This window comes from Macaca mulatta, chromosome 6, assembly GCF_049350105.2.
Source record: "Macaca mulatta isolate MMU2019108-1 chromosome 6, T2T-MMU8v2.0, whole genome shotgun sequence".
Lineage (NCBI taxonomy): Eukaryota > Metazoa > Chordata > Mammalia > Primates > Cercopithecidae > Macaca > Macaca mulatta.
The window spans coordinates 64,873,940-64,946,028 of NC_133411.1; the positions used below are offsets into that span (position 1 = coordinate 64,873,940).

Here is a 72,089-nt window from a genome sequence, read left to right on the forward strand (position 1 = left end):
ATACCTCCTCCCACGGGCACACCTGGGGACCTTTGCACAGCTATGTGCTCCACCTCTGATACATTGAATTCCAGTAAATTGCTCTCTGACCACAAGCTTCTAGCTCTCCTACATCTGACTCCTCTACTTGGCCTTTGATCTATCCAAGGCCCCACCCATCTACTCCCACCTAGGAACTGCCCTGTGTTTCTCTCTAACTTTTATACCCTTTTTGTCTTCCCTACTTTCTTCATTCATACTAGACCCCTGGATCCACCAGTTTAATCATGGTCTCATCAGGGACCTCCCATCTTTGCCCCTTTGCCTCCCATCATACCCCAGCCTTTACCCATCCAACCTCAGGCCCCACTCTCAAGCTGCTTTAGGGTAATAAGGTTCTCCAGCCTCAACTTATTCTTCCTCATAACCCAAAGTCCTTCAATGAATGCTATGTTGGGTTTTTCTCCAATTCCTCATGGCGGTTGTTCCAAACTTTCACCCTCAACTCCCCTACTCTACAGACCCCTCCTTAGACCCAGAAGAGGACACTGACTCTACTTCGCAGGTGTATTCAGAAGGAAGTGATCCACACATTTAGAGTGTCTGGAACCACAAAGCTCTCAGTCCACAGGCCTTTTTAGCTAGAACTTCAGTATCTACTTCTTGAAATCTCCACATTTCCTCTGAATTGTCTAAAAGACTTACAGGTTTTCACAGCCAAAAGGGGGTCAGTCTGCCTTCCACCCCCAAGTAGAGATGGCTCTGGAGTCTGACTAGGACCCACTGCCATGACTTCTGGTTGGCACACATATTGCTGACATTTACATCATCCAACAACATGCTGGAATATCATCAACTGTGGCCAGCTCCTTTGATGATCCTGCAGGGACTATCTCAAGCCTTCAGGGGAGAACAATCCCCCTTACACAGCATTAGTCTTCCCCAAGCCTACCCCACTCATGGACTCTCAAAATTGCAGACCTAGAGCAGTGGACATTTTTAAAACATTTAAGCCCAAATCTCTTTAAGTCAGCCTTGATTTAAACTGTTCTTGTACCAGAGGTGCTGTATGTTTCAATAACAAGAACCTTGGGCAGGTAAGATGTTGACACAGGCATTTTAAGGTTACAGAATACTAAACTGGCCATAGCAGCTCGTTATAGAGATAAGGATAAAAAATGGACACTATTAACCAATCAGATAGCTTGAACACATTAAAAATGTAAATGTTAGCTAGGTTGGGGTGAAGGTCCTTTCTACAGATTTACGTATCTTGTCAGCATGAAATTGACTCTGACTAGTGTGGTTTTTTTTCTTTTTTTTTTTTGAGATAGAGTCTCATTCTGTTGCCCAAGCTGGAGTGCAACAGCATGCTCTTGGCTCACTGCAACCTCTGCCTCCCAGGTTCAAGCAATTCTTCTGCCTCAGCCTCCCAAGTAGCTGGGACTACAGGCGTGCACCACCACACTCATCTAATTTTTGTATTTTTAGTAGAGACGGGGTTTCACCATATTGACCAGGCTGGTCTGGAACTCCTGACCTTGTGATCCTCCCAACTCATCCTCCCAAAGTGCTGGGATTATAGGCATGAGCCACCGCGCCCGGCCATAGTGTGCATTTAAGAAGTTTCCAGCTACATCTTGATTTTTAACTCCTATGGTTTATTGTTATACAACCCTTAATTTTAAGACAATGGTGCCTGTTTTACTTGTTTGTTTTGAGAAATTTTATTCCTTCATTGTTACAGAAAGTTCAATCTGAATTTCCTCATCAACATTATAACCAATGTTTATTGTAATCCAAATTCAACAGGTATAAAGCAATTGTCAGGTTCTCTTGGAATTGGGAAAAATACATGTGTTTTCTTCCTTTCATGGACTGTGGTTGTAAAATACGTGGTGATCCGATTCCTTTTTCAGTATTTATTGTGAAAAAACATTAACCTACACAAAAATAGACAAACAGTAAAATGAACCCCCAGGTACTCGTTATCCAGATTCAACAATTACCAAGAAGTTGCCATATTTGTTGCAGAAATATTTATAAAATACAATGTATAAATTTAGCTGTGTGTTTTGCAGTGCAAATCTGGTCCCAGAGCAGATACCTCTGAGGTTCAAGGGCATTGATGGGTCAGGGATCTACCACTGCACAGAGATAGAGCCATCCTTTCCCCAGGACACACACCACAGGGGAGTATATTATTCATTTTAATTTTTCTTTATTTTTCTGTTTCATTGGTTATGTTACTAATTGTTATTATAAAAATACTATGTACATACGGTAATCCATGAGATACTATGGGAGAGTTACTGTTTTATAAGTTCCCAGTCTCTTCTTACTTCTGAGATAATGAGTGTTAATATTAACAGATTGATTTATATCATACAAGGATTTTCTTCATATTCACACAATTGTGTAAAAACATTGTGTCAGGTATTAGCTCTTGTCCCTCCACTCTACCCTCAGCCCTGTTTCATGCTACTGGGATCGGACTGGGCAAACCACATTTCCCCTTTGCACTCTGGCTTCCTGTTAGGATCTTCGCTGGCTTCCGGCTTGCTAAAGATCACAGGAGTATGACCTGAACAATGCTTCCTCACTCCTGCAGCCTCAGCTACTGGCCGAATCTGGCTGGCAGCTTTTCCAAGGATTGCAGAACCCTGTTCACCTTCCCGCTCAAAGATACCAGTACCAGCAGCCTGCGCTGCTCCTCAAAGGGCTCAGTCCCAGTCCCTTGGGCTCCCTCCTCTAAGCTGAGTCACCAGCACCTGCAGAGTGGAACCCTCATTTCAGAAGTCTCCATATTTTCTCCATTCAAATAATTGATATGATTTATCTCTTCTGACTAGACATTGACCAGAAATATACGCATACTGGAATTTTATTCTCCTTATTATGTATGTATTTATTTATATAAATAGGATAATGCCATGCCCATTACTCTGCAAATTACTTTGTTCATTTAATGTTTCATGGACATCTTTCCAGATCAATATAAATAACTCTAATTCTTCTCAATAGCTGGATAATATTCCATATGTACATACTGTAATTCAACCATTCTTCTCTTGATGAATAGATAAGGCAAGTCCTAGTTTTTGCTATTACAATGTACAATAAACATTCTCATTCATATATCCTTCCATATGAAGATATTTGTTTCTATTAAAAAATTACTGAGGTCTGGCATGGTGGCTCACACCTGTAATCTCAGCACTTTGGGAGGCCAAGGCAAGAGGATCCCTTGAGCCCAGGAGTTCAAAACTAGCCTGGGCAACATAGCAAGACCTTGTCTCTACAAAATAACTTTTTTTTAATTACTGAAAGTGAGATTGCTGTGTCAAAGAATGAGATATGTTCATTTTTATATATCATGTGTACTGAATTGAGCTGGCTATTCTCCTCAGTTTATGACACACTCTCATTATTTATTCAGGTCCCCTCTTTTGCTTTACATTTTTTCCTTTCCTTTTATTGCCAGTCCCAATCCCCTTTTCTATAAGCACCTATCCTAGTATACATATGGCCTGTCAATCCTTTTTCCATATTAACAGTCTTTTACCTGTTTCCTTAAAGATCCATGTGACAATTTTGCAGTTATGTTTTCAGAAGTGGAATTGCTATCTATACATTGTCAACATATATTATTTAACTAAGAAGGGCTGCACCAGTTTACACAGCAAGACTCGAGCATTCTCATTCGCTCAAACCCTCTCCTGCTCATGCTATTGTGTTATATTCTTGCTTGCCAATGTGGTGAGATTCCTAGTGAAATTAAGCATCTCTTCATTTTCTTGTTAACAATTCAGGTTTTGCCCACTGGATTTCCTGATTGTTGATTTGTTTTTCCTCACTATTCTGCAAAGTTTCCTATATATTCTAAATAGTAATTTTCTGCATACAATTCTTCTGCATTTTTATAGTTTAACTCCTAGATACTCTATATGGTATTGCTATTACAAATAGTATCTTATTTTCTACTATGTTTTCTGTTGATCTTGTCACATTTGGTGGTCCTGTTGCTTCTCTTCATTTTTCTCTGTAAATGATAATATCATCCACAAAGTAAAAATTTTGTCACTCTCAATTTTTATACATATATTATTTCATTGTTTAACTCATATGTTGTTGGTAAGGTACTGTGGTCAATAGTAATGGTGGTGCAGAAGGCATTCTTACTTGGTTTTGAACTTTAAAGGGAACATGTCCTGAACTATTTCATTAATTATTGTGTTTGCTGTAGATATTTAACAAATATCTTTTATCAAGTTGAGAAAATTCTATTCACATTTGTAAACAGTGTGTTTGTTTTTTAATCATACACACGTTTAATTTTATATAAAGCTTTTTCTGATCTATTGGGAAATTTATAGGATTTTCTTCCTTTAGTCCAGGGGTCCCCTACCCCTGGGCCATAGTCCGCTACTGGTCCATAACCTGTTAGGAACTGGGCTGCACAGCAGGAGGTGAGCAGCAGGTGAGCAAGTGAGGCTTCACCTATGTTTACAGCAACATCCCTTGTCCGCATTTCAGCATGAGCGCCACCTCCTGTCAGATCAGCGGCAGCATTCGATTTTTTAGGAGCTTAACCATCTTGTAAACTGCCCATGCGAGGATCTAGGTTGTGAACTCCTCATGAGAATCTAATGCCTGATGATCTGTCACGGTCTCCCATCACCCCAAGACGGGGCCATCTAGTTGCAGGAAAACAAACTCGGGGCTCCCACTGATTCTACAGCACGGTGAGTTGTATAATTATTTCATTATACAGTACAATGTAATAATAATATAAATAAAGTGCACAATAAATGTAAGGCATTTGAACCATCTCGAAACCATCCCTCACTACCCGGTCTGTGGAAAATTGTCTTCCATGAAATCAGTCCCTGGTGCCAAAAAGTTGGGGACTGCTGCTTTAGTCTACAAATGGGTAAATTATATGAAAAAAACTGTCTGATGTGCAACAATCTTGCATTCTTGGGCTTAAATGTTAAGCTTTTCACATGTGTGCTTATAATTATATTAACCTTCTTAGGCTGACCAACTGTCCTTGTAGCCCAGAACCATCCATCCTAGTTTTAAAACAGAGGTCCGGGCCGGACCTGATGCCTCACACCTGTAATCCCCAGTACTTTGGGAGGTTGAGGCAGGTGGATCACTTGAGGTCAAGAGTTTGACACCAGCCTGACCAACATGGTGAAACGCTGTCTCTACTAAAAATACAAAAGATTAGCCAGGCATGGTGGCACAGGCCCGTAATCCCAGCTACTTGGGAGACTGAGGCAGAGAATCGCTTGAACCCAGGAGGCGGAGGTTGCATGAGCCGAGATCACGCCATTGCACTCCAGCCTGGGAAACAAGCATGAAACTTCGTCTTAAACAAACAAGTAAGAAGAAGGTCCCACATCCCAGAAAACCCTCAGTCAAGCCGGGATCGTTACTCACCTACCTATAGTTATTTTTTCTTATACCGTTTGTGGTAGGCAGAATAATCATCCCCTAAAGATGTCCACGACATAATCCCTGGAACCTGTGAATATATTATGTCACATGGCAAGGGGGAATTACATTTGCAGACAAAATTACGTTTACTAATTAGCTGACTTTAAAATAGGAAAATATTTTTGGATTATCTAGGTGGGCCCAGTGTAAGCACAAGCACTTCAATGTGGAAGGGGGAGATGGAAGTGTCAGGGTCAGAATAGTCCATGCCAGAAAAATTCTGCCGGCCATTGCTGGCTTTGAAGAGGGAAGGAGGCTAGGAGCCAAGGAATGCAGGAAGTTTCTAGAAGTTCGAAAAGGCAAGAAAATGGAGTGTCCCCTAGAGCCTTCAGAAAGAACACAGCCCTGCCAATGCCTTGATTTGAACCCAGTGAAACTCATTTCAGGTTTCTGACCTCCAGAACTACAAGATAAGAGATTTGTGTATTTTTAAGCCACTAAGTATATGGTAATCTGCTACAGCAACAAAAGACAACTAACTAATACACTGGTCTTACTCAGTTTAGGCATTAATGTTATATTTATCTCACAAAATAAGTCAAGCAGCTTCCCACCCACCTACTATCATACCTTAAAAAATTACCTTTCTGAGTCAGCTTGATAAGATAATAATTTATTTCTTAATAAAGTTGACAGTATTATAGAAATCACAAGGATTACCTGGGCCTATTGCTTTTATGGAAGGTGGTGAAATGAAAGATATTTTTGAGTATATTTCAATTTTACTCTTAGCTGCGGGTTTACTAAAGTTTATGTTTCTTTCCTTCTGGTTTATCTAACTTTCTTCTAAATTGTTAGCAGATTATGCCAATACCATCTATTATATAAAAGGCCCTTTTCCCACTTTACTGAAATGTAATCTAATATTAGGTTGGTACAGAAATAATTGGAAAAACCCACAATTCTTTTTGCATCAACCTAATAATACCCTACGTACACTTAGATAATTTCTAGACTCTATACATATTTCTCTGTTTCTTTACTCTTTTGATTACAGATACGTTACAATAAGTTTTACTCTCTGACAGGACAAATTCTCACTCATAGTATTTTATTCAAATATTTCCTAATTATTCTGGCATATATCACTCTATACAAAATTTTAAACAACTTTTTGAGGCAGGGTCTCTCTCTGTCACCCAGGCTGGAGCACAGCAGCATAAACATGACTCACTGCAGCCTTGACCTCCTGGGCTCAAACAATCCTCCTGTCTCAGTGTCCCCAAGTAGCTGAGACTACAAGTGTGTGCCACCATGACTGGCTAATTTTTTTTTTAATAGAGACAGCATTTCACCATATTGCTCAGGCTGGTCTTGAATTGCTGGGCTCAAGCAATCCTTCCGCCTTGGCCTCCTAAAGCGCTGAGGTTCCATGAGCCACTACCCCCGTCCAAATATTTTTAATTAATATAATTTTGCTTAGCTTCATTTAAAAAAAAAGATTTCAATTAGAAGTCCATTAAATTTATGTGTTAATTAAAGAAGGATTGGCATTTTTATAACATCGACCCTCCTGGCCATATTAAGCTGAATCTGATACTCCATTTTTATGCCTTTAAATAAAGTTTTAGTCTTTTAATATTGTCCCTATTTAGTTTGCTCCCTTGTATTTTATAATTTTTGCCTCTATGGTAAATATTTTTCTTCATTTTTAATTTTCAAATGATTATTCCTAGTGTAAAGACAATAATAGATTTTTATATACCTCATTTATATTTAACTACATTACTCGGCAGCCTCTTGTTAGTTTTAATAGTTTTTAGATTGAGTTATATTTTCTGGATGCATAATCATATTATCTTCAAATTCTGTGTCTTCTTTTTGAACATTTTTATTTTAATATTATTTATTTTATTTTTTTGCCTTACTCCCTCAGCTAAAACCTCCAAAACAATGCTGAATAATAATTGTGCTGGCAAGTATCTCCAGCCTGTTTCTGACATTTTTTTCTGATATTTCTGGCAATAGCTTTCATTTTTCTTTTCTTTCCTTTTTTTTTTTTTTTTTTTTTTTTTGAGACAGGGTCTCCCTCCCATCACCCAGGCTGGCGTGCAGAGGAGCAGTCTTGGCTCACTGCAACCTCCAGCTCCTGGGCTCAAGTGATGCTCCCATCTCAGCCTCCTGAGTAGCTAGGATCACAGGCACACACCACAACACCCAGCTAATTTTTAAATATTTTGTAGAGATGAGGTTTCCCTATGTTGTTCAGGCTGGTCTCAAACTCCCAGGCTCAAGCAATCCTCCTGACTCAGCTTCCCAAAGTGCTGGGATTACAGGAGTGAGCCAGCGCACATGGCCTAAACAGTTTTTTTATGTAGTCAAATATGTTTACCTTTTCTGTTGTTGCTTCTGGGTCAAGATCCCTCACACCCTTAGATGGTTCAGGTAGACTCTTATATTTTCTCATAAGACTTTTCTGATTTTATTGTTTATAATTATGCCTTTGATCCATCCAGAGTTTATTTTTTAATATTATGAAATACAGGATTAATTTTATTTTCCTCCAATTGTACCAACACTACTTATTATATAGACTATCACCTTTGCCATATATTAAATTTTCATTTTATACTGTATCTATTTCTAAATTTTTCTACTTTCTTTCTTCACCAGTGCCTTATGAACTTAGTTTTATATTAGCTTTATAGTCTATTCCCAATACCTGGGTAGGCAAGCTCGCGCACCATGTTGCTATCTTTCTGTTTTGTTATATTTTTAGAGACAGGGTCACTCTGTGTTGCCCAGGCTGGAGTGCAGCAGCTACTCACAGGTGCGATCATTGTGCATTACAGCCTGGAACTCCTAGGCTAAAGCAATTCTTCTATCTCAGCCTCCCAAGTAGCTGGGACTAAGAGTTACACCTTAGTCACACACCACTGTGCCCAGTATAGTTCCTCTTAAGGAAAAAAATTTTTTCCCATGCTAATTGTTGAAAAATCAGATTGCTTGTCCTACAGAATATTCCAGATTCTGAATTTGATGGATCATTTCTTTGTAGAGTTGTTTAACTCATTCCTCTTTTCTTCTCATTTTTTGTAGACTGAAAGATAGAGGCCTGATAATATTTGTTTAATTTTTTTGTTGTTATTTTTCATAGGTGGTGTGATATATTTCATATTGTATCACATCATGATATTCTTAATGTCTGGTTGTTCCACTTATAGTGATATTGAGATTGATGAACGAGTTCAGGCATTGTTATACCTGATTAACTCATTATAAAGTTCCTCTCCTGTCTGGACACGGTGGCTTACACCTGTAATCCCAGCACTTTAGAAGGATGAGGTGGGTGGATCATCAGAGGTCAGGAGTTCGAGACCAGCTTGGCCAACATAGTGAAACTCCGTCTCTATTAAAAATACAAAAAATCATGGTGGTGCATGTCTGTAGTCCCAGCTACTCGGGAGGCTGAGGCAGGAGAATCGTTTGAACCCAGGAGGCAGAGGTTGCCGTGAGATGAGATTGTGCCACTGCACTCCAGCCTGGGTGACAGAGTGAGACTCCATCTCTAAATAAACAAACAAACAAACAAACAAATTTCCCCTCCAGCCTTTCACCTACTGGCTTTAGCAGCCATTCAAGAACATGCCTTACAGCCCATGTTTCACCAGAGTTTGCGAAATGGTGACTTTATGTTTTATTTTTATTTTTTAGAAACAGGATCTTGCTCTGTCACCTAGGCTGGAGTGTAGTGGTGCCATTATAGCTCACTGCAACCACAAACTCCTGGGCTCAAGCAATTTTCCTGCCACAGCCTCATAAGTAGCTGGGACCACAGGTGCATGCCACCACACCTGGCTAATTTTTTTAAAGCCTCCTGTAAAGATGGAGGCTCACTATGTTGCCCAGTCTGGTCTCAAACTCCCGACCTCAAGCGATCCTCCTGCTTCTGCCTCCCAAAGTGCTGGGGTTACAAGTGTGAGCCACCATGCCCTGCCTCAAAATGACCTTTTTAAACTACCCATTTCAGCCGGGCATGGTGGCTCATGCCTGTAATCCCAGTACTTTGGGAGGCTGAGGTATGTGAATCACTTGAGGTCAGAAGTTTGAGACCAGCCTGGCAAACATGGAGAAACCCTATCTCTACTAAAAATACAAAAATTAGCTGTTCTTGGTGGCACATGCCTGTAATCTCAACTACTTGGGAGGTTGAGGCATGATCATGGCTTGAATCTGGGAAGTGGAGGTTGTAGTGAGCAGAGATCATGCCACTGCACTCCAGCCTGGGCAACAGAGCAAGACTCTGTCTCAAAAAAGACACAAAAAGTACTTATTTGATGTCACTTTTTTGCTTAAAAGAATAGGACATATCATAGGATACATGAGTATCTACAAATCTGTTCAAACTCTGTAATATGATTGTACTAGTTTCTAAGGGCTGTCATAACAAATTACCACAGAGACAACATAGTAGAAATTTATTCTTTCACAGTTCTGGAGGCTAGAAGTCTGAAATCAAGGTGCTTGGCAGAGCCATCCTCCCTCCGAAGGCTCTGGGGAAGACTCCTTCCTTACTGCTTCCTAGTTTCTGGTGGCTCCCTGAAATCCTTGGCATTCTTTAGCTTGTAGCTGCATTGCTCTAGTCTCTGATTCAGCCTTAACATGGCTTTCTGTGTGTCTCTTTGAGGCTTTGTTTCTGAGACATAGGTTCACTCTGTGTCCCAGGCTGGAGTGCAGTGGTGCGATCTCAGTTCACTGCAACTTGCGACTCCCAGGTTCCAGTGATTCTTCTGCTTCAGCCTCCAAAGTAGCTGGGATTACAGGTGCTTGCCACCATGCCCGGCTAATTTTTGTATTTTTAGTAGAGACAGGGTTTCGCCATGTTGGCCAGGCTGGTCTCAAACTCCTGACCTCAAGTGATCCACCCACCTCAGCCTCCTAAAGTGCTGGGATTACAGGCATGAACATCGCACCTGGCCCGAGTCTTCTTCTTATAAAACCAGGAATCATTGGATTTAGGACCCACCTTAAGATGATTTTATCTTGAGACTCTCAACTAATTACATCTGCAAAGACTATTTCCAAATAAGGTTGCGTTCTGAGATTCCAAGGGGACATGAATTTTGGAGGGACAATATTCAACCCACTACAATTGCATACAGGTCTTTTATGATGTGGTACCAACTCACTTCTCCAGCCTCATCTCTTACCACTCTCCACCTCTCATCCCAAGCTAGTTGTATTAAGCCACTTGCAGTTCAGGGACCGTAAGGTGCTCTTTCTCAATTTCTAGATCTTTGCATTTTCTGCCCACCTCTGTTTGAAATGTCTTCGCCATCTCCTTTTGCCTGGCTCTTACTATTTTTCGGATTCAGCTGCTCTAGGAAATTTTCCCAAATCCCACCTATCATTGCTGTATTCCTTCCCCCTCCCATCTCTCTCTTGCATCCTAGGTTTAGCTCTATCACAGCATGCATCTCACTATTTAATAATTTTGGTTGATGTCCTGCTTCTTTCCTAAGTCTCTTTCTCCAACTCTTTGCCATCCAAATAATCAATGAGGGACAAATCATTTTTTGTCTTGTTTTGATTTACTTTTGTATTCTTAGTGCTTAACATGGTTCCTAACGGGCAGCCTACAAATGATTACAGAATACACGAATAAATGAATGTCTTTGAAATGTAGTTCACATGTGGTAAGAATTTCCAGGTGTTAAAATTGATAGGCGGCAGCATCTGTGGTGGGTTTTTTATTCATATTTGTCCTTTATAGAAAAGAATAACTTTGAAGAAATTGAGGGAAGTATTCCATGAATATTGAATATTATATTAGACAGTATTAAATTACCTCATTTAGTTTTGGTGTTGCATGTGTTGAAAACTCACTTTGATCTGACCATAGCTCTATTCATTTTTATTATCCTTAGATCAAATAATGTAAGATTCTCAATACAGTCATAAATTTGAATGATGGAATTACCATATGAATGGATTTGAATTTCGTATTAATATTAACTTTAAAGAAAATGATGTGGGATTTTTTTTTGAAGAGAGAAAAGCTTCTGTTGAAATCAGAAAATGTATATAGCTACAAGTGAAAGAACTAGAAATAAGAAAAGAGAAAAGTTAAGGTAGATAGTGTTGATTATCTTCAGATAACTTGCCATTCTCACCATCAATAGAATTTAAATTATGCACCTTGAATAAAATGAGGACAGAAAGCTGTTGTTAGAAAGATCACATTTCTTTTAGTGAATCATTTTTGGAATAAAAGGCTTCCAAGATTCCTGAATGTTTTCCTTTTTGGTTGACACAACATCAAGGACTATAGAAGTATGTAGCAAGCTGGCTGGGTTGACTGGAAGAAAAGGACCTGCAAGCTAATGGGTTGAAGCACATCAACAAGAAGGACATCAACTGTGGGCACAGTCATAGAGGTTCTTGGCCTCTGGAGAATCTCTGTGGCCCAGTCAGTAGAATGGATAAATAAATGGTGGTATGTAGCAATCAAGATGGATAAGCTTTCAGCTACATGGAGCAACAGGGATGAATCTTAGGCTGTTGCATGACAGAAACAGGACACAAAAGAACGTGGATAGTATAGTTGCAGCTACATAAAATTCAAAAGCAAGCAAAACTAAGCTATATTATTTAAGGGATGTATACATAGAGAGTATGTATCCATAGCCTGGGTGCGGTGGCTCACGCTTGTAATCCCAGCAAATGGGGAGGCTGAGGCGGGTGGATCGCCTGAGGTTAGGAGCTCAAGACTAGCCTGGTCAACACGGTGAAACCCTATCTCTACTAAAAATACAAAAATTAGCCAGGTGTGGTGGTGCACACCTTTGATCCTAACTACTCAGGAGGCTGAAGCATGAGAATCCCTTAAACCTGGGAAGCGGAGATTGCAGTGAACGGTGATTGCACTGCTGCGCTCCAGCCTGGAAGACAGTGAGACTCAAACAAACAAACAAAGTATGTATCTATACTTTTTTAGATAGCAAAAGCGAAAAAGAAGTGATTATTTTAAAATCAGGAGAGAAGTTAGCTCTGGGGGAGATGAGAGGGGAATGTCATAGGGAAGGATTACAAAGGTAGTGGATTCTTCAGGGGTGTTACCATTGTCTTATTTCTTGCTTTGGAGGATGATTACGCTACTGTTCATGTTTTTTCTTTTCCTAGTTGAATGGTTATACTTGTATTTGCTTTATAATTATGGGGTGTAAGTTTGTATTTCACATCACACAATATACATTTGCGTTTCTGTTATACTTCGCAGTTGTTTAAATAGCTAAGCAAACTAAATACCATTGCTGTATGCAGGGTGGCCAAGAGGGGAAGGGATCAATTTTGACAATCTTGGAGTCTCTAGCTCCTGGCACAGTATCGAGTCCTAGGCAGGGGATCTATAAATGTTGGCTGAACTAAATTGGCCCAGGCAATGTGACATGATTCAAAGGAAGAAACATCGTGCAGAGCCCACAGTCTGCATCTAAAATTCTCATATTCACTCCACGTCAGACAAGAGGCTGTTGGGGTTCTGTGGTTCTGATGATCTTACTATGTATCATTAATTTCTACTGAGAAAAAATAATTATTATTCCCTTTGGGGACATGAAGTGTTTTTAATTGGTTTGTTTATTTAACTTAGTATTGACTTTTAATTTCTTTTTTATTTTTTCATAAAAATTATATATATTTAAGGTATACAACATGAGGTTTTGATATACATGTATATAGTGAGTGGTTATTACAGTCAGGCAAATTACATATCTGATATGGTTTGGATCTGTGTCCCCACCAAATCTCATGCTGAATTGTAATCCTCAGTGTTGGAGGTGGGGCCTGGTGGGAGGTGGTTGGATCATGAGGGTGGATTCTCATGAATGGATTAGCACCACCCCCTTGGTGCCATTCTCATGATAGTGAACGAGTTCTCAAGAGAGCTGGTCGTTTAAGTGTGCAGCCCTCTCTCTGTCTTGCTCCTGCTCCCACCATGTGTGATGTCTTGCTTCCCACTTGTCTTCTGCCATGATTGGAAGCTTCCTGAGGCCTATCCATAAACAGAAACCGCTGTGCTTCCCATACAGCCTGCAGAGCTGTGAGCCAATTAAACCTCTTTTCTTTATAAATTACCCAGTTTCAGCTATTTCTTTATAGCAGAGCAAGAACAAACTAATACAGTAACCATCTCCTCACGTAGTTACCTTCTGTGTGTGTGTGGTAAGAGCACCTGAAACCTACTTTTAGCAAATTCCCAATATAGTATTACTAACTATACAGAATGATTACAATACAACATTATTAACTGTACTCATCATGCTGTTTATTAGATCTCTAAACTGATTCATCCTAACTGAAACCTTGTACCCTTTGACCAACATCTCCGCATTCCACATTCCACATTCCATTCTACTTTGTTTCCATGTATTCAACCTTTTTAGAGTTCACATATAAGTGAGATCATACAGTATTTTTCTTTCTGTGTTTGGCTTATTTCACTTTGCATAGTGTCCTCTAGGTTCATCCATGTTGTCAAAAATGGCAGGATCTGGCCAGGCGCAATGGCTCACGACCGTAATCCCAGCACTTTGAGAGGCCGAGGTTGGTGGATCACCTGAGGTACGGAGTTCAAGACCAGCTTGGCCAACATGGTGAAACCCCCTCTCTACTAAAAATACAAAAATTACCCAGGCGTGGTGGCACATGCCTGTAGTCCCATCTACTTGGGATGCTAAGACAGGAGAATCGCTTGAACCCAGGAGGTGGAGGCTGTAGTGAGCCGAGATCATGCCACTGCACTCCAGCCTGGGTGACAGAGCAAGACTCCATCTCAAAAAAACAAACAAAAAAAGACAGGATCTCCTCCTCTTTTAAGGCTGAATAATATGCCATTGTGTACATACACCACAATTTCTTTTTCCATTCATCTGTCAATGGACACTTAGGTTGATTCCACATCTTGGCTATCATGATCAATGTTGCAATGAATATGAGAGCACAGATACCTCCTTTAGGTACTAATTTTGTTTCCTTCGAGTACAGACTCGGAAGAAGAATTGTTAAATCACACGGTAGTTCTATTTTTAATTTTTTTGAGGAACTTCTGCACTGTTTTCTATAATGGCCATACCAGTTTAAATGTCCACCAACTGTACAAGGGTTTCCCTTCCTTCCTCCCTCCTCCTCTTCCTTCTTTTCTCTTTCTTTCTTTACTTCTTTCTTTTCTTTTCTTTTTCCTTCCTTCCTTCCTTCCTTCCTTCCTTCCTTCCTTCCTTCCTTCCTTCCTTCCTTCCTTCCTTCCTTTCTTTCTTTCTTTCTTTCTTTCTTTCTTTCTTTCTTTCTTTCTTTCTTTCTTTCTTTCTTTCTTTCTTTCTTTCTTTCTCTTTCTTTCTTTCTTTCTCTTTCTTTCTTTCTTTCTTTTTCTTTCTTTTCCTTCTTTCTTTCATCTCTCTTTCTTGACAAGGTCTAGCTCTCTCATCCAGGTTAGAGTACAGTGGTGCAATCACAGCTCACTGCGGCCTCAATCTCCCAGCCCCAACAATCCTCCCACCTCAGCCTCCTGCAGAGCTGGAACTACAGGCACACACCACCACACCCAGCTATTTTTTAATTATTATTTGTTGTAGAGACAAGGTCTCACTATGTTGTCCAGACTGGTCTCAAGCTCAAGTGATCCTCCTGCCTTGACCTCCCAAAGTGCTGAGATTACAGGGTGAACCACCATGCCCAGCCAAGGGTTCCCTGTTCTTCACACCTTCACCAACACTTTTTTTTTTTTTTGTCTCTTTGATAATAGCTATTCTTTTTTTTTTTTTTTTTTTTTTTGAGACTGAGTTTCACTGTTGTTGCCCAGGTTGGACACAATGACCTGATCTCAGCTCACTGCAACCTCTGCCTCCCAGGTTCAAGCAATTCTCCTGCCTCAGCCTCCCTAGTAGCTGGGATTACAGTCACCTGCCACCTTGCCTGGCTAATTTTTGTATTTTTAGTAGAGATGGGGTTTCTCCATGTTGGTCAGGCTGATCTTGAACTCCCAACCTCAGGTTATGTGCCCGCCTCAGCCTCCCAAAGTGCTGGGATTGCAGGTGTGAGCCACTGCACCTGGCCTGATAATAGCTATTCCAACAGGTATGAGGTGATAGCTCATTGTGGTTTCGATTTGCATTTTCCTGATGATTGTTGACAGTGAGTACCTCTTCATATACTTGTTGTTCATTTGTATGTCTTCTTTGGAAAAATGTCTATTCATTCCTTTTGCCAAAAAACAAAAAAACAAATCAGGTTATTTTTTTTTTTTGTGGTTAAGTTGTAGGAGTTTTGTATGTGTTTTGGTCATTAACACCTTATCCAAAATATTTTTAGTTTGCAAATATTTTTTCCCAATCCATAGGTTACCTTTTCATTTTGTTGATTGTTTTCTTTGCTGTGCAGAGACTTTTTAGTTTGATGTAATCCCACTTCTTTATTTTTACTTTTGTTACCAGAGCCCTTGGTGTTAAAGTAGTCCCTCTTTATCTGTGGTTTCTCTTTTCATTCAGTTACCCATGGTTAACCGGGGTCCAAACATATTAAACAGAAAATTCCAGAGATGCACAATTCATAAGTTTTAAATTGTATACCATTCTGAGTAGCATAATGAAATCTTGTGTTGTCCCACCCAGGCCATAAATCATCCCTTTGTCCAGCCGATTCACACTGACTGTGTGACCCACCCAAAAGTCATTTAGTGGCCTTCTCAGTTATCAGATCTACTGTGGTATCATAGGGCTTGTGTTCAAGTCACCCTTATTTTACTTAAAAATGGACCAAAGCACAACAGGAGTGATGCTGCCAATTCAGATACGCCAAAGAGCAAAAACAAAGTATTTTCTTAAGTGAAAAGGTGAAAGTTCTCAACCTAATAAGGAAAGCAAAAAAAATTGTATGCTGAGGTTGCTAAAATCTATAGTTGGAACAAAGAGCAGCTTGGCAGGAATCACATCTCAAACTCTAAAAGTTACATCCAATGTGTGACAAGTACTTAACTAAGATAGAAAAGGCATTAAATTTATCCATGAAATACATAAACAGAAATGTGTTCCTGTTTATGGCAATTGGGTTTGGTACTATCCATGGTTTCAGGAATCCACTGGTGAAAGGAGTTAGCCAGCTTACTTTAGGAAGATAGTGAGGGAAGCGCTCCCAGAGAATCTCCAATCTGCCCCACAAGTGTTTATACCAGATGTTTTAGGCAGATAAGGGAAGCTGTACAAGGGGCTTGCCCAAACATGTCCGCAGTGGAAAATTCAATTCCTTAGCACACATACAGTAAGGAGAAATGCATCAATATGGAGTGGCTCAGATTAAAACCCCCCATGCACACTGGAAGGACAGGAATTCACACCTCATACAAATAGGGAACCCAGCCCCATGAGCTTGGATACAAAAAGCTCTTGTATTCAACTGTGAAGGGGGACAACTAGAAACCTGCTTTCAGGACCCTGTTCTTTACTGAGAACTTTCCTTTTGGTTAATAAATTCTACTCTACTCACTCTCCAATGTCCACATGCCCAATTTTTCCTGGTCATGAGACAAGAACCTGGATCTAGCTGAGCTAAGTAGAAAAATCCTGCATTACTAGGAGTCTTGGAGCATCTTCCACAGATGAGTGGGGACTACTTTATATCCAAGAAATCATTGCCAATGACAATGTCAAGGAGCTTTCCCTCTGTGTTTTCTTCTAGGAGTTTAACAGTTTCAGTATTGACCTTTAATTTCAATCCTCATAGAAAATTTTCTAGATCAAGATAGAATAATGGACATGAATCTCTAGCAGAGTTAAACACTGAAAGTTGGGGAATAGAGACACATGGTATATGTATGTTATTGATTTTTCCTCTTTCTCCCAAAAGAGATCAACCAAAGAAAATTCTATCTGTAGATTTATTTTCCTCTAACCGAGAATTTACTATTAATGTATTCTGTGGCATGCAACTATATTAAAATGTTTATTTTTCACTTTAAATAATAACTATATCTTTCTCATAGTCAACAACCAATAAGATTTTTACCTGCTTTAATTCTATCTATGTTAATAACCAATCCTCTGAAAATTATAGCCTCAGATGCAATTACAAAAATGTTGAGACATTATACTAGTTTTCAATGCTTTTAAACATGGAACTAATTGAAGAAAACCTTTTAATTTACATATACATTATAATGTAGTTTTTTTAATAGCTCAATTTTATTCATTTATTGTACATGATAGCTATAACAGCCTTAACATAAATTGAAATAAAAGATAATTTTACCCATAATTTTAATATCACCATAAATCAAACTGTTCTCCATTTTAATTATACTGTAGACGAAATTCAATTTTCTACTTTTTAAATTAATGTTATTTTAGCCTGTGCTCTTTTATAAACTACAAAAAAAAGTTTCATGTTTTTCGTTTTCCTGTTTAGTTCAAGTTACGTGTGTTATAAATAAATTTTTGGTGCCACCAAAGAAATAGCACTCAAACATAAATTTAATTTTCTCAGCAAGGTAATTTTTACTTCTGTAGAAGGATGCAACTTGCAGATGGAGCAATGGCGACAGTCCACGTGAACAAGGGAGGGGAAGGGGTTCTTATTCCTGACGCAGGTAGCCCCTGCTGCTGTGTCATTTCCCTATTGGCTAGGGTTGGACTGCACAGATTAGGCTAATTCCGACTGGCTGTTTTAAAGAGAGCAGAGGTATGAGCCAGAGTGGTGGGGTGAGCAGTTTGGCAGGAAAGACGGTTACGGAACAGGTAACTAAAGGTGGCTTAAGTCAGAGCAGGTGACCAGGGGTGACTCATGTCAAAGCAGTTGACCAGGATGAATCAGGACAGAGCACGTGACCAGGGGAACAGATGTGAACTGCTGATTAAAACTGGTGGAATAGAAATACCTTTTGACCCAGCCATCCCACTACTGGGTATATACCCAAAGGATTATAAGTCATGCTGCTGTAAAGACACATGCACATGTATGTTTATTGTGGCACTGTTCACCATAGCAAAGACTTGGAATCAACCCAAATGTCCATCAGTGACAGACTGGATTAAGAAAATGTGGCACATATACACCATGGAATACTATGCAGCCGTAAAAAAGGATGAGTTTGTGTCCTTTGTAGGGACATGGATGCAGCTGGAAACCATCATTCTCAGCAAACTATCGCAAGAACAGAAAACCAAACATGGCATGTTCTCACTCATAGGTGGGAATTGAACAATGAGATCACTTGGACACAGGAATGGCAACATCACACACTGGGTCCTATTGTGGGGAGGGGGGAGGGGGGAGGGGGGAGGGATAGCATTAGGAGATATACCTAATGTAAATGACAAGTTGATGGGTGAAGCACACCAACATGGCACATGTATACATATGTAACAAACCTGCATGTTGTGCACGTGTACCCTAGAACTTAAAGTACAATTGAAAAAAAAAATGGTGGAAAAGGTTGTTTACTGAAACTATGAGGAAGTTAAACTTTAAAATGGAGGACAAAGAACTGAACATAGTGACATACTGATTCTTTGAAGAGAAATTTAGAACTCACAGTACCCAACACCTGAAGGATTCACAACAAACGCTAAAAACTATGTATTCTCTTTTACCTCAGCGTATAAATTGTTCTAAGTGCATTCACCTATATGGAAAAGATATGAAATAAACATATCAAATATGAACTAAAATGAATAAGTGACTACATTTATCTCATGTAAACTCTAGAAACAATATGTATATTTTAAGTTGTAGTGTGCTCTCATAATGTATCCTTCTATCTTCTATTCAATTATTGAATATAAATAACATTAATTTAACATTATAGAAGACTCTCGGATTTGAACCCTGGCAATCTAACTCCAGAGCTTATTTTCTTAATATCTTGGGTAACTGAGTGTCAGTCACCTATTTCTAAGAACTGGATTCTTAGAAGGGGCCTGGAGGATCATAATCTCCTTTAATCAGATAGCTCTGTAGACAAGAAGGAAGGATCAGAACTTTGGGGAGTGTGAGTATGGGTCAAGTCTAAAAAACCAAGGTGACCAAGATGACTAAAAAGCTTACTTACTGAATCTTGGACAATGCAATCCTTTTCTTTATAAGGTGTCCTAAACTGGTTTTCCTACAGAGTGAGAAGGACAAATGTGAGTGAGAAGCCACCCAATCAGAAGGACAAATGTGAATGAGAAGCCACCCAATCAGAAAGTCTTTGGGGAGGGCAATGGATTAATGCATCAGAGTAAGGAGTGAAGGGACCATTCTCAAATGCAAGCTCTGATTGATCAGTGAAGACAAAATCAGCCCCTCCACAATAAAAGAGAACAAATGGCGGTATTGAAAAAATGAGAGTTAAAGTCTCAATCAAATGGTGAATCATTTTTTTTCCATTCACTATGTTATATTTTTTCTAAAGACAAGGCCTCACTATGTTGCCCAGGCTAGTCTCAAACTCCTGACCTCAAGTGATCTTCCCACCTCAGCCTCCCAAGGCGCTGAGATTAGAGGTATGAGCCACTGTACCTGACCTAGACAAAGGAGTTTCTAAATCATTTTAACAAAGGATGATAAATTGTAGAGAAGTGACTAGATAAAGGAAAGGAAGTTTTGGCTTCTAGGGGTGGAAAATTGTGGGGAAGTGACTAGAAAATATATGGGGGAAACTAATGAAAGATAAGAGTTATTTGAGTAAGGTTTGTTTCTGCAAACTTAGTGCTAGTTCTCCGTTTGATGATAAGGATTTTGCTCTTCATCTTGGTACAGGAGTGGTGGGGGAGATTTATGCTACCTTCGCAAAAGAAATTGTATGCCCTACTTTTAGGCAGATGGAGGAAGGGCAGAGTCTCTTCCTGCATCTGTTAGTTCTCAATTGCTTTCAGCTCAAAATAATACCTATGCCAAAGTAGTATATTTGGGGGTGGTATATTCTGGACCCCTTCATCTACAAAATAGATGTTATCCCAGACTACGTTGTAGGGTTATTTTCAAGGTTACATGAGTTAGTGCATGTAAAATACTTGGAATAGTGCCTACTAAGTGTTAGCTATTATTATTTCTTCTCAAATATTGTCACTAATTGTTTGGTCATTCTTAACTATTGTCATAATCCCTCCCCAGGGGTTTACCTTGTGATAATGAAGTATCTGCAGCCTCTTGCACATTATCAGAGGTTGCTCTTAACCCCCAGCTTTGGGTCGTGCTGACCAGTGGATCAAGGTCTCAGTCTTCAGCTGGTCAGTCAAATCCAGTTTCATTTTGTCTCCTCCTTTCTCTCTAGCTTTGTTGTTTTCCAAAGTTTTCCCCTTGTTGAGTAGTTTGTTATCTTCATAGATAACCCAACTTCCATCCCCAGACATTTATCTTTATGCTTGATTTCTTTGATACTTAAAACCATACTTTCACCAGTCTTTTTTTTTTTTTTTTTTTTTTTTTTTTTATGGAATCTCAATCTGTCACCCAGGCTGGAGGGCAGTGGTGCAATCTCGGCTCAATGCAACCTCCACCTCCCTGTTTCAAGCAATTCTCCTGCTTCAGCCTCCTGAGTAGCTGGGATTACAGGCGTGTGCCACCACGACTGGCTAATTTTGGCATTTTTAATAGAGATGGGGCTTCACCATGTTGGTCAGGCTGGTCTTGAACTCCTGACCTCATGATCTACCCATGTTGGCCTCCCAAAGTTCTGGGATTTCAGGTGTGAGCCACCACACCTGACCACCACCAGTATTTTTATATTTGTTATCTGTCTTGTTTTTCCTAACTTCTTTTTGATGCCATCTTAGGCATTATAATAGTGTTTTCTAAAGGCTCCTCAAGTGTAGCCAGGATTGACAGCCTGTGAAAGAAACTGACTCTTACACATGCATAAATTGGAATGCAGATTTAAGTGATTCATGAAAATAATTATCTCTGATGAAAATAGAAGAATCATTAAGAACCATTAAGCTCTGACATTGGTTGTTGATGAAAGTAATCAACTTTCTTTCCTAGAAAATACTTAAAGAAGAATTAGATTTACAACTATTTAGGAATCTAAGTAATAAAGATACAGTTAGTTCTAAAGCTAGGAGGAAGGTCTAAATGGTCAGTGGTCTTTAATGAATCTAACATATTTTTAAACTTTTTGTTGAGGTGTAACACTGATGTAGCTTCATGCATTTGTTTGTTTGCTTTTGAGATGGGTGTTTCACTATGTCGTTCAGGCTGAGGCAAACTCCTGGGCTCAAGCAGTTCTTTCACCTCAGCCTCCCAAGTAACTGGGACTACAGTCATGCACCACCACGTCCAGTCTGATTTTAAAAACTGATGTCAGTCTGGATGAGAAATATCTGCATCCAATGTAATGTTTCTGTATGCATTCCCACCTGCTTATTCCTATCAGGAAATAAAGGAACATTTTCTCTGGACTTTATTTCTCTCGGGCTTGACCTTGCCTGGGATGGAAAGAATGGGAGGAATTTAGGGAATCTTTGTCAAAGTACAGGGAAGATGGAGAGGCAGGAAAGGAGGGGTCACTGAGGCTAGGAATGCCTAGGTCTTCCTCAATAGCAGAAGTGGAGCCATAAGGACACACAAGTTGAGGGAGGTGCTCGCTGGGTGGGATCATGTAGAATTTTCCTTGAGAGGCTTCCATCAGCACATTCATATCTCAGAAGGAAGGGCTGCCTGCTTTATCTTGCAAAAAACTTAGGTCATGTACGTAAGTAGCTAGAAAATACAAATTCAAGTTATGTATGTTAAAACAATGAATACGTCTCTGAGAAGGAAATATTGGTGTAGGCCAGATGCAGTGGCTCACACCTGTAATCCCAGCACTTTGGGAGGCTGAGGTGGGAAGATCACGAGGTCAGGGGATTGAAACCATCCTGGCTAACACGGTGAAACCCCATCTCTACTAAAAATACAAAAAAAATTAGCCAGGTGTGGTGGCAGGCGCCTGTAGTCCCAGCTACTTGGGAGGCTGAGGCAGGAGAATGGCGTGAACCCGGGAGGTGGAGCTTTCGGTGAGCCGAGATGGCACCACTGCACTCCAGCCTGGGCGACAGAGCGAGACTCCGTCTCAAAAAATAATAAATAAATAAATAGTGTGTGAGAGATGTGGGGAAGAGAGGAGGGAGAGAGAAGGAAGGAGAGAGAGAGAGAGAAAAGAAGGAGGAGGAGGAGGAGGAGGAATCCTTTAGAAACTCTACCAGAAAAAAATACTAATGAAATGAAAGACCAGATTCAGTGTCATCTATACTACAACATATTGGAGCATAAAATACATCATTATCAGTCCCTGGATATTTTTACACAATGATTAACTCACCTAAGGCCATGCATATTAAATAGAAAAGGCTTAAGTTGAAGCACTTAAGTAATTTAGAATGAGCATAAACAGCTTCTGGTACTAGGTGCACTGAGTGTGACGTGCTTGGGGAACACAGCACTGTTTGTTTTTGACAAGTACTACATCAGAGATGACATCTGAATAATTAATATGCTTAGCCGGATGATATATTTTCAAAAGTAATGTGCTACTCTGGATACAGATTTTCAAACTGCAATCAGCACTTATTGCCACCTCCCGTTATGTGTCTTTCATCACCTGTTTAGCCAGCTGTGCTGCTATGTGGGCAAAATCAAACATGTAACAGATGTTCCTTGAACTTAGAGGTGTTTTCAAACATGGCTAGCTACATTCATTAGGGATGAAATACATCAACTGGAAAGCAGATTAATTTGCCTATTAAGAATAACAGACTGTGGGCCGGGTGCAGTGGCTCACACCTATAATCCCAGCACTTTGGGAGGCTGAGGCAGGCGGATCACCTGAGGTCAGGAGTTCAAGACCAGCCTGGCCAACATGGTGAAATCTCGTCTTTACTAAAAATACGAAAATTAGCCGTGCATGGTGGCGGGCGCCTGTAATCCCAGCTACTTGGGAGACTGAGGCAGGAGAATCACTTGAACCAGGGAGACTGAGGTTGCAGTGAGTTGAGATCCCAGCATTGCACTCCAGCCTGGGCAAAATGAGTGAAATTCTGTCTCCAATAAATAAATAAATAAATAAATAAATAAATAAAGGCCAGGCACAGTGGTTCACATCTGTAATCCTAGCACTTTGGGAGGCAGAGGCGGGCAGATCACTTGAGTCCAGGAGTTCGAGATGATACTGGCTAACATAGTGAAACTCTGTCTCTACTAAAAATACAAAATGTACAGGTGGTGTGCACCTGTACCCCAGCTGCTTGGGAGGCTGAGGCATGAGACTCACCTGAACTCAGGAGGCGGAGGTTGTAGTGAGCCAAGATGGTACCATTGAACTCCAGCCTGCGTGACAGAGCAAGATTTTGTCTCAAAAGAAAAAAAAAAAATGAGCTGGGTATGGTAACATACCTGCAGTCTCAGCTACTGGGGAGACCAAGGCAGGAGGCTCACTCAAGCGCAGGAGGTCAAGGCAGCAGACAGTTAAGATAGTGCCACTGCACATCAACCTAGATGATAGAGTGAGACCCTGCCTAAAAGCAAACAAATGAACAAAAAGTATTACTATTTTTAAAATAAATTAAAATAATTGACAGCAAGTAGAGCATCTGATTACAAATGTGTACACTACATGATAAAACTCTTTAAAAGCTAGGGATAATAGAAAACTTACATAATATGATAAATAGCACCTACAAAAGATCTACAGTAACCATATACTTAACAGTGAAATGTTGAGATTTTCCCTGAATAATAAAAGGATATCTGCTTTTCATTCAATATGGTACTAGCCAGTGCAATAAAGCAAAAAATCAAAACTTGATTAAAGATTGGAAACAAAACAATGAAAGTGTCATTAACTTCAGGTAATATGATTTTAAACCTAAAAATCCAAAATAAGCTATGGATAAATCATTAGATTTAATGAGTTATTTAAATTTGATGGATTGCAAAGTCAATTTTAGTTCTTTATACCAGCAACAAATAGAAAATAAGCATTTAAAAAGACACCATTTTTGATAATTTCAAAAACATCAAATACATGTTATAAATCCAATAAATATATATTATTGAAATAAATTAAAGACAACCTAAATAAATAGAGGGATATAACATGTTCTTTGTTTGGAAGACTCAATTGGCTGGGCATTGTTGCCCACGCCTGTAATCCCAGCACTTTAGGAGGTCAAGTAGGGTGGATCACTTGAGGCCAAGAGTTGGAGACCAGCCTGGCCAACATGGCAAAATCTGTCTCTACTGAAAATACAAAAAGCTTGTGTGGCGACCCACACCCATAATCCCAGCTACTCGGGAGGCTGAGGCACGAGAATCACTTGAGCCCAGGACGCAGACGTTATAGTGAGCCAAGATCATGCCATTGCATTCCAGCTTGGACCCTGCCTCAAAAAAAAAAAAAAAAGAAAAAAGAAAAGAAAAGAAAAGAAAAAAAGCTGTACAACTTTTCAATTTTATTGATTTCGTCTTTAATTCTTATTTTTTTTTTACTGTTATTTACTTTTGGATTTAATTTACTCTATTTTTCTGGTTTCCTAAGGTGAAAACTTAGGTTATTGATTTTAGAGCTCTCTTCTTATCTAATAAGACATTCAATGCTATACATTTCCCTCTAAGCACTGCTTTCTCTGCCTCTTACCAATTTTGATAAGTGGTATTTTCATTTTCATTCAGTTCAAAACATTTTTTCATTTAGTCTTTGACCCATTTATTATTTGGAAGTCTGTCAATTAATCTCCACAGATTTTGGGATTTCTCCAGTTATCTTTCTGTTATTGATTTCTCATTTAATTCTACTGTGATCTAAAATCAGAAACTGTATGATTTGTATTCTTTTAAATATGTTAAGGTGTATTTTATGGCCCAGAATGTGGTCTTAGTGAATGTTCTATGAGAGTGTGATGGTAGTGTTTTTTGGGGGTTGTTTGTTTGATTTCTTTTTGTTGTTGTTGTTGTTGTTGTGTGTGTGTGTGTGTGTGTGTGTGTTTTGTTTTGTTTTGGAGACAGCATCTCTCTCTGTCTCCCAGGCTGGAGCGCAGTGGCGCGATCTCGGCTCACTGCAACCTTCACCTCCCGGGTTCTCATGTCTCAGCCTCCCAAGTAGCTAAGATTATAGGTGCACGACACCAGCTAATTTTTGTAATTTTAGAAGGGACAGGGTTTCACCATGTTGGCCAAGCTGGTCACAAGCTCCTGACCTCGAGTGATCCACCCACCTCGGCCTCCCAAAATGCTGGGATTACAGGCATGAGCCACTGTGCCCAGCCTTGGTAGTGTTTTTGAGTTCAACTATGTCCATAATGATTTTCTGCCTACTGGATCTGCCCATTTCTGATAGAGGAGTGTTGAAATCTCCACTGATGGTGGGATTCATTGATTTCTCCTTGCAATTCTGTTTATCTCACATATATTGACACTCTGTTGTTAGATGCTACATGTTAAGAATTATCTTCTTTGAGAATTGACTGCTTTATGTGATGCCCCTCTTTATTTTTGATAACTCTTTTTGTTTGAAGTCTGTTCTGTCTGAAATGAATATATAGTGAACAACATAGGGGTTGAACAAATAGAGGTTAAGAACTTTGACCCCCTGCATTGTTGAAAATCCATATAAAACTTATATTTTATTTATTTTACATTTTGTTTTTATTTTATTTTTTAGAGACAGAGTCTCGTTATATTACCCAGGCTGGTCTCCTGGCCTCAAGCGCTTCTCCCACCGCAGGCCCCGAGTTGCTGGGATTATAGGTACACTCCACTGTGCCTGGCAAACTGTGCGTAACGTTTGACTCCCCAAAAACTTAACTACTAATAGTCTGCTATTGGCCAGAAGCCTTACTGATAACATAGTTGATTAACACGTCTTTGGTGTTATATGTATTACATACTGTTTTATTATAATAAAGTAAGCTAGAGAAAAAAATGTTATTAAGAAAATCATAACTCACCACTAAAGAACTTATTCATGTAACCAAATACCACCTGTTAACCAAAAACCTATTGATATAATAAATAAATAAATAAAAGGGAAAAAAGGAAAATCATAAGTAAGAGAAAATATATTTACTATTCATTAAGTGGAGTGGATCATCACAAAGTTCTTTATCCTCATCATCTTCATGGTGGGTAGGCTGAGGAGAAGGAGGAAGAGGAGGGGTTGGTCTTGCTGTCTTGTGGGTGGCGAAGGCAGAAGAAAATCTATGTCTAAGTGGACCCCACCATTCAAGCCCATGTTTTTTAGGGGTTAGCTGTAGTTATTCCTGCTTTCTTTTAATTACTGGTTAGTATAGTATATTTTTCTAAATAAATTTACTTTTTCTGCTGTTTTTTTTTTTAGACAGTCTTGCTCTGTCCCCCAGGCTGAAGTGCAGCTTACTGTGACCTCCGCCTCCCAGGTTCAAGTGAGTCTCCTGCCTCAGCCTCCCGAGTAGCTGGAGTTACAAGCGCCCGCCACCACATCTGGCTAATTTTTGTATTTTTATTAGAGACAGAGTTTCACCATGTTGGCCAGGCTGGTCTTTAACTCCTGACCTCAGGTGATCCACCTGCCTCGGCCTCCCAAAATGCTGGGATTACAGGCGTGAGCCATCGTGCCCGGCCTACTTTTTGTTTTTAAGAGACAAGGTCTTGCTGTGTAGCCCAGGCTAGACTCAAACTCCTGGGCTCAAGTGACCCTCCTGCCAGCCTCCCAAGTAGCTGGGACTATAGGTGTGAGTCACCAAGTCCAGCTCATCCATTTATTTGTAATCTATATGCGTCTTCCAGCTCATCTATTTATTTGTAATCTATATGCGTCTTTATATTTAAAGTGGATTTATTTTGTTGTTGTTCTGATTTAATTGGAATCAAAGTGGGTTTCTTATAGGCTATAATTAGTTGTGTCTTGTTTTTTGATCCACTCTGACAATCTCTGTCTTTTAATGGGGGCATTCTGACCATTGATATTCAAAGTGATTGTTGATATAGTTGGATTAATATCTACCATATATATTACTATTGTTTTATTTGTAGACCTTGTTCTTTGTTCCTATTTTTGTCTTATATCTTTTTCTGTGTTTTGTGGGTTTAATTGAGCATTTCATATGATTCCATGTTCTCTCTTAGAATATCAATTATACTTCTTTTTTTTTTTTTTTTTACGTTTTTTAGTCATTGCCCTAGACTTTGCAAAATACATTTACAACTAATCCAGTCCACTTTCAGATAACACTATACCACTTCACTGATAGTATGAATACTTTATAATAACAAAATAATACTAGGCTGGGCACAGTGGTTCATGTCTGTAATCCCAGCACTTTGGGAGGCCAAGGTGGGCAGATCACAAGGTCAGGAGTTCAAGGCCAGCCTGGCCAACATGATGAAACCCCGTCTCTACTAAAACATACAAAAATTAGCTGGGCATGGTGGCATGCACCTGTAATCCCAGCTACTTGGGAGGCTGAGGCAGGAGAATTGCTTGAACCCGGGAGGTGGAGGTTGCAGTGAGCCGAGATTGTGCCACCACACTCCAGCCTGGGGGACAGAGCAAGGCTCTGTCTCAAATAATAATAATAATAATAAATTTCTCCCTCCTGTTCCTTGTACCATTGCTGTCATTTGTTTCATTTACATATAAGCATACAGAAATTTAGATGCATATATAACTGAATACGTTATTGTTACTAACAAACTGATATCTGTTACATCAAGTAAGAAAAAGGTTTTATCTTCACTTACTCCTTCTTAAATGCTCTTCCTTTCTTTATACAGAGCCAAGTATCTGACCTACATTATTTTCCTTCTCTCTAAAGAACTTACTTTAATATTTTTTGCGGCCGGGCGCGGTGGCTCAAGCCTGTAATCCCAGCACTTTGGGAGGCCGAGACGAGTGGATCACGAGGTCAGGAGATCGAGACCATCCTGGCTAACACGGTGAAACCCCGTCTCTACTAAAAAATACAAAAAACTAGCCAGGCGAGGTGGCGGGTGCCTGTAGTCCCAGCTACTCGGGAGGCTGAGGCAGGAGAATGGCGGGAACCCGGGAGGCGGAGCTTGCAGTGAGCCGAGATCTGGTCACTGCACTCCAGCCTGGGCGACAGAGCAAGACTCCATCTCAAAAAAAAAAAAAAAAAAAGAAAAAAAAAATTTTTTTTGCAAGGCCAAGTTTACTGATAACAAATTCCCTCAATTTCTGTTCATCTGAGAAAACCTTTATTTATCCTTCACTTTGGAAAAATTATTTTTCAGGGTACATAATTCTAAGATGGTAGCGTTTTTTTTCACTCAACACTTTACATATTTCACTCCATTCTCTTCTTGCTTGCATGATTTCTGAGGAAAAATGGGATATAATTCTTATCTTTGCTCCTCTGCAGCTAAGGAGCTTTTTCCTGTGGCTTCTTCCAAGACTTTTTCTTTATCTTTGGTTTTCTTTCTTTTTTTTCTTCTTTTTTTCCTTTTTTTTTTTTTTTCTTTTCAAGCAAATGAATACTTTTATTAACATGGTAAGTTTTTGTTTGTTTGTTTTTAACATGGTAGGGTTTTGACCTCAAATATTTGTTAGGTCTGCTACTCAAATGAACTTATAGCTGGACAATGTATGAACCTTGAAGATGCCTCTTCCAGTCCAGTTTAGGGTCCAATGCAGACAATTCCATACTCTCATCCCCGAGCCCCTCAAGGGCCTCTGCAAAACTTTCATTTTATGCCAAGTCCCCTAAAACGCATCAGGGTATTACATCAACTTGGACAGAATATCAAGATCTTATCTTCTATTTTAGGTTCCATGTCAAGTAAAGCTGAGTTAGGTTGTCCAAACAAACTCACTGGACAGGTTGCATAAGATAGTGTACCACATAAAATTTAAACTTTGAACAAAATATATCTCTCCTCCTTTGGTCTCACACAGAAATTAAGTCTCCAAACACAGACAATACTATCCATTCTCCAGCTCTTCTCCAGATTCACCAGTCCCAGCCAGGTCGACCCATCCGCACTCCCCGTTGAAGTCAGTAGTTGCTGCATGGAGTCGTCTCCCAGAATTAATGCAGCTCCTTCAGCACCTCCAGAGCTGGAGAACTCCGACTGTGAGTCTCATGTGTCACACACAGACCCAAAGTTCCAGGGAGCTATCAGGTCACACAAGAAAGAGCAAAGCACCTCAAAAATATAGAAATAACCACCAAAGCCCGGGAACAAATGTGACTGCTGCAAGAGCTTACAATCTAGGCCCTAATTCCTGTATGTGAGAGCATTTTCAAACAAAATCACTTTCCAAACAAAAACACGTAACAATCGAAACTCATATTGAGGTCATCAACCACAGACCATAGCAGAAAACTTAAGTGAGACAGAGCAATAGACAAGAGGAAAAAAGAGAAAACAAAAGGCTCTCTGGTTTCGGTTTCTCCAGGGTGTCAGCCAATCTCCACCAGTTGACCAGAATCCATTGGCTGTAAACCGCCGACCGCGCTCACGACGACTCGCTCTTCTCTATCCGCCGGACCAGCTCCACCAGCATCTCTGCCATCTTCGCGATCTCCTTGGCCTTCTCCTCGGCCTTCTCGCACCTCTTGGCCGCCCGGCCCTCCGCCGCGTCGCCCGGGTTCTGGAGGTGGTTGAGCGCGCTCTCCTCCGAGGCCTCCACCTGCGTTTTGATCTGGATGAGCACATTGTCCATCTCCCACAGCTTGCTCCGGTTCCGCAGGTACGCCCGCCCGTGCTCGCGCGTCAGCGACGCGATGTCCTCGCGCATCTCGTTGATGACCGGGAGCAGAAACTGCTCGAAATCCTCCTCCGGCTCCAGCACCTCCACTTCCTCCGGTTCCGCCAGCTCGACGATGTCCAGGGGCCGCAATTCTTCCCACTGCCTCGGAACCGCAGTAGCGATGTGCATGGAGTAACGGCGAACAAAAAATCATTTTTTTCCTTTTTTTTAAGGACGAGTTCTCACTATGCTGCGCTGGCTGGTCTTGAACTCTTTAGCTAAGGCAATCCTCCTGCCTTGGCTTCCCAAAGTGCTAGGATTACAGGTGTGAGCCACCATGCCTGGCTTGATTTTCTGTAATTTAAAAATTTTATGCTTAGGTGTAGTTTTGTGGAATTTGGTTTTGCTTTTGGCATTTATCCTCCTGCATATTCTCAGAGCTTCCCGGATCTGTGGTTTGGTGTCTGACATCACTTTGGGGAAATCTCAGCCATTATTGTTTCAAATATATCTTCTTATCCCTGCTTTTTTTCTTCTTCTTTTTGTATTCCCATTATGCATATTTACATTTTTTGTAGTTGTCGCCAAGTTCTTGGATATTCCGTTCTTTTTTTCCTTTCTTCAGTCTGTATGCTCTTTACTTTTCAGTTTTGGAGGTTTCTATTGGAATATCCCCAAACTCAGAAATTCTCTACTCTTTCTTAGGATATCCATCTCTGCTTGCGTTGCCCACCCGGCTTTGGGGAATTTTTGTTGTTGTTGTTGTTGTTTGTTTGTTTTTTTGAGATGGAGTCTCACTCTGTCTCCCAGGCTGGAGCGCAGTGGCGCAATCTCAGCTCACCGCAACCTCCGCCTCCTGGGTTCAAGCGATTTTCCTTCCTCAGCCTCCAAGTAGCTGGGATTACAGGTGCGTGCCACCACGCCCAGCTAATTTTTTGTATTTTTAGTAGAAACGGGGTTTCACCATGTTGGCCAGGCTGGTCTCAAACACCTGACCTCAGGTGATCCACCTGCCTCAGCCTCCCAAAGTGCTGGGATTACAGGTGTGAGCCACCGCACCCAGCCAACCACCCAGTCTTGCATGTTGTGTACTTTATCCATTAGAGTCCTTCGCATATTCGTCATAGTTTTTTTTTTTTTAACTGTCCAAAGTATTTGTTAATTGTTTATTTATCAAAGGAAACTATTTCTTAGCCCACATATTCATGTTTCATAGTTCAGGAACACAGATCAATGACAAACTTCTAGGTAATTCAACACAAAGAAATTCTTTGTATTCTGAAATCACTTTGCACTTTCCTCTTCTCCACAAAATCTTTCATGGGATTACAATTTTTTAAGAAATCTATAGATGCTGTCTTTCTTGGTTCAGCCACAGCAAACTCGTAAAGAGCTACAACCCCCAGGGATACAACAAATGTTCCAACAATACAAAATCACAGACACTTGGCCAGAAGGCCAAGCAACTGAGGTTCTGTCAAAGCCCTGGAAGCCCGGGTAGTTACTGTCCTTAATAGGTATGTCAGTCTCAACACCAATGCCCTTCCTGGCTGGTGGAGAAATGGATGGCCCATAGTTGTTTTAAATTCCTGGTCTGATAATTCCAATATCCCTGTTATGTCTGGCTCTGATCCTTTCTCTGTCTCTTCAATTTGTGTTTTTGCCTTTTAGTATGCCTTATAATTTTGCGTTGATAGCCAGAAATTGTGTACTGAGTAAAAGGAACTCCTGTAAATAGGCCTTTAGTGATGTGGTAGGAAGGTGTGGAGAGGAGGGGAAGCATTCTGTAGTCCTATGACCAGGTCTCAGTCTTTTTGTGACTCACAAAAGACTCACTTCACAAGTGTTTCTAAGTTGTTTTATGTGTGTGTGTGTGTGTGTGTGTGTATGTGTGTTTCCTCCTCCCTTAGGCAGAAGAGGATGGCTACAGTGGGCTGGAATTAGGTATTTCCCTTTTCCTCAGCCAGTTAGGCTCTGATAGTGCTCCAGCAGGTTAGGATCTGGTTAACTAGTTTCTACTTATTAAGAAGAACAGGCTGCTCTGGCATATTTCAAAATGCCTCCTTTCCCCCTCCTTCTACCAGAAGCATGAGAAGATTTTTCTCTGATACTTACTGTGAGAAGCTGGTCAAGCTCCTGGAAGTAAAACTCACAAAAGTTGGGGGAATGGGTTATGAGTCGGTACCCTGGGTTTTTTAAACTCTCAGACTTGTCTGCGCTGAGCCTTTAGCAATCTGTCAATTTCAGTTCAAGTTTTCTTTCCCTGGCTGGTGGTGATTTCCATTCATGAGTCTCTGCTCTGGTAAATCATGATTCCCTGGGATACCCTGTCTGTCTCTACAATCTGGGGGGAAGCAGTTTTCCCTGTGTCCCCAACTCTCTTGTAGATCCAAGAAGTGTTGCTGATTTTTCAGTCTATTCAGCTTTCTACTTGTTAGGATGGAGTGGCAACTTCTAGGCTCATTACATATGAAACTGAAACCTGGAAGTCCTCATTAAAAAAAAATCTCAGCTGGGCGCGGTGGTTCACGCCTGTAATCCCAACACTTTGGGAGGCCAAGGCGAGCAGACCACAAGGTCAGGAGATTGAGATCATCCTGGCTAACATGGTGAAACCCTGTCTGTACTAAAAATACAAAAAATTAGCCAGGTACGGTGGCACGCGCCTGTAGTCCCAGCTACTCGGGAGGCTGAGGCAGGAAAATCACTTGAACCCAGGAGGCGGGAGGCAGAAGTCGTGGTGAGTGGAGATCGTGCCACTGCACTCCAGCCTGGGTGACAGAGCAAGACTCAGTCTCAAAAAAAAAAAAAAAAAAAAGCAAAAACAACAACAACAACAACAAAAACTCTATATATTTGAATGAAAAAATATGGATTATTTCTTCCATTATTCAATAGACACATCTTTTTAAAAAAAGAAAAAATGGGCAGGAGGCTTAAAGGGTCCCTTTATTTCGCAAAAAAAGAATATTCAAATGGCTAATAACACAAAAATACACTCAAACTCATTAATAAACAGAGAAATCCAAATTAAAGCCTTAATGAGACAGTACTACACATTTCAGTATAGCTTAAATGGAAATAATTAACAATACCAAGTGTTGATGAGGATGTGGAGCAAGGAAAGCTTACACCCACTGCTGCAGGGAGTGTAAATTGGTATGTTTGGAAGCTGGCTGGGCATGGTGGCTCACCCCAGTAATTTCAGCACTTTGGGAGGCTGAGGCAGGAGGATTGCTTGAGCTCAGGTATTCCAGAGCAGCCTGGGCAATATAGTGAGACTCTATCTCTACAAAAAAAAAAAAAAAAAAAAGTGTTTTAGTTAACCAGGCACAGTGGTGGGTGCCTGTGGTCTCAGCTACTTGGGAGGCTGGGGTAGAAGGATCACTTGAGCCCAGGAGTTTGAGGCTGCAGTGAACCATGATTGAGCCACTGCACTACTGCCTGAGAGACAGAGTGAAACTATGTCTCTAAAAAAAAAAAAAAAAAGGGAAACTATTTGATATTCCCTACTAAAGCTAAATATGTGAATATGCACATATCCTATGATACAGTAATTCCACTCCTAGATATATATCTAACAGACCAACAGACATGTGCCAAAGTGTTTATTGCAATATATTTGTTATATCCAAAACCGGAGAATAACAAAAATGCCCATTAACAATGGAATACATAAGTAAGTTACAGTATATACATATAGTGGAATACTATACAGAAAGAAATAGCTACATGGAGCAACATGTATGAATCTGACAAGCACAACGATGAACAAGAGAAGCCACATGCTAACTATATACTACATGATTCCACTTACATAAAGTTTGAACAGGCATAGCTAAATTCTGGTGTTAAAAGTCAAGAGGTTGCCTTTGGGGATAAAGGAGGATGTAATGATTGGGAGTGGGCATGAGAGGGGTTTCTGGGGTGTTAGCAATATTTACTTTGTTCTTTGTTGCCTTGAAAGGTGATCAAGGAATGTATTTTGTGATAATCCAGTAAACCTTACTTGTATGGTTTGTATATTTTTCTGTTCCTTGTTTATATTTTAATTTTTAAGGTTGAAAATAAAAAATGAAATAGCTTGGTTGTGAAAAGCATTAGAGAGCTAGGAGTGCTGGACAGACTTAATATGTTTTATGTGGCCAGAGGCACCTGCCTTGAGCAGTGGAAAGCACCTCAGTCTCAGGCTGATGATACAGGAGAGAAAGAACAACGGGTGGACAAAACTCATCACTTATTTTCAGGAACACATTGTTCTCATATTCTCCCTTCCAGGTCCTGTATGAAAAACTGCCTCCAGTAAATGAAATGATCAATTCATTTACATTAACATGTGATGTGGTTTGGCTCTGTGTGCCCACCCAAATCTCATGTCGGATTGTAATCCTCACATGTCAGGGGAGGAGGGAGGTGGGAGGTGGGAGGTGATTGCCTCATGGGGGCGGATTTCCCCCATGCCATTCGCGTGATAGTGAGTGAGTTCTCATGAGAGCTGATGGTTTAGAAGTGTGGCACTCCCCCTCGCTCGCTCTCTCTTGTGCCACCATGTGAAGAAGGTTTTTGATTCTCCTTCACCTTCCTCCATGATTGTAAGTTTCCTGAGGACTCCCAGCCATGCTTCTTGTTAAGCCTGTGGAACTAAGTCAATTAAGCCTCTTTTCTTCATAAATTACCCAGTCTCAGGTAGTTCTTTATAGCAGTATGAGAACGAGCTAATACATGTAAATCCCATAATTCTAGGGTTGTATGTGCTATTAAAGATCATATATTCCAATTACTCATCCAGATGCATAAAAAGACAGACAATAGCTTAACTAGTAACATCCCCAGGCCCTTTGATTGGACTATAGACTAAATCTTCTACTACAGAAGTTAGGTGTCAGATTGCTAGGCTGGGGAGGAAATTTCAGTCCCCTGAAATCCTATGTCTAGGTTTGGGCTGTGCTTGAATTGTTTCACTTTGAAGGAGATATTTTGCTTGGATCTTTGGATCATGTAAAGGTGGAGGAACTTAAATCCTCAGAAGCTGTTCCAATTTTCTTTTGCTGAACCATCCTAAGTTCAGTGGCATCAAACAGCAACCAGTATATTATGCTCACAGATCCTGTTGGTCAGCAATCTTGAAAGGGCACAGCTTGAGCAATTGTCTCTGTTCCATGAGGTCTGGGGCCTCAGTTAGGAAGACTCCAAAGCTAGTGTGGCAGGCGCAGAGGACATAATGTGACTCAGCACCTAGGGTAGGATAATTGACTGTCTTGGTTTGCCCAGGACAGGAGGGAGTCAGGATAGTCCATCTAGACTGGGGACTGCAGTCATCTGAAGACTCACTTCTCAGATGTCTGGTAATTCATGTTGACTGTTGGCTGAGCACCTCATTGGAGTTATTGATGGGAATACCTTTCCATGAACTCTCCATGTGGCTGCTTGGGCATCCTCAGAGCATGTTGGCCAGGTTCCAAAAGTAAGTGCCTCAAGGGAACCAGGCAGAGTTCGGCATTTTCTACGGTCTGTTCTCAGAAGTCACATAGTGTCACCCAGTCACATTCAAGGGAAGGGATCATAGATACCACCTCTCTATAAGAGAAGAGTCAAAGGCACAGCAAGTTGTAAGAAGAGCATGGGGCTTGGAGATATTGTTGTGGCCATCTTTTGAAAATACAGTCTGCCACAGTGGTATACAGAACCCACTGAGACACTTCGGGGACTTGAGCATACACAGGTGGTGGGCATGGGGGAGAGGGAGCAAAAGAAATTCATTCTCTCAAACTCTTATCCCTATATTCCACATTTGATAAGTCAGTTTCTATCCTGTGGGTTTAATTTTTTTTTTTTTTTTTTTTTTTTTTTTTGAGACGGAGTCTTGCTCTGTCACCCAGGCTGGAGTGCAGTGGCACAATCTTGGCTCACTACAGCCTCTGCCTTCTGGGTTCAAGTGATTCTCCTGCCTCAACCTCCTGAGTAGCTGGAGTTATAGGCACCTGCAACCACACCCAGCTACCTTTTTGGCATTTTTAGTAGAGATGGGGTTTCACCATGTTCACCAGGCTGATCTCGAACTCCTGACCTCAAGTGATCCACCTGCCTCAACCTCTCAAAGTGGTGGGATTACAGACATGAACCACCATGCTTGGCCCTGTGGGTTTAAATTTTTAACTATGGGCTAGAATTCAACAAAACAATGGGCAAAAAGTGGGAGCAACGTGGCTAGCAAGGTCACATATTCAAATTTCAGGTGTGCTTTATACCTTTGGGTGACATTATATGAGCATCAAGTGGCATCTGCTGTTGTAAGACTATCAGCTTAGGAGTCCGAGATTCTGTCTCTGCGTCCTCAGCTAGCACCTCCATTGGTTCATCTTGTGACATTGGTCAAGTCACTTTGCATCTCAGGTGCCTCGTTTTTTGACATGAGAATGATAGCAGAACTTGAACTATCCTCTTCACAGTCATAGGAACAAAATTAGTTTGAAAAACTGCTGCAGAAACCTAAGGCATCACAGTATTACAGGCGTACCTCGTTTTATTGCACCTTGTGGATTTTTTTGGCAATGCTTTGTTTCCATTATAGATACTGTATTTTTCACAAATTGAAGGTATGTGCAACCCTGGATTGACCAAGTCCACTGGCACCATTTTTAACAGCATGTGCTCACTTGGTGTCACTGCATCCACATTTTGGTAACTTTCACAAGATTTCAAACCTTTTTATTATTATTGTACCTGTTATGGTCATCTGTGATCAGTGATCTTTGATGTTACCATTGTAACTGTTTTGGGCTGCTATGAACCATGCTCATATAAGACAGTGAACTTGATAAATGTGTATCCTCTGACTGCTCCTCTGACTCGGCTGTTCCCCTTGTCTCTTTCCCTCTCCTCAGCCTCCCTATTCTCTGAGACACAATATTAAAATTAGGCCACTTAGTAACCCCACCATGGTCTCCATGGGTTCAAGTGAAAGGAGGAATAACACATCTCTCACATTAAAACAAAAACTAGAAATGATTAAGCTTCGTGAAGAAGGCACATCTAAACCCAAAGCAGGGCTGGTTGTGGTGGCTCACACCTGTAACACCAGCACCTTGGGAGGCCGAGGCAGGTGGATCACTTGAGGTCAGGAGTTTGAGACCAGCCTGGCTAACATGGCAAAACCCAGTCTCTACTAATAATACAAAAATTAGCCGGGTGTGGTGGCACATGCTACTCAGGAGACTGAGGCACAAGAATCCTTGAACCCAGGAAGTGGAGGTTTCAGTGAGCCAAGATCACACCACTGCGCTCCAACCTGGGTGACAGAGTGAAACTGTGTTTTTTTGTTTTTGTTTTTGTTTTAAAAAGAAAAGAAAAAACAAAAAACCTAAGGTAAGCCAAAAGCTAGGCCTCTCCAACAAACATATGAAAAAAAGCTCATCATCACTGGTCATTAGAGAAATGCAAATCAAATAAACAATGAGATAACATCTCACGCCAGTTAGAATGGCAATCATTAAAAAGTCAGTAAACAACAGATGCTGGAGAGGATGTGGAGAAATAGGAATGCTTTTACACTGTTTGTGGGAGTGTAAACTAGTTCAACCATTGTGGAAGACAGTGTGGTGATTCCTCAAGGATCTAGAACCAGAAATACTATTTGACCCAGCAATCTCATTACTGGGCATATACCCAAAGGATTATAAATCTTTCTACTATAAAGACACATGCACATGTATGTTTATTGAAGCACTATTCACAATAGTAAAGACTTGCAGCCAACCCAAATGCCCATCAATGATAGACTGGGTAAAGAAAATGTGGCACATATACACCATGGAATACTATGCAGCCATAAAAAAGGATGAGTTCATGTCCTTTGCAGGGACATGGATGAAGCTGGAAACCATCATTCTCAGCAAACTTACACAGGAATAGAAAACCAAACACCACATCTTCTCACTCATAAGTGGGAATTGAACAATGAGAACACATGGACACAGGGAGGGGAACATCACACACTGGGGCCTGTCAGGGGGTGAGCAGGCTAGGGGAGGAATAACATTAGGAGAAACACCTAATGTAGATGACGGGTTGATGTGTGCAGCAAATGACCATGGCACGTGTATTCCTATGTAACAAACCTGCACACTCTGCACATGTATCCCAGAACTTAAAGGATAATTTTTTTAAAAAATTTGTTAAATAATAAAATATACAAACTTGGGAAAAAAAAAAAAAAGCTAGGCCTGTTGTGCCAAACAGCCAAGTTGTGAATGCAAAAGGAAAAGTCCTTTTTATTTTTATTTTTGAAAAGTTTTTGAAAAAAATTAAAAGCGCTACTCCGGTGAACAAATGAGTGATAAGAAAGCAAAACAAATATATTGGTGATTTGGAGAAAGTTTTAGCAGATTAAACATCAAACCAGCCAGAACATTCCTGTAAACCAAACCTAATCCAGAGCAAGGCCCTAACTCTTCAATTCTGTGAAGGCTGAGAGAAGTGAGGAAGCTGCAGAAGAAAATTTGATGCTAGCAAAAGTTTAAGGAAAGAAGCCATCTTTATAACATCAAAGGCAAAGTGAAGCAACGAGTGCTGATGTAGAAGGTGCAAGTTATTCTGAATATCTAGCTAAGACCATTGATGAAGTTGGCTATTATAAACAACACATTTTCAATGTAGATGAAACAGCCTTCTATCGGAAGAAGATGCCATCTAGGACTTTCACAGCTAGAGAGGCGAAGTCAACGCCTGACTTCAAAGTTTCAAAGGACACGCTGACTTTCTTGTTACAGACTTATGCAGCTGATGAGCTGAAGTTGAAGCTGGTGCACATTTACGATTCCAAAAATCCTGGGGTCCTTAAGAATTATGATAAATCTACTCTGCCTGTGCTCTATAAATGGAACAAAAGAACCTGGATAATAGCACACCTGTTTACAGCATGGTTCATTGAATATTTTAAGCCCACTGTTGAAACCTATTGCTTAGAAAAAATGATTCATTTCAAAATAATACTGCTCATTGACAATGTACCTGGTCACCCAAGAGCTCTGATGGAGATTGCGAGAAACAAACTTACCTATCCAAACCCAAAGAATGGACTCAGAGACACAGGGAATAGTGGAAGCAAGACTTTTAACGACAGTCTTGCAAGATCTGGTGTCTGATGGGCAGACACACCCAGCATGGTTGCAACAAGCCATTTATCCCCTAGTACGCAGACCCCTCACCCGGTTCCTCATAGGCTGAGTACTATGGGGTCACAATCTTCCCAGACGTCGCCTATTGGTTGTTCGGTAGGGGCTTTCAGGTGTCTTATTTAGGGTTGTCTCGTTGCATTTTGTTGCAGCCTACAATGCATTGCAATCATAGTCAGCTCAGCGGCTTTTCAAGTATTTGATTTATGACCTAGGTAGTCAGGCGAGCTGATAGGAATAGATAAAGTGTGCTATTTTGCAATCTAGTAAACTTTCGTTCTAGATTAAACTTCTTTGGTTCTGATGAGGGCAACTAAGTGGGGCCCCGACAAGTAGGTACTGGCTATCAAAGCAGGGCCCTAGTATATTCTGTCTTTCTGTAGTTTGTGGACCCAAGCCTATTCAAAGCACTTTGTCTTGGAAATGGACCCTCATATACATTATTTTCTTCATGACGTACAGGAGATTAATGTTTTAATGCCTGCCAACACAACATTCATTCTGTAACCCCTGGATCAGGAGTAATTTTGACTTTCAAGTCTTATTTCTTAAGAAGTACATTTCCAGGCCGGGCATGGTGGCTCATACCTGTAATTCTAGCACTCTAGGAGGCTGAGGCGGGTGGATCACAAGGTCAGGAGTTCGAGACAAGCCTGGCCAATATGGCGAAACCCCGTCTCTACTAAAAATACAAAAAGTAGCCATACATTGTGGCACGTGCCTGTAGTCCCAGCTACTCGGGAGGCTGAGGCAGAAGAATCGCTTGAACCTGGGAAGCGAAGGTTGCAGTGAGCCAAGATTGTACCACTGCAATCCAGTCTGGGTGACAGAGCGAGACTCCTTCTCAAAACAAAACAAAACAAAAAGTACATTTCCCAGCCTAAGCAACAAGGTAAAACCCCATCTCAACCAAAAATACAAAAAATTATCTCAGTGTGGTGGCATGTGCCTGTGGTCCCAGACACTCGGGAGGCTGAGGTAGGAGGACCGCTTGAGCATGGGAGGTGAAGACTGCAGTGAGCTGAGATTGCACCACTGCACTCCAACCTGGGTGACAGAGTGAGACTCCATCTCAAAAACAACAAATAAATGAAGTACATTTCATAACGCTATAGTTGCCACAGAGTGATGCTTCTGATGGATCTGGTCAAAGTAAATTGGAAATCTTCTGGAAAGGATTCACCACTCTAGATGCCATTAGGAACATTTCAGTCCTTCAATGTAAATAAGGTTAAAAAAATTTAAAAGTAAAAATAAAAAAAGATTCTTCATTATTCATGGGAAAAGGTCAAAATATCAACATTAACGGGCATTCGGAAGGAGTTGATTCCAGTCCTCATAGATGATTTTGAAAGGTTCAAAACTGCAGCAGAGGAAGTAACTGCAGATGTGCTGGAGATAGCAAGAAAATTAGAATTAGAAATGGATCCTGAAGATGTGACCGAATTACTGTAATCTCATGATAGAACTTGAACAGATGAGGAGTTGCTTCTTATGAATGAGCAAAAAAAAAAAAAAAAAAAAAAAAAAAAAAGTGGTTTCTTGAGATGAAATCCACTCCTGGTGATGATGCCATGAACGTTATTGAAACGACAACAAAAGATTTAGAATATTATATAAATGTAGTTGATAAAGCAGCAGCAGAGTTTGAAAGGACAAACTCCAATTTTGAAAGATTTACTGTGGGTAAAATGCTATCAAACAGCATTGTATGCTACAGAGAAATCTTTCACGAGAGTCAATCAATGTGGCAAACTTCATTGTCTTATTTTAAGAAATTGCAGCGGGGTACAGTGGCTCACACTTGTAATCCCAGAACTTTTGAAGGCCAGGAGTTTGAGATTGTAATAAACTATGACTGCACCACTGTATTCCAGCTTGGGCAACAGAGTGAGACTCTGTCTCAAAACAAAAAAAAAATTACCACAGCTATTCTGACGTTTAGCAACCACCAACCTTATCAGTCAACAACCATCAACACTGAGATAAGACCCTCCACAAGCAAAAAGATTATGACTTGTTGGAGGCTCAGACGATCATTAGTATTCTTTAGCAATAAAGTATTTTTAAATTAAAGCGTATTTTTTAACATAATGATTTGCACATTTAATAGACTACAGTATAGTGCAAACGTAACTTTTATGTGCACTGGAAAACCAGAAAATTTGTGTTACTCGCTTTATTGCAATATTGGCTTTATTGCAATGGTCTGAAATCAAAGTCGCAATATCTCTGAGGTATGCCTGTATATGGATGTGTCAAGTTTAGCATCTGCTGTCATCAGGAAAGCTAAGTATAGAAGCAAAAGCAGGAATAGCCCTGGATGGGAGTGCAGTAAAAATGACCTTTGGGTCCCTGTAAGACCTGTAATTAAGACCTTGAGCCAAACTAATTACTTATGCTTGACTTACTAAGTTAAAACATTTTTGACAAAACAAGGACCAATAATTAGATGAAAAAACTGTGTGTAACATATTAATACAATGAAGCTATACATCAACTGAAGTCTAAGTATATTCCTTATTTTGAGAAAACAATATAGAAAAAGCACAGTTCCTGCAATTTTTACAAGATCCATAGCCGAACAAACTTTTAAATTTATTCCTATTTTATTTATCCAAAGATCCATTCTGCTGAAACTCATGATGCAGAAAATGGAGCACATTGCAGGAAAGGTTATACTGGGAAATAATTCAGAATTGAAAGGTAATAATCACAAGAAGCTGTGGAAAGTGTTTGTAAAGAATTAAATGAAAAAAAAAAAATGAGACCAGGCACAGTGCCTCATGCCCGTAATCCCAGCATTTTGGGAGGCTGAGGTGGGTGTATCACCTGAGGTCAGGAGTTTGAGACCACCCTGGCCAACATGGTGAAACACCGTCTCTATTAAAAATACAAAAATTAGCCAGGCATGGTGATAGGCACCTGTAATCCCAGCTACTGGGGAGGCTGAGGCAGGAGAATCACTTGAACCTGGGAGACGGAGATTGCAATGAGCTGAGATCACGCCACTGCACTCCAGCCTGGGTGACAGAGCGGGACTCTGTCTCAGAAAAAAGAAAAAAAAATGAGTAACACTAAAAAAGAAATTAAATCTCTCAAATTAATAATGAGTCTAGTAAAGAAATCACAGATTAAAGGAATGATAACAATCACCTAGATGGATAAGGAATTTTATTTCATTTCTGTTCCTAAGACAGTAAGTTTATGAACAGCTCACAGTGGTATAAAGAATAATTTAAGGCAGGGGATGGTGGCTCACTCCTGTAATCCCAGCACTTTGGGAGGTCGAGGTGGGTGGATCACTTAAGTTCAGGAGTTCGAAACCGGCCTGGCCAACATGGTGAAACCCCATCTCTACTAAAAATACAAAAATTACCCGGATGTGGTGGCATGCGCCTGTAATCCCAGCTACTTGAGAGGCTGAGGCAGGAGAATCCCTGGAACCCGGGAGGCAGAGGTTGTAGTGAGCCGAGATTGCACCATTGCACACCAGCCTGGGCAACAAAAGCAAAACTCCATCTCAATAATAATAATAATAATAATAATAATAATTGTTCTCGGCCAGGCACAGTGGCTCACGCCTGTAATCCCAGCAATTTGGGAGGCCGAGGTGGGTGGATCACCTGAGGTCAGGAGTTCGGGACCAGCCTGGCCAATATGGTGAAACCTCATCTCTACTAAAAACATAAAAATTAGCTGAGCATTTTGGCACATGCCTGTAATCCCAGCTACTCGGGAGGCTGAGGTAGGAGAATCGCTTGAACCTGGGAGGTGGATGGAGGTTGCAGTGAGCCGAGATCATGTCATTGCATTCCAGCATGGGTGACAAGAGCAAGACTCCATCTCAAAAAAAAAGAAAAAAAAAGACAGAAAAGAAAAAAACATGGTTCTTATTTTTTCACACATGAACTATTGCAAAGGCCTCCTGTTATAAAATGAAATGATATTTAAAATATTCACACCCTAGCATATGTCTCATTACTTGTATTTATGCTGTCTGTCTTTCTTTCTTTCTTTCTTTCTTTCTTTCTTTCTTTCTTTCTTTCTTTCTTTCTTTCTTTCTTTCTTTCTTAATTGAGACAGAGTCTCACTCTATTGCCCAGGCTGGAGTGCAGTGGCACCATCTCGGCTCACTGTAACCTCTGCCTCCTGGGCTCAAGTGATTCTCCCTCCTCAGCCTCCTGAGTAGCTGGGACTACAGGCACGTGCCACCATGGCCAGCTAAATTTTTGTATTTTTTAGTAGAAATGGGGTTTTGCCACGTTGGCCAGGCTGGTCTCAAACTCCTGACCTCAAGTGATCTGCCCACCTTGGCCTCCCAATGTGCTGGGATTAGGGATGAGCCACCACACCTGGCCTTGTGTTACTGATTAATAAAAATTAATATGTCTTATTTTCAGTGAAAGACTGAGTAAGTGTTCTAGAGTAAAGGAGACTAAAGGGAGAAAATAGAATCTTGGTTCTGGTGGGATAATGTTGCTACAAAGGATAACATTGAGTTAATCAGTGAAAACTGAGTATGGACTGTGTATCGGCTGATAGTATTTTTTTCTCTTTTTTTAAAGTAGAGGCAGCATATGAAAGCTGAGATCGTGAATTTTTGCCCCAGAACAATTGCAGGAATAAATCAGGTTGTCTCAGGAGAGGACCCACAGACCTCCTGAAGGAAGCAGATTGCTCCTGTAGGACCTGAGAGACACCCCAAATCCTCTGAGTGCCAAAACTGTAGAAGTGGGAAAGGGAGATCGTCTGCCCCAAATACACACACCCACTGGGGAAACTGAAGGCCTAGATTATGGGAGAAGATTTCGAACCTATCTGGAGCTGAGTCAATTTAGAGAGCTGAGTGAAACACAGGGGGAAAGGAAGCAGCAGGAAAACCCCTGGGAGCTCACTGGGTCCCCTAGCAACCTGTTTCTGCCTGCTCTCACGGGGGTCCTCCAGAAGAGCAGCCAGAGGTGCTGGGCCAAGGCCACAGGGAGAAGGAAATCTCCAGTTGAACTCTGTAACAATTTGAACTGATAGAGAAGCCTCCTGACCAGAACTCAGGGGAGGGTGTGAATCCAGGGTGCAGACTCCACAGGAGGGGGTAGAAGGAAAGGCATATTTGCTTTCACAGCTGGGAGGCAGGTAGCCTGGGGCAAGTTCTCAGCTCTGCTCTCCCACTGCCTGAAAAAAGACTAGGTGCTGTTGTGGGGGTGCACAGTGGGAGTGAGATCAGCCCTTTGGATAGCATGGGAGCTGGGTGAGGCCTGTGACTGCCAGCTTTCCCCAACTTCTCTGACAACCTGCATGACACAAAAGAGGCAGCCATAATCCTCCTAGGTACACAACTCCTTTGACCTGGGAACCTCAGCCCCATCCCCTACAGCAGCCACAGCAAGACCCACCCAAGGAGAGTCTGCGCTCAGACACGCCTAGCCCTGCCCCATCTGATGGTCCTTCCCTACCCACCCTGGTAACTGAAGACAAAGGGCATATATTCTTGGGAGTTCTAGGGCCCCACCCACTACCACAGCTCTCTGGAAAGCGCCACCTCCTGGCAGGAGGCCAATCAGCATAAAAGTAGGGCATTAAACCATCAAAGCTAAGAACCCTCATAGAGTCCATTTCACTCCTCTGCTACCTCCACTAGAACAGGTGCTGGTATCCACAGCTGAGAGACCCACAGACAGTTCACATCACAGGATTCTGTGTAGACAGCCTCCAATACTGGCCCAGAGCCTGGTAGACTTGCTTGGTGGCTAGATCCAGAAGAGAGATAATAATCACTACAGCTCAGCTCTCATGAAGCCACATACATAGGAAAAGGGGGAGAGTACTACATCAAGGGAACACCCCATGGGACAAAAGAAGCTGAACAACATCCTTTATCCCTAGACCTTCCCTCTGACAGAGCCTACCCAAATGAGAGGGAACCAGAAAACCAACTCTGGTAATACGACAAAACAAGGTTGTTTAACAACCCCCAACAAATCATATTAGCTCACCAGCAATGGACCCAAACCAAGAAGAAATCCAGATTTACCTGAAAAAGAATTCAAGAGATTAGTTATTAAGCTAATCAGGGAGGCAGCAGAGAAAGGTGAAGCCCAATGTAAGCAAATCCAAAATATGATATAAGAAGTGAAGGGAGAAATATTCAAGGAAATAGATAACATAAATAAAAAACAATCAAAACTTTTGGAAACAATGGACACACTTATAGAAATGCGAAATGCCCTGGAAAGTCTCAGCAATAGAATTGAACAAGTAGAAGAAAGAAATTCAGAGCTTGAAGACAAGGTATTTGAATTAACCCAATCCAAGAAAGACAAAGGAAAAAGAATAAGAAAATATAAACAAAGTCTCCAAGAAGTCTGGGATTATGTTAAATGACCAAATACAAGAATAATTTGCTGTTCTTGAGGAAGGAGAGAAATCTAAAAGTTTGGAAAACATATTTGGGGGAATAATTGAGAAAAACTTCCTCAACCTTGCTAGAGACCTAGACATCCAAATACGCGAAGCACAAAAACACCTGGAAAATTCATCACAAAAAGATCATCGTCTAGACACATGAAACCAAGATGAAAATTTAAAAATTCTTCGAACTGAACAACAATAGTGATACAACCTATCAAAACCTCTGGGACACAGCAAAGGCAGTGCTAAGAGGAAAGTTCATAGCCCTAAATGCCTCCATCAAAAAGTCTGAAAGAGCACAAACAGACAATCTAAGGTCACACCTCAAAGACCTAGAGAAACAAGAACAAACCAAACCCAAATCCAGCAGAAGAAAGGAAATAACCAAGATCAGAGCAGAACTAAATGAAATTGAAACAACAACAACAACAAATACAAAAGATAAATAAAGGAAAAAGCTGGTTCTTTGAAAAGATAAATAAAATTGATAGACCATTAGCAAGATCAACCAAGAAAAAAAGAAAATCCATATAAGCTCAATAAGAAAAGAAATGGGAGATATTAAAATTGACACCACAGAAATACAAAAGATAATTCAAAGCTACTGTGAACATCTTCATGCACATAAACTAGAAAACCTAGAAGAGATGGATGAATTATTGGAAAGATACAACCCTCCTAGCTTAAATCAGGAAGAATTAGATACCCTGAACAGACTAATAACAAGCAGCAAGACTGATATGGTAATTTAAAAATTACTGGCCCAGCACGGTGGTTCATGCCTGTAATCCCAGCACTTTGGGAGGCCAAGGTGGGCAGATCACCTGAGGTCAGGTGTTTGAGACCAGCCTGACCAACGTGGAGAAAACACATCTCTACTAAAAATACAAAATTAGCCAGGCATGGTGGTGCATGCCTGTAATCCCAGCTACTCTGGAGGCTGAGGCAGAAGAATCACTTGAACCCAGGAGGCAGAGGTTGTGGTGAGCTGAGATCTCACCATTGCACTCCAGCCTGGACAACAAGAGCAAAACTCTCACTCAAAAAAAAAAAAAAAAGAATTACCAACAGGCCAGGCACGGTGGCTCATGTCTATAATCCCAGCATTTTGGGAGGCTCAGGCAGGTGGATCACTAAAGGTCAGGAGTTCAAGACCATCCTGGCTAACATGGAGAATCTCTGTCTCTACTAAAAATACAAAAATTAGCCAGGCATGGAGGCACGTGCTGAGGTGGGAGAATTGCTTGAACCCGAGGCAGAGATTTCAGTGAGCTGAGGTAATGTCACTGCACTCCAGCCAGGGTGACAGAGAGAGACTCCCTCTCAAAAAAATAAAAATAAAAAAAAAATTACCAGCACAAAAAAGTCCGGGATCAGACGGATTTACAGCAGAATTATATGAGACATTCAAAGAAGAATTGGTACCAATCCTATTGACACTATTCCACAAGATTTAAAAAAGGAACCTTCCCTGAATCATTCTATGAAGCCAGTATTGTCCTAATACCAAAACCAGGAAAGGGCATAACCAAAAAAGAAAACTACAGACTGATATCCCCGATGAACACAGACGGTAAAATCCTTAACAAATACTAGCTAACTGAATCCAACAACATATCAAAAAGATAATTCACCATGATCAAGTGAGTTTTACACCAGGGATGCAGGGATGGTTTAACATACGCAAGTCAACAAATGTGATACACCAAATAAACAGAATTAAAAGCCAAACTCATATGATCATCTCAATGGATGCAGAAAAAGCATTTGACAAAATCCAGCATCGCTTTATGATTAAAACTTTCAGCAAAATCAGCATACAAGGGACATACCTCAATATAATAAAAGCCATCTATGGCAAACTCACAGTCAACATAATACTGAATAGGGAAAAGTTGAAACCATTCCCTCTGAGAACTGTAACAAGATAAGAATGCCCATTCTCACTATTCCTCTTCAACATAATACTGTAAGTCCTAATCAGAGCAATCAGACAAGAGAAAGAAATAAAGGGCATACAAATTGGTAAAGAGGAAGTCAAACAATTACTGTTTGCTGATGATATGATTATTTACCTAGAAAACCCTGAAGACTCCTCCAGAAAGCTTCTAGAACTTATAAAAGAATTCAGCAGGCTGGGCACGGTGGCTCACTCCTGTAATCCCAGCACTTTGGGAGGCTGTGGTGGGCAGATCATGAGATCAAGAGATCGAGACCATCCTGGCCAACATGGCGAAACCCCATCTGTACTAAAAATACAAAAATTAGCTGGGCATGGTGGCATGCGCCTGTAATCCCAGCTACGCGGGAGGCCAAGGCAGGAGAATCATTTGAACTTAGGAGGCAGAGGTTGCAGTCAGCCGATATCATGCCACTGCACTCTAGCCTAGTGACAAAGTGAGATTCTGTCTCAAAAAAAAAAAAAAACAAAACAGAGGGCGGAGCAAGATGGCCCAACAGGAACAGCTCCAGTCTCCAGCTCCCAGCGTGAGCAACACAGAAGACAGGTGATTTCTGCATTATCAACTGAGATACTGGGTTCATCTCACTGGGGAGTGCCGGACGATCAGTGCTGGTCAGCTGTTGCAGCCTGACCAGCGAGAGCTGAGCAGGGCGAGGTATTGCCTCACCTGGGAAGTGCAAGGGGGAAGGGAATCCCTTTTCCTAGACAGGGGAACAGAGACACACAACACCTGGAAAATCGGGTAACTCCCACCCCAATACTGCGCTTTAAGCAAACGGGCACACCAGGAGATTATATCCCACACCTGGCCGGGAGGGTCCCACACCCACGGAGCCTTCCCCATTGCTAGCACAGCAGTCTGTGATCTAACCGCAAGGCAGCAGCGAGGCTGAGGGAGGGGCGCCCGCCATTGCTGAGGCTTAAGTAGGTAAACAAAGCCCTGGGAAGATCGAACTGGGTGGAGCTCACAGCAGCTCAAGGAGGCCTGCCAGTCTCTATAGACTCCACCTCTGGGGACAGGGCACAGCTAAACAACAACAACAACAACAAAAAGCAGCAGAAACCTCTGCAGACGCAAGCAACTCTGTCTGACAGCTTTGAAGAGAGCAGTGGATCTCCCAACACGGAGGTTGAGATCTGAGAACGGACAGACTGCCTGCTCAAGTGGGTCCCTGACCCCTGAGTAGCCTAACTGGGAGACATCCTCCACTAGGGGCAGACCAACACCCCACACCTCACATGGTGGAATACACCCCTGAGAGGAAGCTTCCAAAGCAAGAATCAGACAGGTACACTTGCTGTTCAGCAGTATTCTATCTTCTGCAGCCTCTGCTGCTGACACCCAGGCAAACAGGGTCTGGAGTGGACCTCAAGCAATCTCCAACAGACCTACAGCTGAGGGTCCTGACTGTTAGAAGGAAAACTATCAAACAGGAAGGACACCCACACCAAAACCCCATCAGTACGTCACCATCATCAAAGACCAGAGGCAGATAAAACCACAAAGATGGGGAAAAAGCAGGGCAGAAAAGCTGGAAATTCAAAAAATAAGAGCGCATCTCCCCCTCCAAAGGAACACAGCTCATTGCCAGCAACGGATCAAAGCTGGACGGAGAATGACTTTGACGAGATGAGAGAAGAAGGCTGCAGTCCATCAAACTTCTCAGAGCTAAAGGAGGAATTACATACCCAGCACAAAGAAACTAAAAAGCTTGAAAAAAGAGTGGAAGAATTGATAGCAAGAATAGTTAATGCAGAGAAGGCCATAAATGAACGGACAGAGATAAAAACCATGACACGAGAAATAAGTGACAAATGCACAAGCTTCAGTAACTGACTCGATCAACTGGAAGAAAGAGTATCAGCGATTGAGGATCAAATGAATGAAATGAAGTGAGAAGAGAAATCTAAAGAAAAAAGAAGAAAAAGAAATGAACAAAGCCTGCAAGAAGTATGGGATTATGTAAAAAGACCAAATCTATATCTGATTGGGGTGCCTGAAAGTGAGGGGGAAAATGGAACCAAGTTGGAAAACACTCTTCAGGATATCATCCAGGAGAATTTCCCCAACCTAGTAGGGCAGGCCAACATTCAAATTCAGGAAATACAGAGAACACCACAAAGATACTCCTCGAGAAGAGCAACTCCAAGACACATAATTGCCAGATTCACCAAAGGTGAAATGAAGGAAAAAATCTTAAAGGCAGCCAGAGAGAAAGGTCGGGTTACCCACAAAGGGAAGCCCATCAGACTGACAGCAGATCTCTCGGCAGAAACTCTACAAGCCAGAAGAGAGTGGGGGCCAATATCCAACATTCTTAAAGAAAAGAATTTTAAACCCAGAATTTCATATCCAGCCAAACTAAGTTTCATAAGTGAAGGAGAAATAAAATCCTTTACAGATAAGCAAATGCTTAGAGATTTTGTCACCACCAGGCCTGCCTTACAAGAGACCCTGAAGGAAGCACTAAACATGGAAAGGAACAACCGGTACCAGCCATTGCAAAAACAACCAACCATTGCAAAAACATGCCAAAATGTAAAGACCATCGAGGCTAGGAAGAAACTGCATCAACTAATGAGCAAAATAACCAGTTAGTATCATAATGGCAGGATCAAGTTCACACATAACAATATTAACCTTAAATGTAAATGGACTAAATGCTCCAATTAAAAGACACAGACTGGCAAACTGGATAAAGAGTCAAGACCCATCAGTCTGCTGTATTCAGGAGACCCATCTCACATGCAGAGACATACATAGGCTCAAAATAAAGGGATGGAGGAAGATCTACCAAGCAAATGGAGAACAAAAAAAAGCAGGGGTTGCAATACTAGTCTCTGATAAAACAGACTTTAAACCATCAAAGATCAAAAGAGACAAAGAAGGCCATTACATAATGGTAAAGGGATCAATTCAACAGGAAGAGCTAACTATCCTAAATATATATGCACCCAATACAGGAGCACCCAGATTCATAAAGCAAGTCCTTAGAGACTTACAAAGAGACTTAGACTCCCATACAATAATAATGGGAGACGTCAACACCCCATTGTCAACATTAGACAGATCAACAAGACAGAAAGTTAACAAGGATATCCAGGAATTGAACTCATCTCTGCAGCAAGCAGACCTAGTAGACATCTACAGAACTCTCCACCCCAAATCAACAGAATATACATTCTTCTCAGCACCACATCACACTTATTCCAAAATTGACCACATAATTGGAAGTAAAGCACTCCTCAGCAAATGTACAAGAACAGAAATTATAACAAACAGTCTCTCAGACCACAGTGCAATCAAACTAGAACTCAGGACTAAGAAACTCAATCAAAACTGCTTAACTACATGGAAACTGAATAACCTGCTCCTGAATGACTACTGGGTACACAATGAAATGAAGGCAGAAATAAAGATGTTCTTTGAAACCAATGAGAACAAAGATACAACATACCAGAATCTCTGGGACACATTTAAAGCAGTGTGTAGAGGGAAATTTATAGCACTAAATGCCCACCAGAGAAAGCTGGAAAGATCTAAAATTGACACCCTAACATCACAATTAAAAGAACTAGAGAAGCAAGAGCAAACACATACAAAAGCTAGCAGAAGGCAAGAAATAACTAAGATCAGAGCAGAACTGAAGGAGATAGAGACACAAAAAACCCTCCAAAAAATCAATGAATCCAGGAGTTGGTTTTTTGAAAAGATCAACAAAATTGATAGACCGCTAGCAAGATTAATGAAGAAGAAGAGGGAGAAGAATCAAATAGATGCAATAAAAAATGATAAAGGGGATATCACCACTGACCCCATAGAAATACAAACTACCATCAGAGAATACTATAAACACCTCTACGCAAATAAACTAGAAAATCTAGAAGAAATGGATAATTTCCTGGACACTTACACTCTCCCAAGACTAAACCAGGAAGAAGCTGAATCCCTGAATAGACCAATAGCAGGCTCTGAAATTGAGGCAATAATTAATAGCCTACCAACCAAAAAAAGTCCAGGACCAGATGGATTCACAGCTGAATTCTACCAGAGGTACAAGTAGGAGCTGGTACCATTCCTTCTGAAACTATTCCAATCAATAGAAAAAGAGGGAATCCTCCCTAACTCATTTTATGAGGCCAATATCATCCTGATACCAAAGCCTGGCAGAGACACAACAAAAAAAGAGAATTTTAGACCAATATCCCTGATGAACATCGATGCAAAAATCCTCAATAAAATACTGGCAAACCAGATCCAGCAGCACATCAAAAAGCTTATCCACCATGATCAAGTGGGCTTCATCCCTGGGATGCAAGGTTGGTTCAACATATGCAAATCAATAAACGTAATCCAGCATATAAACAGAACCAAAGACAAAAACCACATGATTATCTCAATAGATGCAGAAAAGGCCTTTGACAAAATTCAACAGCCCTTCATGCTAAAAACTCTCAATAAATTCGTTATTGATGGAACGTATCTCAAAATCATAAGAGCTATTTATGACAAGCCCACAGCCAATATCATACTGAATGGGCAAAAACTGGAAAAATTCCCTTTGAAAACTGGCACAAGACAGGGATGCCCTCTCTCACCACTCCTATTCAACATAGTGTTGGAAGTTCTGGCGAGGGCAATCAGGCAAGAGAAAGAAATAAAGGGTATTCAGTTAGGAAAAGAAGAAGTCAAATTGTCCCTGTTTGCAGATGACATGATTGTATATTTAGAAAACCCCATTGTCTCAGCCCAAAATCTCCTTAAGCTGATAAGCAACTTCAGCAAAGTCTCAGGATACAAAATTAATGTGCAAAAATCACAAGCATTCTTATACACCAGTAACAGACAAACAGAGAGCCAAATCATGAATGAACTTCCATTCACAATTGCTTCAAAGAGAATAAAATACCTAGGAATCCAACTTACAAGGGATGTAAAGGACCTCTTCAAGAACTACAAACCACTGCTCAGTGAAATAAAGGAGGACATAAACAAATGGAAGAACATACCATGCTCATGGATAGGAAGAATCAATATTGTGAAAATGGCCATACTGCCCAAGGTAATTTATAGATTCAATGCCATCCCCATCAAGCTACCAATGAGTTTCTTCACAGAATTGGAAAAAACTGCTTTAAAGTTCATATGGAACCAAAAAAGAGCCTGAATCTCCAAGACAATCCTAAGTCAAAAGAACAAAGCTGGAGGCATCATGCTACCTGACTTCAAACTATACTACAAGACTACAGTAACCAAAACAGCATGGTACTGGTACCAAAACAGAGATATAGACCAATGGAACAGAACAGAGTCCTCAGAAATAATACCACACATCTACAGCCATCTGATCTTTGATAAACCTGAGAAAAACAAGAAATGGGGAAAGGATTCCCTATTTAATAAATGGTGCTGGGATAATTGGCTAGCCATAAGTAGAAAGCTGAAACTGGATCCTTTCCTTACTCCTTATACAAAAATTAATTCAAGATGGATTAGAGACTTAAATGTTAGACCTAATACCATAAAAACCCTAGAAGAAAACCTAGGTAATACCATTCAGGACATAGGCATGGGCAAGGACTTCATGTCTAAAACACCAAAAGCAATGGCAACAAAAGCCAAAATTGACAAATGGGATATAATTAAACTAAAGAGCTTCTGCACAGCAAAAGAAACTACCATCAGAGTGAACAGGCAACCTACAGAATGGGAGAAAATTTTTGCAATCTACTCATCTGACAAAGGGCTAATATCCAGAACCTACAAAGAACTCAAACAAATTTACAAGAAAAAAACAAACAACCCCATCAAAAAGTGGGCAAAGGATATGAATAGACATTTCTCAAAAGAGGACATTCATACAGCCAACAGACACATGAAAAAATGCTCATCATCACTGGCCATCAGAGAAATGCAAATCAAAACCACAATGAGATACCATCTCACACCAGTTAGAATGGCAATCATTCAAAAGTCAGGAAACAACAGGTGCTGGAGAGGATGTGGAGAAATAGGAACACTTTTATACTGTTGGTGGGATTGTAAACTAGTTCAACCATTATGGAAAACAATATGGCGATTCCTCAAGGATCTAGAACTAGAAGTACCATATGACCCAGCCATCCCATTACTGGGTATATACCCAAAGGATTATAAATCATGCTGCTATAAAGACACATGCACTCGTATGTTTATTGCAGCACTATTCACAATAGCAAAGACTTGGAATCAACCCAAATGTCCATCAGTGACAGACTGGATTAAGAAAATGTGGCATATATACACCATGGAATACTATGCAGCCATAAAAAAGGATGAGTTTGTGTCCTTTGTAGGGACATGGATGCAGCTGGAAACCATCATTCTCAGCAAACTATCGCAAGAACAGAAAACCAAACACTGCATGTTCTCACTCATAGGTGGGAACTGAACAATGAGATCACTTGGACTCAGGAAGGGGAACATCACACACTGGGGCCTATTACGGGGAGGGGGGAGGGGGGAGGGATTGCATTGGGAGTTATACCTGATGTAAATGATGAGTTGATGGGTGCTGATGAGTTGATGGGTGCAGCACACCAACATGGCACAAGTATACATATGTAACAAACCTGCACGTTATGCACATGTACCCTAGAACTTAAAGTATAATTAAAAAAAAAAGAAAATAAATAAATAAATAAAAATAAAAAAAGAATTCAGCAAAGTTTCTGGATACAAAATTAATGTACACAGATCAGTAGCTCTTCTATACACCAACAGCGACCAAGCTGAGAATCAAATCAAAAACTCAACACCTTTTACAACAGTTGCAAAATAAAATAAAATACTTAGAAATATACCTAATCAAGAAGGCGAAAGACCTCTACAAGGAAAACTATGAAACACTGCTGAAAGAAATCATAGATGACACAAGCAAATGGAAACACATCCCATGCTCATGGATGGGTAGAATCAATATTGTGAAAATGACCATACTGCCAAAAGCAATCTACAAATTCAATGCAATTTCCATCAAAATACCATCATCATTCTTCACAGAATTAGTAAAAATAATTCTAAAAATCACATGGAACCGAAAAAGAGCCCACATAGCCAAAGCAAGACTAAGCAAAAAGAACAAATCTGGAGGCATCACATTGCCTAATTTCAAACTACAGTATGAGGCCATAGTCACCAAAACAGCATGTTACTGGTATAAAAATAGGCACATAGACCAATGGAACAGAATAGAGAACCCAGACATAAACCCAAATACTTACAGCCAGCTGATCTTTGACAAAGCCAAAAAACATAAAGTGGAGAAGGACACCCTTTTCAACAAATGGTGCTGGAATAATCGGCTAGCTACATGTAGGAGAATGAAACTGGATCTTCATCTCTCACTTTACACAAAAATCAACTCAAGATGGATTAAGGACTTAATCTAAGACCTGAAACTATAAAAATTATAGAACATAACGTTGGAAAAACCCTTCTAGACATTGACTTAGGCAAGGATTTCATGACCCAAAAGCAAATTCAATAAAAGCAAAGATAAATCACTGGGACTTAATTAAACTAAAGAGCTTTTGCATGGCAAAAGGAATAGTCAGCAGAGTAAACAGACAACCTACAGAGTAGGAAAATATCTTCACAGTCTATACATCTGACAAAGGACTAATATCTAGAATCTACAATGAACTCAAACAAATCAACAAGAAAAAAACGAACAATCTTGGCTGGGTGTGGTAGCTCACACCTATAATCCCAGCACTTTGGGAGGCCAAGGCAGACGGATCACCTGAGGTCGGGAGTTCAAGACCAGCCTGACCAACATGGAGAAAATCCATCTCTACCAAAAATACAAAATTAGCCAGGCATGGTGGCGGGTGCCTGTAATCCCAGCTACTCGGGAGGCTGAGGCAGGAGAATCCCTTGAACCTGGGAGGTGGAGGTTGTGGTGAGCCAAGATTGCACCATTGTACTCCAGCCTGGGAAACAAGAGCAAAACTCCATCTCAAAAACAACAACAACAACAACAACATCAAAAAGTGGTCTAAGGACATGAATAGACAATTCTCAAAAGATACAAGTGTCCAAAAAACATATGAAAAAATGTATGATCAGGGAAATGCAAATCAAAACCACAATGCGATACCACCTTACTCCGGCAAGAATGGCCATAATCAAATGAATGAGACTTCGTCTCAAAAAAAAAAAAAAAAAAGAAAAGAAAAGAAACTGTGATATATATATATATGATGGAATACTACTTGGCCACAAAAAGGAATGAATTACTGGCATTCGCAGTGACCTGGATGAGACTGGAGACTAATTCTAAACGAAGTAACTCAGGAACTGAAAACCAAACATCGTATGTTTTCATAAGTAGGAGCTAAGTTATGAGGATGCAAAGACATAAGAATGACACAATGGACTTTGGGGACTCAGTGGGAAAGGGTGGGAAAGGGATGAAGGATAAAAGACTACAAATAGGGTGCAGTGTATACTGCTCAGGTGATGGGTGCACCAAAATCTCACACATCACTGAAGATCTTGCTCATGTAACCAAACACCACCTGTTCCCCCAATAAACTGTGGAAATAAAAAAATTTAAAAATAAAATAAAATAAAAAGATAGTCTTGCTATGTTACCCAGGCTGGTCTCAAACTCTTAGGCTCAAGCAATCCTCCCACCTTAGCCTCTCAAAGTGTTGGAATTATAGGCATGAGCCACCACACCTGGCCCAGGCAATAGTATTTTATCAGCATTAAATTTATTGAGTTAGATTATCACTCTGTAGTTACTATCCTAATGTCCTTGTTCTTAAGATTTATATGCTATAGAGATGATGGGCCATAATCTCAGCCACTTACTTTCGTGTTTTCAGGAAGAAAAATTGTTTTAAAAATAAGAATAAGAAAGAAGTAAAATTAGGTATGTGTAAGTACTTGGCAATGTTGGTGAAACATTAATCACTGACTACTCAGTGCCCAAATGTCTGTTTCAGGCAGTATGTTCAAAGTCCCGTTCAAGGCAAATGCAATGAAGATCTGAGGTCCAGTGTTAGGTCAACATGAGTTGTAAAGTCAAAAGCATTCCAGAAGCCCCTTTCTCCACTAAATGTGGAGTTTAAGGGATTATATGAGCCAAAGTTTTGTGGAAGAACAAAGGGATTTGGGCCGGGCGCGGTGGCTCAAGCCTGTAATCCCAGCACTTTGGGAGGCCGAGACGGGCGGATCACGAGGTCAGGAGATAGAGACCATCCTGGCTAACACGGTGAAACCCCGTCTCTACTAAAAAATACAAAAAAAAAAAAAAAAAAAAAAAAAAAAAACAACTAGCCGGGCGTGGTGGCAGGCGCCTGTAGTCCCAGCTACTCCGGAGGCTGAGGCCGGAGAATGGCGTAAACCTGGGAGGCGGAGCTTGCAGTGAGCTGAGATCCGGCCACTGCACTCCAGCCCGGGCGACAGAGCCAGACTCCCTCTCAAAAAAAAAAAAAGAACAAAGGGATTTGCAAAGCAAGTGCTTATCAAAGTAAGCTTAGAGGGACTCTAATAAAGACAGAAGCACTGGATGGTCTGTCCCAACTCTGCTTTCCACTTTTTATTGCCACCCAGCCCTCCAATTTCTAAATTTTTTGTATCTTTGACATTAAGAAATGAAGTCTTGAAAAGGTAAATCTATAATGCAAGGTCAACTGGCTTTATGTCTTTTTTTTTTTTTTTAATTGAGATACCGTCTGGCTCTGTTACCTAGGCTGGTATACAGTGGCACGATCGCAGCTCACTGTAACCTTGATCTTCTGGGCCCAAGCAATCCTTCCACCTCAGCCTCCAGAGTAGCTGGGACTACAGGCACATGCCACCACTCTAGGCCAAGTTTTGTATTTTTTGTAGAAACAGAGTTTCACTATATTTCCCAGGTTAATCTCAGACTCCTGGGCTCAAGCAATCCGCCCACTTCAGTTTGCCAAAGTGCTGACATTACAGGTATGAGTCACCATGCCTGGCTACTGGCTTTACATCTTAAAGACACCATATCAGAGCTGACCTCGCTGGCTCTGAGTCTTTGAACTGGTGATTAGAAACCAAGTAACAGGCAGGTATATGAGATTGGTCTAGGGAAAAAACACCTGTTTTGTGAATTTCAGATCTCCAACAGGCTTCCTCTACAAAGAGTCACCTCCTGAGATGTGGGAAAGGAATGACAATGTGTTGTACTGACACTGCATCTGAGTTTCAAAGCCAGGGTGGTATTTCTCCAAAGCCCAAGTTCCTAACCTAAATGTCCTGCTGCCACATCAATGCCCCATACAACCTGGCCCTGTACTTTTGTCCCTTATCCAACCTACATGCATACTATTCCTTCAAACGTAGCTTAATTTGTAGCTATGCTTTAGCCAGCAATTTTAATCCAAAACACAGTTATATCTAAATTACCTACCCCCTAATGCTTCTTTATGCCTCCATATATTTGCTTATGTTCTGCTTCTACTCAGATCACCCTTACCCCTCAGGCATGCAGGAAACATCATCTTGCATCAAGTTTATCTCAAATGTCTTTTTATCTTTCAAACCTTTAATAAACTATTTTTTTTCTAACTCCTCCAAGTAGAGGTTGTTCTGCCACATTAAGACTTTATACAGACTTTTATTATAATTTGTATTATTTTCCTTGTTATTTTTGGTTAGCTTTCATGTCTGTCCTTTCAATTAGATGTAAACTCCTTCAAAGCCAAAACTGAGTCATAGCAATTGTTTTTCTTTTCTGTGGTCCACTATTTCAATTCCTTTCCTGTCAGCACAGGTTTCTCCTTATACAATACCAGCCCTGCAAAGTGTCTTCTCCTGTTCAATTTCAACACCCACGTCCAGGTTTTTCATGGAATTTTTTCCCTTCCTATTCAGGTGTGTACTCGTCTAATTACTGATTCCTAAACACTTGGAGCAACGGGAGGGCTAACTCCATCACCTTGCAGTAGAATGCTGACAGGTAGCCAGGGTGTCAGTGGAGGTGCACTTCCTTTCTGGATCACTCAGCCTGATGTTTCTTTCCATTCACTGGCTATTGTATGACATATCTGTGGTGCTTACAGCCCAAGTTGGTCTGGAACACATCCATTTCCTACTTATGACGGTACAATGGATAGTTTGGGTATGGAAGGAAGCCCCTCAGTTGGATGAGGCCGTGAAGAGACAAGGGCAGGGGTGCAAATAGAAGTGGAAACTGGAGCGGAAGGCCATTGTGTTAATTAGCTTGATTGCTGAGAATGTACAAAACGATGAGTGGGAAGAGGCAAGAGACACACCTGGCCCCAACTGTTGCATGCTACTTATTGGTTTAGCCTTGTTTCTCTCTCTCTCTTTCTCTCTGTCTCTGTCTCTCTCTCTCTCTATCACACATACACACACACACACACACACACACACACACACACACACACACACAGTCAGTGGTCCATGAGGTGTATTGTCCAGCCTGAGTTTTCCCTAGGAATAGGTAACAGAATGGAGCCCTATAGAATGGAAAATATGGATATATGCCCTAGTTACAGTTGAAGGAGTGTTTGGGTGGGGGTGTAAATTATAAAGCAATCCTGTCATGGGAAGATGGATAACCAGTTTTCCTGGTAATAGGTAGAGTAAAAGAGTAATCTCAGTTGGTTATTGAATTCTTATAATATGCCAGATCTTTTGCATTCATTATCTACTCAAATCCTCAAAACAGTCCAATGAACTATGTATTATTCCAACTTCACAAATGTGGAAAGTAACTCTTAGGCCAAAATTGTTAACCAGTCTAACAACAAATTAGTGACAGAGCCAACACTGAGTCAATATTGAAATTCAAATTTGTCTAATTCCAAAATCATCATGACATAACACCTACAAGAAATCCAAAACACAGTTAATTCATTTAGCTAACAGATGTTTATTGTGCACCCACTGGGAATATAATAATAAGGTAAAACAAAAACATGCCTCTCCTCGTGGAGCTTACAGCCTCATGGAAGAGATAAGCGTCAATCAAATCATCAAGCAAATAAGTGTAATATTGCAGCTGTGACTTGTACCATGAAGGAAAAGAACATAGTGCTATAAGAGTGTATTAGTATGGGGCCAGTTACAGTGGCTCACACCTATAATCCCAGCACTTTAGGAGGCCAAGGTGGGAGGATCCTTTGGAGTCAGGAGTTTGAAAACAGCCTGGGCAATACAGTGAGACCCTGTCTCCAGTAGTTCTAGCTACTCAGGATGCTGAGGTGGGAGGATCACTTGAGCCCAGGAGTGCAAGGCCCAGTGAGATATGATTGCAACATTGCACTCCAGCCTGGGGGAAAGAATAAGGACCTGTCTCTTAACAAAAAAAAAAAAAAAAAAAAAGAAAGAAAGAAAGAAAGGAGGAGGAGGAGGAGGAGGAGGAGAAAAATTATATATCTATCCAATATTTCCTCTTCTAAAAACTTCACTTCTGGCCAGGTATAGTGGCTCACACCTATAATTCCAACACTTTGGGAGGCCAAAGTGGGAGGATTGGTTGAGCCCAGGAGTTCAATACCAGCCTGAGCAACATAGTGAGACCCCCACCTCTAAAAAAAAAAAATTAAAAATTAGCCAGGTATGGTAGCATGCACCTGTGGTCCTAGCTACTTGGGAGGCTGAGGTGGAAGCATTGCTTGAGCCCAAGAGTTCAAGGTCACAGGGAGCCAAGATTGCACCACTGCACTCCAGCCTGGGCAACAAAGCAAGACTGTCTCAAAAACAAAACTTCAGTTTTCCTTTGGGAACCACCCCTTCCCCATTCTCTGACAATGCAGTTCAGGTAGAGCTAACATTGCCCCACTCACTAATCACAGCCTCTCCCTGCTGACTTCATTGAAGGTCACATGACTTAGCCCTGGCTAATGAAAGTACTACTTCCCTATGACCACAGTGATTGGTTCAAGAAAGTTTTATGTGACTCAAGCCAGGCCAATGAGAAAGATGCAGAGATTTTCCTGGAACCATTAAGAATGAAATGTTCTTCTTCAACTGAGCAGCTAAACTAATAGAATGCGCTTGGAGCTGCTGGTGGCCATGACACAAGGAAAGTATACCTGAGAATGAAGCTAACAGAGAAGAGGCAAGAAATACAGATCCCTGCAGATATTAATTAAATACATGCACCCAGGTTCACAACAGCAACCAATAAACATTTTGGTTATATGAGCCAGTTAATTCCCCTCTTTCTGCTTAAGCCAGTTTGACTGATGGATTGGTTGGTTGATTGATTTTTTTTTTTTTGTCACTTGCAATTGAAAGAGAAAAGCATCCTGAGAGATTTATTTTTTTATTTATCTTTTATTATTATTTTTCTGAGGTGGAGTTTTGCTCTTGTTGCCCAGGCGGGAGTGCACTGGCACGATCTCGGCTCACTGCAACCTCTGCCTCCCCGATTCAAGTGATTATTGTTCCTTAGCCTCCTGAGTAGCTGGAACTACAGGCACGCGCCACCACGCCTGGCTAATTTTGTATTTTTAGTAGAAATGGGGTTTTACCATGTTGGCCAGGCTGGTCTCGAACTCCTGACCTCAGGTGATCCACCCGCCTTGGTTTCCTAAAGTGCTGGGATTACAGGCATGAGCCACCATGCCCGACCTGACTGAGATTTATCTGCACAGTCAGGGAAGGCTTCCCCGAAGAACTAAGGTGATCTGAATTCTGAAAGATAAGTAGCAGTTAATTTGGCAAAGAGAGGAAGGAGAAGTGTTCCAAAGAGACTAGCAAGTGCTAGAGCTTTGTGTGAGGAAGGAGCATAACGATTGAGAGGGATGGAGAGAAGGCCAGTGTGAGTGGACAGGGCTGATGTAGTACAAGATGAAAATGGAAAGACAGCTTCCTGTCTTTAGCACAGTAAACTGTGCTAAGGATTTTGATCTTTGGATTTAGAGCCACAGTACACATTTAAGGGTTTTTAAGTATACTGGATAAGGTAGTGGTGGTACTACCAGACAGGTTGTTTTTTCCTTTAATGAGACAGGGTCTCACAATGTTACCCAGGCTAGAGTGCAGTGGCTATCCAGAGGCACAATCACAGTGCACCCTAGCATTGAACTCTTGACCTCAAAGATCCTCTGGTCTTAGCATCCCTAGTAGCTGGAACTACAGGTGCACTCCACTGTGCCCAGCATCTATATACAGGGTTTTTTTGTTTTTTTTTTTTTTTTAATTAGCAGGCTGTTATATGAATAGATTGAAGGTTATCAAGAGTGGATAAAAGAGAGGAAGTATGCAGCCCCATCTATGCCAAAAGATGCATCTTGAATCTAATCAAGATAATAAATCTAACTACCAGTTTATAGGAAATATGGGAGCCAGAGGTACATGTTAATGCTACAAGGATACAATCAGCCAAATCCAGAATACAAGATATTAAACGGGATGAATGAACTGGTTTCTGCAAAAACTAACTGAGATTAGAAAGAATTTTAGGCCAGGTGTGGTGGCTCATGCCTGTAATCCCAGCACTTTGGGAGGCTGAGGCGGGTGGATCACGAAGTCAAGAGTTCGAGACCAGCCTGGTCAACATAGTGAAATCCCATCTCCACTAAAAATACAAAAATTAGCCGGGTGTGGTAGCGGGCACCTGTAATCCCAGCTACTCAGGAGGCTGAGGCAGAAGAATTGCTTGAACCCAGGAGGTGGAGGATGCAGGGAGCCAAGATCGTGTCACTGCACTTCAGCTGGGGTGATAGAGCAAGACTCCCTCTCAAAAAAAAAAAAAAAAAAAAGAAGAAGAAGAAGAATTTTAGAGCAGGACACTCTGGCATGCACTTGTAGTCCCTTCTACTTGGGAAGCTGAGGCAGGAGGTTTGAGCCTGGAAGTTCAAGACCATCCTGCACAACATAGTAAGATCTATCCAGTTTGGTATGTGGAGAATAAAAATAATTTTTTTGTAAGGGATGGGGTCTTGCTATGTCATCTAGGCTGGTCTCAAATTCTTGGCTTCAATTGATCCTCTAGCTTTGGCTTCACAAAGTGCTGGGATTACAAGAATATGCCACTGCACCTAGCAAGAAAAAGAATGTTTAAAAAGGAAGGGATTGGATATTATTTGGATCCTGATCAAAACAAACTGCAAAAGACATTTTGACACAATCAGGCTAATTTGAACATCTGTTGGGTATAAGGTGATATTAAGAAATAATTGGGGGCCAGGCGTGGTGGCTCACACCTGTAATTCCAGCACTTTGGGAGGCCAAGGCACGTGGATCACCTGAGATCAGGAGTTCGAGACCAGCCTGATCAACATGGAGAAGCCCTGTCTCTACTAAAAATACAAAATCAGCCAGGCGTGATGGTGCATGCCTGTAATCCCAGCTACTCGAGAGGCTGAGACAGGAGAATCACTTGAACCTGGGAGGCGGAGGTTGTGATGAGCCGAGATTGCGCCATTGCACTCCAGCCTGGGCAACAGAGCAACACTCTGTCAAAAAAAAAAAAAAAGAAAGAAAGGCAGAAAGGCAAGAAGGCAGGAAAGAAAGAAAGGAAAGAAGGAAGGAAGGAAGGAAGGAAGGAAGGAAGGAAGGAAGGAAGGGAGGGAGGGAGGGAGGGAGGGAGGGAGGGAGGGAGGGAAAGAAAGAGAGAGAGAGAAAGAAAGAAAGAAAGAAAGAAAGAAAGAAAGAAAGAAAGAAAGAAAGAAAGAAAGAAAGAAAGAAAGAAAGAAAGAAAGAGAAAGAAAGAGAAAGAAAGAGAAAGAAAGAGAAAGAAAGAGAAAGAAAGAGAAAGAATTGGGACCGGGAGTGGTGGCTCATGCCTGGCGACAGAGGGAGACTCCATCTCAAAAAACAAAGAAAAGAAAAAGAAATAACTGGGGCAGGTGCAGTGGCTCATGCCTGTAATCCCAGCACTTTGGGAGGCTGAGACAGGTGGATCAGCTGAGGTCAGGAGTTTGAGACCAGCCTGGCCAACATAGTGAAACCCTGTCTCTACTAAAAGTACAAGAATTAGCTGGGTGCAGTGGTGGGCACCTGTAATCCCAGCTACTCAGGAGGCTGAGGCAGGAGAATCGCTTGAACCCAGGAGGCAGAGGTTGCAGTGAGCAGAGATTGTGCCACTGCACTCCGGCCTTGGTGAGTGACAGAACGAGACTCTGTCTCAAAAATAATAGCAACAACAATTGAGATGAGGCAGACTAAAATGCTTAGCACAAAGACTCAGCATTAATTCACTGGACAAATATTTATTGACTAGCCACTATGTTTCAGGTACTGTGCCAGATGGTAGGAAAAAACTGGTTTCTAGTGTCCCTGGAAAGAAAAAATTAGCTGGGCATGGTGGCATGTGCCTGTAATCCCAGCTACTCGGGAGGCTGAAGCAGCAGAATCACTTGAACCCAGGAGGTGAAGGTTGCAGTGAGCCACGATCGCACCACTGCACTCCAGCCTGGCAACAGGGGAGACTGTGTCTCAAAGATAAAAAAGGAAAGAAAGAAAGAAAAAGAAAAAGGAAAGAAAAGAAAATAAATAATTGGGCCAGGGGTGGTGACTCACGCCTGTAATTCCAGCACTTCAGGGGCCGAGGCAGACGGATCACCTGAGGTTAGGAGTTTGACACCAGCCTGACCAACGTGGTGAAACCCTGTCTCTACTAAAAGTACAAAAATTAGCTGGGTGCAGTGTTGGGAAACTGCAATCCCAGCGACTCAGGAGGCTGAGGCAGGCTGAGTGTATTTGTGAACCTCGGAGGCAAAGGTTGCAGTGAACCGAGATTGCCCCACTGCGCTCCAGCCGGGTGACAGAACGAGACTCTGTCTCAAAAATCACAATAATAATAATAATAATAATAATAACTGTTCTCTTAGGTGTGGTAATGGTGCTGGAATTTTTTTTTAAACACTGACTTTATGTGTTATATACACACTGAAGAATTTACAGATAAAATGACATGACATTTGAGATTTGGTTTAAAATAATTTAGAGAAAAGGAAAAAGAAAGGTAGAATAGCTGGCAAAATGTCAACAATTGGCTGGGTGCAGTGGTTCATGCCTGTAAACCTAGTACTTTAGGAAGCCAAGGTGGGAAGATTGCTTGAGCCCAGCAGCTCAAGGCTGCAGTGAGCCATGATCGTGCCACTGCATTCCTGCCTTGGCAACAGAGCAAGACTCTGTCCGAAAAAAAAAAAAAAAAAAAGTTAGCAATTGGCCAGGTGTGGTGGCTCACGCCTGTAATACCAGCACTTTGGGAGGCCAAGGTGGGTGGATCACCTGAGGTCAGGAGTTCAAGACCAGCCTGACCAATATAGTAAACGCCCATCTCTACTAAAAATACAAAATTAGCCAGGCATGGTGGTATGTGCCTGTAGTCCCAGCTACTGCAGAGGCTGAGACAGGAGAATTGCTTGAACCTGGGAGGCAGAGGTTGCAGTGAGCCAAGATCATGCCACTGCACTCCAGCCTGGGAAACAGAGGAGACTCCATCTCAAAAAAAAAAAAAAACAAAACTTTAGCAATTATCAAAGCAGGGTAATTAGGTATAGGGAGAAAGTTATTATATTATTGTGTTTCTACTTTGGTATGTGTATATGTGAATTTTTTCATTATAAAAAATTTTTAATGAATTCTTTAAACAGATAAATAAAATTTGGGATTAATGCTAACTGAATTTTAACAACTGAAGGTAGATCTGTGAAATCTACCCAAGATATTGAGGGGAAAAAAGCAAGTTTCACCACCACCGCCATCACCCCCAACCGACAACAAAGCAATAATTAGAGAAGAATAAAACCATTTTAGTGTTATGTCCTTCCTTCCACCCTGTTCCCCCTCAAAAAAAGCAGATGCAGAAAAACAAATTGGAGTGTTATCCAGTCATCTAGTCCAAGGACAGCTTGGGCAGGGGAAATGGCAGTGGAAATGGATTAAAAAGTGTATGTGTTTAGGGGCCAGGTGCAGTGGCTCATGCCTGAAATCCCAGCACTTTGGGAGGCTGAGGCAGGTCAATTACTTGAGTCCAGGAGGCAACATAGGGAGACCCTCATCTTTAAAATAATAATAATAAAATAAATAAATCAAAAGAAAAAGTGCACAGGTTTTTTCACAAAGGTGCTATTTAATGTTGTAGATGTAGGGATCCCACAGGGATGCTGCAGTGATCCACTGCTAGTAGCAACCTGTATTTTAGCTCCCCCAAGTGTAAAGATTTGAAGTGGGGGAGAATTAACTAAAACCCAGCGGGAAGAGTCATGTGGACTTGGCCTCCTGTAGAAGGAAAGTGGCTTTCAGTCAGGACACAGCCAGCTCCAGGCAACCTGACAGATAGGGAGCCAGGGGAATCAATACCCTGACCTCACGTTCCTCCCTCTGACCTCTGCAGAGATAATCAGTAGGTGAACCTCAGTGGAAGGCAGGGCACAGCAGACTTTGATACAGTCCTTACAGCCCGGCCTCCTGGGGCCTTGATCAGGGCAGAGCAGGTGGAAACACTGAAAAACTGGGAGGTGCAAACACAGGCTATCCAGGACAGGCTTCACAGTTTTTGCACGACCTGTGCTATGAGGTTCCTTGTGATCTTAACGCTGTCTACCTGTCTCAGTTCCTGTCTGCCCACTCCCCCTGCAAAGTGGAGGCATGGAGGATAATAGTGTCTAATCCATCACCGCTAGTACGAGGATGAAATGAGTTAATCTGTATGAAGCATTCAACTTGACATAGTGTTTTACAACAGCCAGCACTCAAAAATATTATGAAGAAGACTTTCTGGACATAGTTTCCTCTTTTTGTTTTTTCCTACTTTATTTTCTTTTTTAATTGATGCATAATACAAATACATAGTTTCAAAGTACATGTGATAATTGAATACATTCATATACTTTGTAAATATCAAAGCAGTGTACTTGGAATATCCATTACCTTAAATATTTGTCGTTATGCTAGAACCATTTTATTTAGTTATTTATTTGGAGACAGGATCTTGCTCTGTCGCTCGGGCTAGAGTTCAGTAGTGCAATCATAGCTCACTGTAACCTGGGCTCAAACAATCCTCCTGCCTCAGCCTCCTGAGCAGCTAGAACTACAGTCGTGCCACCACACCCTGCCTAGGCTAGAATCATTTTACTTCTTCTCTCCTAGCTATTTTGAAATGTACAATAAATTATTGTAAAGTTGTCACCCTACTGACCCACCTTACTAGATCTTATATAGTTCCATCTTTCCGAACACTTTTTCTTTCCAGGGACACTAAAGCAAAGTTTTTCCTACCACCTGGCACAGTACCTGAAACACAGTGGCTAGTCAACAAATATTTGTCCAGTGAATTAATGCTGAGTCTTTGCGCTAAGCCTTTTAGTCTGCCTCATCTTAATTGGTGCAGCAACCTTATAAGGTAAGTATCATTCTGTTTTAGAGATGAGGGTAGTAGAGGCTCGGCAGGACTCAATGACTTGCTAGTAGAGGCTCATTAGGACTCAGTGATTTGCCCAGAGCAGACCAGGATTCAAAGGCCGATCTTACTCTAAAACTTGCGCTCTTTGCCCCGTGCCAGAGGCTGCAGGCAGGGAGGGCTTTCTGCAAAGGTGACCACTGGCCAGTGAAGTGTCACCCTGACACTTCACTGTGACTCCCAAAGGCTAGGTCTCCATTCAACAGGAGCCAGATAACCATGCACTCTGTATCTGACAATAGGCTCTTGGGGCGTAGATCTCTGAATCATCTTTGTGTCCCTGTAAGATACCTTTTTACTGGGTGATAATTAATGTCCATTGACTTAAATAATGTAATGAAAGATAGACTATCTTCTTTTGCACTTGCTAATGCTGCTTCCAATGCACCGTGGCCATTCCTGGCATTGAGGGTAGGGGTGGTTTGTGGGCACAAAGACCAACCTTCAATTCCTAGTCTAGAGGAACAGGCCTAACATTTATTAAGAGATTGTATTGTCAGGCATTGTTCCAGATGCTTAACATGTAATATCACCATGACAAATCTATAGGGTAAGAATTATCATTAATCCTATTTTTTGCTTGAGGAAACTGAAGTTCAGGATAGTTAAGTGAACTTTCTCAAGGACATACAGCTAGAAAGCAAGCAAGGATTTTGAATCTAAGCATCTGATCTAGGGTCTGTGCTCTTGACTTTTCAAGGAACCATACTTACCTTTCTTGTCCCCTCCCCTCCTCCTCTGCAGCCTCCCATCCTGACCTGCAGCACTTCCCTGCTAGCCAGCAGCCTAAGGGGCCACCCTCCAGTTCTCTTGAATGTTACTGCTCACAGTCAAAAGCAAACAAAATGAAAGTGTCAGCCAGTATCTTGGTTGTCCACCTGCTTGACACGGATGTGCCTCACTCCCTTATTTTTATCAAGCACATTTAGGGGTTTGCTTCAGCTTTTTGTTTCTCCCTCATGGAAGATGTTTGGTCTGGATGCTTCTAGTAACAAACAGAAACCCAAGCCTTCATGGCAAGGAGCTGTTGAAGAAAACTGAGGTGAGGGCCAGGCACAGTGGCTCATGCCTGCAGTCCCAGCACTTTCAGGAGGCCAAGGTGGGCAGATCACAAGGTCAGGAGTTCAAAACCAGCTTGGCCAACGTGGTGAAACCCCATCTCTACTAAAGATACAACAAATTAGCCGGGCATGGTGGTGCACATCTGTAATCCCAGCTACTCGGGAGGCTGAAGCAGGAGAATCTCTTGAATCCGGGAGGCAGAGGTTGCAGTGAGCCACGATCGTGCCATTGCACTCCAGCCTGGGTGACAGGGTGAGACTCTGTCTCAAAAAAAAAAAAAAAAAAGAAGAAGAAGAAAGAAAGAAAATTGAGGTGAGAGCAAACAGCACAAAAGCGAGACCAGTCTTCAAATCTTTGCTCACACAAAGTTAATTTATTGAAATAATGGCTAGCACACCAAATTATGTATTTATTTATTTATTTACTCACTTACTTACTTACTGAGACAGGGTCTTGCTATGTTGCCCATACTGGCCTCAACCTTCTGGGCTTAAGTGATCCTCACACCTCAGCCTCCCAAGTAGCTGGGACTATAGGCGTGCACCACCACAGCTGGCTCACCAGGTTATTTAATGTAGCTGAAATAGTAATAAACTTCATTTTAAATTAATAACGTTAATTTATGCTCTTTTACAATTCAGTAATTACTACCTATTTTCCCACCCTATGCAATCATTTTTTATTCCCTTTTATTCCTTCATGGAATTTATATTACAAAATAAACATAATTAACATGGATTTGACACATACCTTCTGTTGTCTGTATGAACAGCCATAAATTTACAAGAAAATACTAATTAATTGATATGAAGCCCTTTCTGGGTTGGGTTTCCCAGAAATGGACTCTGACAGAAGTTGACATGCAAGGTCTTTATTAAGCAGTGCTCTTAGGATCAACACATGAGGAAGGAGGGGAGGAAGCAGGACTAGGAAGAAGTCTAGCTCCAATGCTGGCTCAGCAAAGACCTCAGGACCCCAAAGGATTGTCCTTCAGGTTGATGGCTCTTCAGAATTGCTCAGAGTTGGGGATAGGAAGCCAAGCCTTTATACTCCCACAGGCCCAGCCCTGAAAGGACAGGTGATCTTAGATCAATCAGACAATTTTCTTCAAGTCCAGGGGATCACCAAAGACAACTGAGTGCTGTCCTCCTGCAGCATTCCTGGGAGCTGGGGGAATAGGTCTTTCATTCCTACTATGGGATCTAGGTGGTGCATGACACGGTCCACCACAGAAATAAGTTAATTGTAACTCATTTTGTTTCCAAACTCTAAGAAAAGTTATACCATTGCATCTCCCAAGCCACAGCACATTTCATCATTTCAGTCAAGGTATCAGTCATTTTCTCAGCCAATCTTGAATTATCCTGAGACTATGGCAGAAGCAAAGGTCATAGATGAGGCTCATCCCTAAGCTGAAAAGAAGCATGCAGTGGGTGCTCCTGTCCACACATCAGAACCCAAGGATACCAAGGGCCAGCTGACGGTTTGGGTATCAATGGGGGTTTGGGGAACCAATCGCCCACAGATCCAAAGGGATGACTGTGTTTACAACTAAGGGTCGTGCAAGGCCGCTGCACAAAGAGCAACAGAACAGTCAAGGTAAAGTGTGTCTGAAGAACAGGTCCTATTTGCTAGGGTCCCTACAACAAAGTACCATAGACTGGGCCATTTAAACAACAGGTTTCTTCTGAGCCCTCTCTCCTGGACTGTAGATGGCCATCTTCTCCCTGGGTCTTTCCATGGTCTTCTTTCTATATCTGTCTGTGTCCAGATCTCCTCTTCTTCTAAAGACACCAGTCATATCAGATTAGGGCCCACCCTCATGACCTCATTTTAACATAATTAACACTTTCAATTTCCTATCTATCTCCACATAGAGTCATATTCTGAGGTACCGGGGTTTAGAACTTCAACACATGAATTGTGTTGAAGGGAATACAATTCAGCCAACAGAAGGGGCTTTGAACTGGGCTTCTTCAAAAGGTGATTCAATTTCGACAGGCAGAAATGAGAGTGCAGAAGGGCATTCCCAAGGAGGGAAGAGGAAGCAAGCCCTGAGAGGGAATGCAAGGGTACAGAAGGGAATAGATTACATTCTGCCCCCTGGGGACTCTGTCATGAAAAAACGCAGAGTGACTAAGTCCAGTTGGGCTGTGGGTGGACTGTAGTGGAGAAGAGGGTGTAAGGTAAGACACAGGCCTGATAATGGAGGTGTTACATGCCTTTGTGTAACAGTCCATAAAGTTGCGCCTAAAAGATATGTCACGATCTACTATTTCTTATAAAGAAATTTAATTTCTTCTTCAAGTCCTATCCTCCTGCGTTGACAGAAAATAAACCTCAGGCTGGGCGCAGTGGCTTATGCCTTGTAACCCCAGCACTTTGGGAAGCCAAGGCAGGTAGATAACCTGAGGCCAGGAGTTGGAGACCAGCCTGGCTAACCTGGCAAACCCCCATCTCTACTAAAAACACAAAACTTAGTAGCCAGGCTTTGGTGGTGCATGCATGTAGGTAGTCCCAGCTACTTGGGAGGCTGAGGCAGAAGAAATACTTGAACCCAGGAGGCAGAGGTTGCAGTGAGCCGAGATCATGCCACTGCACTCCAGTCTGTGCAACAGAAAAAAAAAAAAAAAAAAAAAAAGTCTCCAAAAAAAAAAAGAACCTCAGTCATTCTTTAGGCCCCACCTAGGGGTGTGTCATCAAATGAAACTCACAGAGTCAGAGCAGCAGGAATGGAGTAGGGTCCTCTGGTCATTGGCCATCTCTGCACACAGGCTACAGTGGAGTTGGCCCATGTTCCCTTCTGTATAGCTCCTTCCAGTCTCGTGGCACTGTTTTTTTTTTGTATTTGTTTATGTTTTTTGAGATGAGGTCTCACTCTACCATTCATCCTGGAGTGCAGTGACGCAAAATTGGCTCACTGCAACCTTTGCCTCCTGGGCTCAAGGGAACCTCCTGCCTCAGCCTCCTGACCACAGGTGCATGCCGCCATGTCCGGATAATTATTGCATTTTTTTGTAGAGATGGAGTTTCGCCATGTTACTCAGGCTGGTCTTGAATTCTTGGACTCAAGCAATCTACCCATTTTGGCCCCACAAAGTTCTTTGATTACAGATGTGAGCCACTGCGCCCGGCCTGAATTCAGTTTTAAATGATCCCAATTTTGTTGGCAGTATCGAGTCCCTGTACTCAGGGGCCAGTCCAATGTATGCCTTGTTGTCTCCATTAGGCTTTATCAGGGTACGCACCATGTCAGTATCATACAGTTTTTCTCAAAGACTGCCTGGTCGCATGTTGTTTTCTCTACCTTCTTTGAGGTCAAGGGGAACTTAATGATGGCACCGTGGTTTCAGTTGTTCCTCCTGAAAACTCGTTTTCTAGGGCCCTTTGGAGTCTCAGTGTGCTACACTCCTGGAGGGTAGGTGACTCATGGGCCTTCTTCAGGAGACTCTGGCTGCCTTGTAGTGTGGCTTTCTTGGCCTTCAAAGCCTTTGTTCTTGCCCTGATATTGTGATGGGCAGGAGGCTCCTCTTGCCTTTGATATCATCTTTGTTTAAAGGTCTTAACTCATTTAACTCACATTTATGATGCATGAAAGATCCTTGCCATGTTTATAAGAAATAGTCAGTGGGACTGGGTGCAGTCTGACACTGCAATCCTAACACTTTGGGAGCCTGAGGAGGGAGGATTGCATGAGCCCAGGAGTTTGAGACTGACATAGTGAGACCCTGTCTCTAAAAAAAAAATTTTTTTTTTTTAATTAGCTGAGCGTTGATGTGTGCCTGTAATCCCAGCTACTCAGGAGGCCGAGGTGGGAGGATCCCTTGAGCCCAGGCATTAGAGGCTGCAGTGAGCTATGATCATGCCACTGCACTCGTGCCCAGGCAACAGAGCAAGACCCTGTCTCAAAAAACAAAACAAAAAGAAATGTGCAGTGAGACAGAGAGATGCTACCTGAGGAA

At 41.4% G+C, this 72,089-nt stretch overlaps 1 protein-coding gene and 1 long non-coding RNA gene across 2 annotated transcripts; both read right to left on the minus strand.

The window, feature by feature from the left end:
- Positions 1-28,818: 28,818 nt before the first annotated feature.
- LOC106998757 (MORF4 family-associated protein 1-like) lies at positions 28,819-30,319 on the minus strand. Its single transcript, XM_015140055.3, has one exon. The coding sequence runs from the start codon at positions 30,302-30,304 to the stop codon at positions 29,882-29,884; it is 423 nt and encodes a 140-aa protein (XP_014995541.3). The 5' UTR covers positions 30,305-30,319; the 3' UTR covers positions 28,819-29,881.
- A 3,389-nt stretch (positions 30,320-33,708) lies between these two features.
- LOC144341426 (uncharacterized) lies at positions 33,709-48,209 on the minus strand. The gene is made up of 2 exons (XR_013418349.1): positions 47,772-48,209; positions 33,709-35,692 (listed from the first exon to the last, which is right to left on the minus strand). It is a non-coding gene; the product is annotated as an uncharacterized LOC144341426 (long non-coding RNA).
- Between the last annotated feature and the right edge of the window lie 23,880 nt (positions 48,210-72,089).

Bases quoted from the DNA above. Each gene is read 5' to 3' on its own strand.
- LOC106998757 (XM_015140055.3), bottom strand. From the start codon at position 30,304: ATGCACATCGCTACTGCGGTTCCGAGGCAGTGGGAAGAATTGCGGCCC.